General features: G+C 39.4%; 2 protein-coding genes and 2 long non-coding RNA genes across 7 annotated transcripts; 1 reads left to right on the forward strand and 3 right to left on the reverse strand.

Annotated features, from left to right (window-relative positions):
* Positions 1–1,921: 1,921 nt before the first annotated feature.
* Positions 1,922–6,939, reverse strand: LOC145458489 (uncharacterized). The gene is made up of 7 exons (XM_080336866.1): positions 5,991–6,939; positions 5,668–5,907; positions 5,531–5,605; positions 5,226–5,475; positions 4,098–4,269; positions 3,631–3,719; positions 1,922–2,300 (listed from the first exon to the last, which is right to left on the reverse strand). The coding sequence occupies exons 4-7, from the start codon at positions 5,424–5,426 to the stop codon at positions 2,115–2,117; spliced, it is 648 nt and encodes a 215-aa protein (XP_080192992.1). The 5' UTR covers positions 5,427–5,475; positions 5,531–5,605; positions 5,668–5,907; positions 5,991–6,939; the 3' UTR covers positions 1,922–2,114.
* A 6,235-nt stretch (positions 6,940–13,174) lies between these two features.
* Positions 13,175–25,153, reverse strand: LOC145458482 (beta-1,3-galactosyltransferase 5-like). 3 transcript variants are annotated; one of them, XM_080336860.1, is made up of 5 exons: positions 25,013–25,153; positions 24,077–24,110; positions 23,890–24,010; positions 22,871–23,096; positions 13,175–16,084 (listed from the first exon to the last, which is right to left on the reverse strand). In XM_080336860.1, the coding sequence occupies exons 1-5, from the start codon at positions 25,120–25,122 to the stop codon at positions 15,511–15,513; spliced, it is 1,065 nt and encodes a 354-aa protein (XP_080192986.1). In that variant the 5' UTR covers positions 25,123–25,153; the 3' UTR covers positions 13,175–15,510. The 3 variants fall into 3 exon arrangements, 2 of the variants coding, with proteins under 2 accessions (XP_080192986.1, XP_080192985.1); XR_013921148.1 differs by adding an exon at positions 22,523–22,659 and having other exon boundaries at positions 15,946–16,084; positions 23,890–24,110; positions 25,013–25,122; XM_080336859.1 differs by having other exon boundaries at positions 23,890–24,110; positions 25,013–25,122.
* A 16,087-nt stretch (positions 25,154–41,240) lies between these two features.
* LOC145458493 (uncharacterized) lies at positions 41,241–44,119 on the reverse strand. The gene is made up of 2 exons (XR_013921151.1): positions 42,001–44,119; positions 41,241–41,794 (listed from the first exon to the last, which is right to left on the reverse strand). It is a non-coding gene; the product is annotated as an uncharacterized LOC145458493 (long non-coding RNA).
* Positions 44,120–45,927: 1,808 nt separating this feature from the next.
* On the forward strand, positions 45,928–51,954 carry LOC145458492 (uncharacterized). 2 transcript variants are annotated; one of them, XR_013921150.1, is made up of 4 exons: positions 45,928–46,342; positions 46,549–46,690; positions 47,549–48,391; positions 48,499–51,954. It is a non-coding gene; the product is annotated as an uncharacterized LOC145458492 (long non-coding RNA). The 2 variants fall into 2 exon arrangements; XR_013921149.1 differs by lacking the exon at positions 48,499–51,954 and having other exon boundaries at positions 46,022–46,342; positions 47,549–48,469.
* The last annotated feature ends 1,352 nt before the right edge of the window (positions 51,955–53,306 follow it).

Consider the following 53,306-nt stretch of genomic DNA (forward strand, 5'->3'; position numbering starts at 1 on the left):
TTCTATAATACAAGCCTCTGAGCTACATAAATCACAGTTAAATTACTTTACTAGAGAAATGACTCTGGCTAACTGGGCTTACCTGCAGCGACTGTTATTCTCCCTGTCCGATGATGCAAAAGAGGTCATCTCGCCGAACTATAAAAACTAAACCTTGTGTGTGTGCAGAGTGACGAAGTCCTGACGTTAGCCATATTTGGATTTTTGGAATCAGTGCGACTGCAAATAGCTAATGAGGCGACAATAACATTCAATTTATTCCTGTTAATATAAATTCTGAGAAGTTTATGGTGAATTTATGTACCATATCTGTGATGCTTTGGACGTCTGTGATTCAACTTTAATTCCGTCCCAAATTTTTAAACAAATTATATACAAATTGCGCGATTTTTGCTTTAAAAATGATCAGAATTAACATCATTGGAATTGATCATTCGAGAAAAATCGTAGAATAATACCAATAATCATTAAAGGCTTACACAATTTTGGAAACTTATTATCCGAATGACAGGGGAGGCATTGCCGCACTTACCCCCTGGGCCCTAACCAAGTGCGTAGCCATAAAAAACGGGGGGAATTTGATGAGGTAAAAAGACCCCCCCCGTTCAAAGATCAGAAAAAATATAGTAAAATAACGATGGTCTTGGGCCCTTATTTGGGGGATTGACATAACTTCTACGGTTGCCACTACATCCGCGCCAGTCGTGAAAATTTTGGAAGGTAATGGTTTAATATTTTGCCAAGAATATTGTTACTCGCAATTGTCTTGGGCACTCCATAGGACAAGCAACCGAAGTTATGGAGGGCTTCGTCCTTAGACTTCCCATGTCCCGGCTTCTCCAAAGCCCGACTTCATTGATATGTAGGCACAGGGTGTATCTCCTATGATGCGAAGCGCGAATAAATTTCTTAACTCATAATCTTGCCAAACCGAAGTGATCAGATTAACCGGTAGGGCTAAGGAAGGTGGTGTCGACAAACGTTCAGGGCGCGTTAATGATATACAATTTTGAATTAGGGTATGCATCTACGGGGGGGGGGGGGGGGGTCGCTGTTAAGTATACTTATTAATCTGTTGCATATTGTTATTTCGTGACCACCCGGCTTCTATATGGTTAAAATTTATTGCAATCGAAAAAATGTACCAGACTAAACAATAAAGAAAGAACCACTTTCGTAAGACACGCACGATTACAAGTTGACTTTTCATCTCGGGGTCCGGCATTTTTTCAGATTGCCAAGTCAGGACTATTCGGCGCCGACCATTTAGGCACGTATATGAGCAATTGACAATTTGAGTATATATTATATCTACATCAACAGCGCCCAAATGCCAATTTCCATATATTAAACTAAATCTTTTTTTTTTCTGGAAGATGGAGTAGGCCTACTCATATTAAAATCAATAAATCATGTACGTAGAGCGACATTAAATTTCAAGGTTACTTATTCTAACAAAAAATACTCTATGAATTTATGTATATTTACGAAATAATTTTGGGCCCCCATTCGAGCTCGGCCCCTCCCAAATAGGGGTGCTACTGCGGGACTGCAAAGATTTAGAAGGAACGCAATGACATTCAATCGCCAAACACAAAACTTATTAAAGATATTTTTTAAACATCTTCCATGAGTTCAAAAGATGTCCTTCAATGAAGTGCAAAATATATACATTTGTCGACAGAAATGGATATATATAAGATGTCCTGTAGGACATCCTCAAAGCTATCCTGATAGACATCCTCAAAGATATCCTGATAAACATCCTCAAAGATATCCTGATAAACATCCTCAACGATATCCTATAAGATATTTTTTGTACAATTCGACCCTGTGTGACCCTGAACCCTGGTTGGCTAAACCTGCTATATGCTGCACTTCACACATGAACGAATACAAATCCTCAGTTTTACAAATCATGTATGGCTTTTTGTTCTGTATTGTACCAGTTCAAAATACAAAAAAATGCACTTGACTAGACCTCGACGAAAAATTGGAATAAAAATGGATGAAGAATGAAGGTAAAATAATAGTCCCTGACATAACATACGTTAGCAAGAAGTAGGCAGCAAGAGGTAGGCCTTTTTGTTCAGAAGGAAAACTAATTGCCAATTTTAAAAATCAGCATGTATATGGCTTTCTGTTCTGTATGAAATCAGTACAAAACACGAAAAAAAACATGGAGGAAGAAAATACGTTAGCAAGAATTGGGCCTTGATACAGAACTGTGCAATCACTTCAGCCAATACTTCTGCCTCCTCGATAACAGTCTTGCTCCTGTTTTCTCCTTTATCGTCGTCCTATAACATAAATGAATTGATTACTTTGATTGATTAGCAGTAGAGCAAAAGTCCTTATATGTGTTTGTTAGTGAGTAATGTGGGCAGTCATGTCAAGTCACATTCATCCAAGGATTCCGAACCGTCTTTAGGAAGTCACGACGAACTTGGTGGAGTGTGACAGCCAAGTCAAACTTTACCATCTACTTCGACGAAATTGTCGATTTAACTCTGCGCGCCAAATTTGGCTTAATTCCAACATATAGAAGCTAATAAACCAGGGGTTCTCAGCCATCTTTTGGCCGTGGCCCATTTTCGGGTTTGAAAATGTTCTTGAGATCCATCTCTTACCACAGAGTAGAGTCGTAGTCCTTTTCAATGTGTGGTAATCGCCACCACCAATTTGCATATATTTCTCTATTATAAGCACCTTTTTATCTTACTAATCATATTTAAATGTAGACCTACAGGGACAAAAAATCGCGCAAAGCACGACAAAAATCTACTTCAACAAACGACAAACAAAGTAATTTTGGGTTCAGTCGAGCTCCCCTAATTGGGTGTTTGAAGTGTGATGGCCCTGGAAGATCGTATAACTCATCGTTATCGTTCTGGGCCAGCTTCAAACATTTCTTTGGTGAACGGGATACTATAGCTAGCTGTAAAATGTACCTAATATATATACCAGCGAAGTTTCAAATCCCTAATTTTGTATCTCAATGATTTGACATCTACACGTTGGAATTGAGCCATATTTGCCATACATCTTGTTCGCCACCGAAATAGCCGACCCAATGCTCCCTCTAATTTTTGACGAGTCTGCACACACTTACCAACTCACAGTAGTGCATAACGACTAAAAAAAATGACATCACTTCAGATTTTTTCTGTGCGCAGAGACCAACTAAGCACTGTGCAATTGCGCACGTGCGCAGTGCAGCTTAGAGGGAACATGGGTCAGGCAATAGCAATCTGAGCCCCCCACGCGGTACGAATGCGACCAGTTGAGGATGAACTTGCTTCCCGTGTAGAAATGTGAATTGAAAGGAGTTTGAAATGAGTGACGGATTATTGGCAATAAAGTTTTGGAGACATTGGTTCCACCGCTAAATCTGAGCAAGTGTAACGAGATGATCAAAACTTTATGCAAGCAAGACCAATAATTTTGACAAAATTAAATGACTATAATTTATTTTTTAAATTACATCACATCAAAGTTTGGGAACCACTGGTATAGTGTTCTGAAGATGAATGGTAGCGGCCCTGGAGGTAGCAACGATTCACTTACTGTCAAATGATATGATAAAGAACGCAGCTGTCACACAGACGTCAGATTCATAAACAAAATTACCTTGCAAGCTCCAATAACAGTTAGAAATCGTCCCACTTTGGTTGTAATTGTTGTACTCTCGGCCGTAGGATGAGCCACTTTACATGCTCCTTCAAAGATAATATAAGTAGATCAGGGGCTGCATTACAAAACAATGCGGCAAATCGGAATCTCCGCCAGCGGTAACAATCTCTCTCAAATGTGATCACCCCATAGTGTCAAAATTGGTATTTCAAAACATTCCAGACTCAACACCGAGTTGCGCAATCAACGCACTTGTTTGTGATTTTGCCATGTCGGCAATGTCAGTAGAAGATGACTTTAAACGAGGGCTTATAAGGCTGTGTGGTCAGCAACGATTTGCAATTTAGCTGCGATGATCTTTCACAAGAAGGGAAAGCAAAATACTTTAACTCTGTAAAAATGCTCTCGAAGGCATTGTTATCGAGGGTTTTGTAATCTCGATTGTAATATCAGTAACAACTTACGTGTAATAGTCTTGTAAAGATTAAAATTTTGAAAACTTCTTTTTTGTCCATTTTTGCTTCTTTGACCTTTTAGGCTGAACAATTGCCACACATCTTTTACAGCTATGCTTGTCATGATATTTCTGACCGTTGAAGCCAATTGTTCACCGTGAAGTCCTTTCAAAGCAGATACCTGTAGTACAAAATACAAATGGCTCTGCCTTACGATAGTGGTGTGTACCAGAATGAAAAATAACTAGATCAGCCCAAAAAATAAGTAGGGTTTCGAATTCATTAATATAGCATCAATTCATCATGGTAAAGTACATGCATAAATGACGATTATACCCCCAAACCCCCCTCTGGCTACGCGCCTGCATAAACATCAAATAACTTGATGGAACGTTGATCTTGACGAGAGGTTAGATCAGGGTGGGCAACTTCTCCAGTCGGCAGGCCGCATATAGGAAAATTAAGTACTTGGACACCGGATTGCTGAATCGATGCATTTCGTCCATTTATCCACAAGGAATATATCGCATTTAATGAATGTATTTTAACGACAGCAATGTCACTTCAAAGCCATTTCTCGCCGATAATGGCGAATACAATGTGGATTTGAGAATAACATTGTCATGTAGGCAATCTCGATACTGAATTCATGCGGCCTGCGTCCTCTACCGAATTCGAAAAGTGGCCTGCAACCCATTTTGAGTTGGCGCCCCTGGCATAAGCGGTGCCTTACAAAAACCTAGAAGTGTGCCGTGCTACAAGTCGGCGGTTACGGAATCAAAAATAGGAAATATCAGCCTGCTGACCATTGTAGTCGACAAAAATCATGATTACCACAGACCACATTAGGTTTGATTGCATCGTCAATGCCGATAATGCAAGTCTTCTCGCTTCAACGAACTTACGCGTAAGCTCCACTCTCGCAACGCTGCGCATACACATATAATATAATAACATAGTCACTAAAATTTGACGTAGTAAGGAATTAGTGGGGAATCTCGGCAAACTGGGGCGGGGCATTATCATGTAGGACAGAAAACTGTCGGCGGGCCGGACAAAGTCACTTCGCGGGTCGTATGCTGCCTGCCCCTGGGTTAGATACTCCGGCTTAGTTTGCTCTAATCGACAAAATCATACCAGTTCAGATTTCTTGCAATCGCCGTCAGTCAAGTTCTTTTCCAGTTGTTCCAGCTGAGATACGGTTTGACAGGGGTTTTCAATAAGATCTTCAAGCAAGATTGGGGCTGTTGTACTGTGTTTATTTTTTGAGTTGTTGATGATGTGACCTTTAATTAGATCCATCATCTGGTTCATCTGCTTGGAGCTGAGGTCCATCATCTGTGGTCACTGTGTGCAGATGTTGGAGTTGATGAAGAACATGGAGGAGCTAAAAAATTATTTGAATTCAAGAAAACTGGATTGATCATATGCGATAAACTTACCATTACTGTGTGATAGGCCTTGTTGTTGACAGTCAGACTTTTGCAGTTCAACATTGCTTACAAATGAAGGATCGTCTGGAAAATAGAGCGACTCTATTGCTTAAATTCGAGAATGAATCAAAGTGTTAGGAGCTTACTGCATTGGTTGATTCCCTGCAACTGGCCGCTACATTCAATGTTGGGATCATACTGTTCTTGAACACTCTCCTCACTTGATGATGGCAAACTTGCATTTGAAGCATCATTAACAAGAGCACTCTTGCTTGTCACACTTTCATCGCCAGAATCAGGAGGTGACCGCACTCTTGGAGTTGGTATAGGCATGCCTTGTGTCTGAATACTTGGATTACGTTTTTTCTTTGAAGGAACAGCATCATCTACAAAGTATGAAAGTTATACATATGTCACTTCTGGCCTTCTGCGTATAACATATTAGGCAGAATAACAGTGTAGGCTATACCTTGATTATCAGATGACATGGACTTGTCAAAAAATCTTTTGGCCCCTGACGCCTGACGTTTTCGGTTAGGCCGTTGTAGGTCCTTATCTGAAGCGGAGGGCAAGCTACTATTGTCTGCAACTGCCCTCATATCACGAAAGGCCGTGACCCATAAATCTAAAACAGAAGGATAATAGATGGTAAGTTTCCAGATTTATCAAACTACTGGATTTGTAAACAGCGCAACTAGATCTAGAATTACTCAAATTTGAAAACTCGCACAAACTTGAAAAAACGATATTGTTTCGCACACGCAAACATAGAACTGCTAATGAAATACTGTACGCAAGTAACTGTATAAAGCTTAGTGGTTCCCAACCTTTTTCGGTGTCAGGGCCAAATTTAGAATTTAAGAGTATATAGCTGGGTCCGCACGAATTCGTGACTGCTTTAGATCAATAAAAAGTTCACAAAATAGAGTAAAATCGAGGAGAACTGCTGCTGGGTTTTGCCTCAGCGTATTCAACCGTGAGTCACGCGTTGTACATCTATTCGTAGATTAGTTATCAATACCTATATACAGTAGTGACATAACGTTAGCACTCTTCTCAGAACTTTTCTGCAATCCTAATTACCAACTCCAGACTCCAAGCTAAGCAAGAGAATTTTATAAATATAAATTTTATTTTATATCATAAATCGATTTCTTTAAATTTTTGTGGGGGACGCAAGACGGCTAGCTCGAGGCCGCGGTTGGGAATCACTGGTATAGCTACATGCTACAGTCTCATTTTTGTCATGATTCAAGTCATCCCAACACTGGTACCGAGTAACGGCCTATATGGAATCTCTGTCCATTTTTTGAAATAAATCCTGCGTGATGAGAGCTTTTCTATATAGAATAATTAAGGAATTGAACAGAAAATCCTGCGTGATGTTGCCACCAATTCCACTCCGGAGTAACGGTAAACCTTCACAAATTAGGAGTTGACTTACCGGATGAGCATTTGATACGTAGGCTATTTTGTACAGAGTCCAATTGCCCGTGTCATATTTCACTTGATGATGATGAAACGATCCGTCCCGTCAAATCGGCGGTTCTAGCTCGCTTGAACCGTAGCCACTCTTTCTGGTACTGCCTACGTCTCTGCTTCCACGGTCTTATTTTATATCTGGGCATTACCACGTTGTAGCTGAGCTCCCACTACACTATTATAGATAAAAGTACAAGAACATTCGATCACAATGAATGATTTTAGCGACCACCATCTGATGATATTATATAATCCAGCACTGTCACAATAGCTTATATGATATTCGCAAAAGTGCAAACCAAGTTCTATAGTTTGTGACATTATAATACACTATATATACCTATGTTTCGTATCAAGCATAAATAAATTACCAGATCTACAGTTCAGTTTTCAGTAATCCTCTGAAGGAATATGCTTGGTTGAGCCTTAATTTACCACGATTAATTCCAGAACGCAACTAAACCTAACATACGACTGCGTAGCTGTAAGCCTCCATTACGAGAGCGCTTTGTCTGCCAGTATTTCGCGCCGAAACTTATCTGAACTCGCAAGGGAGAAATGGCCTCTCGTTTACACTCCGGATCAGAAGTTTTTTGGACGCAGAACCGGAAATTCTCCAGCCGGATTCTGCGGACTTTCAAATTTCCTTCCAAAATTTGGGAACCGACCAATTCCAATCAAATACAACCCAACCACCGAAAGCAGCGGAGGTGGCGGAGCGCGAGGATGCGGGCTAATATGATATTTAATTTTAGTCTGCAAAATTGCAAGAAAGAGCGTGACACTAGGTGGAACATACGGTAGTGATTAATCGCCCCATGAGAGTAAAAGTTCAATATAATCTACTGTACATTTATAAACACCACTCTACCATAATAGGAAGCAATAATCGAATTTGATATTCCTAACAAATATATTTTCAGCATTCGACAAAATTTGGCCAAGAAAAGTTGTGGTTCAGCACAAGGTATGCACAATTGCACATAGCAATTTACAACGTAGCTACGTTGCAAATTGCTATGGTATGCACAGGATATGATTTGGACTTGACTGGACAAGAACAAGATATATTTAAGTCGTGCTTCAGCACAAGGTATGGACAAGATATGATTTGGACTTGACTGGACAAGAACAAGATATATTGATGTCGTGCTTCAGCACACAAGGTATGGACAAGATATGATCTGGACTTGACTGGACAAGAAAAAGATATAGTTAATTCGTCCTTCAGCACAAGGTATGGACAAGATACGATTTGGACTTGACTGGACAAGAACAAGATATATTTAAGTCGTGCTTCATCACAGGGTTTGCACAAAGATATGATTTGAACATGACTGGAGATGAAAAAGATATATTTAAGTCGTGCTTCAGCACAAAGCATGCACAAGATATGATTTGAACCTGGCTGGACAAGAAAAAGATATCCTGACAGGTTCAAAAGACATCTAGTGTTTGCTGGGTTGAAGCATAACTCGTGATTCAGAATCGAATCATTAAGTACTCGATTTTGCCCAACCCTAGTAATTATAGCCTACTTATTTGGTTGAATCATGTTGTTTTTTGTGACACGAACCACTAATCATTAAAGAGATATTAGGTCTTTGGGGGGATGCTAATTGCTTCTGCTCGTTGCATTTTACCGCGGGACTCAGAATGCAAGGACTGGGCCACCCCCCTGTGCGATCTCCGGCCAAGTTCCTAACAACGCCGGCGATCTTTCTGTAACCGCACTTATTGTTGGCTAAAACATGAATTGGTGTGTCTTTTTGGCGCCGAAAAGCTTATGCCTGATAGTCCAGAAACCGATGTCAGTATATACGAATACAGTTACATTTATTTCTGTACATCATGCGTATTTTATTTAGGCCTATTTTTTATTTTGATTGATCAAGAGGCGGGTATACTCAACTATTAAAAAAACGATAAGCGCGAAGAATAATTTAAAGTTGAATACATATGCTCAAAATACTAAACCTTATATTAATTTACGGAAAAACTCGAAAAATTAGGGGCGGGTGGCGGGATGGCCCCTTTCGCTCCTATTGGCTACGCTTCTGACCCTGAATTATGAGCCCCTTTCGAGATGGCGTGATTTCTGATGTAGGGATATATTCAGAGGTTCCCAACGTGGGCGATATCGCCCCCCAGGGGGCGATTTAGGCGGTCTAGGTGGGCGATGGCGCGTTAAAACGGCTATATTGGAGTTGGGACTGTAACTACCGCACCCCAAACACCGCAATCAGGGGTGGGGGATCGAAATCGAAGGAAGCCCAAAATTATTTCGTGAAATAGCATGAGCGATAGAGTCATTTTTTAGAAATTCATGCGACTTTTTCAAAAAATTTTCGCGCCGTGCGCGATTTAATCTGTTCATGTATCTTGTTGTTGCCGGGTCCCCGTCATCCAACAAAAATACGTATGATTTATGGCAATGGGAGACTTCGTCGTCGGTCATTACTGCGCCACGACGCACCAAGACATATGAAGTTAGAGGCTATGTAACATGCGACTCCGAGAAATGTGCAAGAACGATCAGCAGCGAGAAGAAATTGGCCAAAAAGAAATGCCCTTGCGTTGACCTTAAACTTCGATATATATACATATATGTTTAATTGTCCATAGGCGCCTCACTGGCTGGCGTGGAATGTTCCTGTCTTGGCGACCTTAACCCTACAGGACAAATGCCATCCCGCAAGGAAAAAATTATTTGCCAGTAAAGAAATACCAATATGAAATCATGTGCGTCTTTTAGTTGGGTACGTTTTGACGATTTCCATATCTTCTGACATAGCAGATATAGGAGGTCACGAAATAGCATCATGTAAAGAAGTCAATATAACAACGATTCCGCCCGAAGATGTTTGATTATTAGTTAGGGGTCTTATCTTTTCCAACATACCACATCGACCATATTGACCGATTCAAACATGAATTATATAAATTTGTCGCGCTTCGCGCGTTTAGGCGAAATACGGTGACTCACGAAACAGTACATGAAATAGGGTATAGCTGATATGTACCGACAAAAACCCACTGGTTGAGGGGGACTGGGGTTTGGTTTATCACCCTATGGGGCCAAAAACCTACGTTTTTTCGGGGGGCGTCACGAAGTGCTGTTTTTGGTTCCCAATATTTGGGGGGCGATGATCGGTGTGGAGCTTCAAAAGGGAGCGATGAGTCGAAGAAGGTTGGGAACCACTGGGATAGAAGGTTTGCCTGGATATCTGACGAGATAGCGTAGTGTTAGAGCAGGGGTGGACAATTATTCTCCTGGCGGGCCAAATGTGAAGCAGAAAAGACGTTGGCGGGTCGAGGCAAACGTTGAGACCAGGGCGGTCAACCTGTGGCCCGCGGGCCAAATGTTGCCCGCGAGAAGGTTTTGAATGGCCCGAAAGGTAATTCTCGAAATTAGTTATATCATAAAAAAGATTCCCAGAGTAATTTATGGTGAGCTTGCAAGATTACCGAAAAATTTGATTAGCCTGACCGCAAAATTTGGGATGTTGATAACTAAATTATCAGTTCCGACGCATTATTGTCGTAGCTAGGCGCCAGCCACAATTTTCGCAGATCTTTGTATATGATGATAAAGTAAAATATGTCGTGGCAGATTTATTTATCTTGATATTTTTAGCACCGGGCTTGATTTATAGTCACTCGATTTCTTGCTTTAAGCATTGGTAGTCCTACCCCTTCCTGAAAATTAAAAATATAGAACTGAGTCTGACTATATTCGCAATTATTGAGAACGTGTCGTCCAACATCCGAATTTGCACGTGCGCTCGCAGAAAGATCGCCGGATTTGCCGAAATCTTTGATGTTTATGGATCCAAAAGCCCAGCAATCCTGTCCTTGCACAATAAGTCGAGCGTTATACAGAGGTGACCCGCAATATATGCAAGTGACATTATTATTGACTGAATTCGTTCATCAACTTTGAAAAATTTTCGCGCTATGCGAGGTTGTGTCGTAACTACACACTAGCTTTTCATGGCATAATTGTTATCGATTCTAATACGTTTTGTTTTCACCGTTACCTAATCCGGTTTGCTCCTATCGGACGACTAAACAAATGTCATCAACATTCAAGTGGTCCGCGCAACGGTTCGTAAATCTCATGCGGCCCTTTGGTCAAAAAGGTTGGCCGCCCCCGGTTCAGACCATATTCTGCGGCATGCAAGTTTTATTTCTGAATTGAAAGCAGTGATACATAGTGATATGTTAATATTAGATTGCATCCCTAGCTTTGTGTGGATTGGTAAAATTAGGGTTGGTTATCAGGGTAAAAATTTGGCATCCGCAAACGAGGACACTTTGCCCAGCCTGCAAAAGTTTCTCTAGCCGACGAGAAAACGCGGGTAATCTTCAAATTTATACAGCTAATATCATTGAGTGAACTACAAAAAGTCATTTCTCCAACTCCAACAAATGCAAGCAATTTCTACTGAATCAATACTAGTCAGCCCTCAAGATTATCGGACCACAATCTGACATATCGACCTCGCCCACCGACACATACAAAATTCAATTAGCTTCTTTTTAAGTCTTTTTTAAATCCAGCGTGCATGTCTCTAATTTACATGCTAGGCCAATGTTGGTGTCCGATTAAACGACTATAATCCAAGTAGTTTCGGCTCCCTCCTATCTTTTCATGATATCACGATCTTGGGGTGTATTGATTTGACAAAATTTCTATTCGACGACCATGATGATGATGACAATGCATGATGACATTTCATTGTCGGGCAGGATACAGAGTTTCAGAGTGGTATACCGGGGATGGGCAGACCAGCTGCTTCATGCGCGAGCCGCATCTCTAAAATCTTATTATTCAAAGAGCCACAAATTTATTCCCCATTATGAAATTTAGGCTATCCAGAGAAGTTCAGATTCTCCCGTAAATTATTACCCCGCTATCAGTCGATCAATGAGATAGGTATAGGCCTAATCGAATTTTTGCAACAACAACTTTAACAGACACGGGATTCCTGATGACTTGTAGATTATCCCATGCGGCATACAGATATTTGCATTTGATACACACATGGCCTGTGAGTTGTGACGCAGCTCGCCTTTCATGTCTTTTTTTTATCTCGTTCTTACTTTCTTTTAAAAAAAATAAATTATTCTGCGTTTTCCAAGCCAGATCGCCTTCTTACAAATTGTATCCTTGACCACGGAATTCGACCTTACAACGTCTACATAAGCTATTATTCTATACAGTTGAATATTGCAATTATGAATTTTGTACTCGTTACCACTGTTCAATTCATTTGCCGATACATTTGATTCGCTGCTTTTTGAGTGGGAAGGTGCAGAGCCCTGGCTCTCTCTCTCTCCTATCCGTTAGGAATATTACCATTATCCCCTGACTTATATTCGCCCAAACTAACATATCGTATATTGTTTTGGCATCTGGCTCCTGAAATGCCAAAAATAACACGGCCTGCCTATACGCCAAAAGTCCCCACCGATTACATTGTAATCCCACCATCATGACCTGCTCACCCATCTGACATTCTCAACATCTGCCTGCTTTAACAGTCAATTTACCAGAAATCACTGGTAATTATGAGTTGGTATACTGGTTTACCAGTTAAAGATATGTAAAAGTTACCAATTTATCTAACAGTATACCAGAAATCTCTGGTAATTATCGTTACTAATGAGTTGGTATACTTATATACCAGTTGAATAAATGTAAAATTTACCAATTTTTCTAGCAGTATATAATGAGACCATGTGTAATACAAACCTAGTGTTTGATTTACCCGTGCAATACATCTGGAAAAGGCAATCATCGTATATTGAACTGCTAGTCAAGAACTCATTCGTCAGGACGTTCGTATCAGCTATACCGCCAGTTAGGTGTATTTGTAAGTCGCTATCCGTAGACAACGGACTCGCTGTATACCCTCACAAGCTATTAAACAAGGCAAACGGTCTATAGCCTACCATCCAAGCACTAGTAGACGTTCTTGTACAAAACCCAACAACTTGTTTAGCCGAGAAGGATTTTAGTGCACTAAAGTTGAAATCAAAACGAGGGAAAAGAGTTGTCTTTTTAATGAGTCACTACATGGCAAAAGGTATAGTAGCCAGTTTACGGCACATCTGAACAAAATAGTGTTGAGTATCTTCACCTTCTTTTTGTCCAACAATTTACGGTTGGTTTGTGCGAATGAAATTTATTTTGCAAAAAAGTGCTAATGGAGTTCAAAAAGGTTGAAAAGCACTTACCTATATCATAAAGCAAACTCAGTACTTGCATATCATTACACAAATAAAGAACATAGCGATTTCATTTGAAAACAATTTGGTGCAAAAGCATGCCAAATTAAGGACCGGAAAGAATATCAAAGAGCGACCGTGTAGACCAGTGGTTCCCAACGTGGGCGATTTGGCGGTCTAGGGGGGCGAAAATAACGAAGGGGGCGATAGGGGGGCGAAAACGGACGAAGGGGGCGATAGGGGGGCGATGGCGCGTTAAAACGGCTTTATTGGAGTCGGGACCGTAACTACCGCACCCCAAACCCCCCAATTGGGGGTGGGGGGCCCGAAACCGAAGGAAGCCCAAAATTATGTCGTGAATTAATATAAATGATAGAGTAATTTTTTAGAAATTCATGCGACTTTTTCAAAAAGTTTTCGCGCTGGGCGCCATTTAACATTTTCATGTATCTTGATGTTGGGAGCCCCGTCACCCAACAAAATACGCATGATTTATGGAAATGGGAGACTTCGGCGTCGGCCATTACTGCGCCACGACGCACCAAGACATATTAAGTTAGAGGCCATGTAACATGCGACTCCGAGAAGTGTGCCAGAACGATCAGCAGCGAGAAGACCTTGGCCGACAAGGAATGCCATTGTGCTTACCGAAAACTTCGATATATATACATATATGTTTAATTGTCTATAGGCGCCTCAATGGCTGGCGTCGAATATTCCTGTCCTGGCGACCTTAACCCTACAGGAAAAATGCCATACCGCAAGGAAAAAATTATTTGCCCGTAAAGAAATACCAATATGAAATCATTTGCGTCTTTTAGTTTGGTACGTTTTGACGATTTTCATATCTTCTGGAATAGCAGATATAGGAGGTCACGAAATAGCATCATGTAAAGAAGTCAATATAACAACGATTCCGCCCGAAGATGTTTAATTATTATTTACGGGTCCTGCCTTTTCCAACATACCACATTGACCATATTGACCGATTCAAACATGAATTATATAAATTTGTCGCGCTTCGCGCGTTTAGTCGAAATACGGTGACTCACCAAACAGTACATGAAATCGGGTATAGCTAATATATAGCGACAAAAAGCCCACTGTCTGAGGGGGTTCTGGGGTTTGGTTTATCACCCTATGGGGCCAAAGACCAACGTTTTTTTTCGGGGGGGCTGACGAAGTGCTGTTTTTCGGTTCCCAATATTTGGGGGGCGATGATCGGTGTGGAGCTTCAAAGGGGGGCGATGAGTCGAAAAAGGTTGGGAACCACTGGTGTAGACTGTAGAGAAAGGTGTAAAATAAGAAGGCTCGTATCAACGTGAAGTTATATAATAATAATTTTAACAATGGTAAAAACTCGCTCAAAACTCAAACCTGTGGCCCCACCTAGGCAATTGTAAACACCATGACTACGATCCGATTACTGTTTCGCGAATAGTGTAGCAGTGTAGCGAATGCACGGGTAGCAAGCCAGGTTTTGAATTTTGACGTCTTAAAGTCGCGATGGGGTGTGGCATTATTACGATTTGTTTGTCCGGTATTTAGAATTAGAAAAGTGATGTATGCACCGTTACGGGTTCGCGTTGATCTTCTCAATCAATTACAAAAGTTCTAATAGGTAATTACTCGTGCCATCCGTTTACCGTCCATCTGGACTGGGAACGTTAAAACACTGTGAACACTCGTACAGCAATCATTACCACTAAGCGAATGAATTGCTATTGTGAAGTTGTCTGGGAAACGTCGATCATGTCATGACTTAACGGGTACCATACGTCCTCTTTTAAGAGGATTTGTCCTCTTTTTTGACTTCGGAAGACGCCCAATAAATGTCCTCTTTTTTAAATTTTTTCCCCTTTTTTGAAACTTTTGGTTAAATATAGGAAATCTGAGACTGAGTTATAGGAAATCAGCACCCAAGCAACTTTCCGTACTATTTTTTCCGGCTTTTACTCCAGTATTGTAAGTTTGAAAATTTCGAAAAAGTAAAAAGTGTCCGCTTTTCAGATGTCCAAAATATGGTAACCCATGATTTGGTTCAAGCTTGCAAGTCGAGGGTGTCAGTTTCATGATAGATCTCGATACTTTTGCTTTGTGGAGTGAGCATTGAATACGAAGTTGTGGGTTGGACTAGCATCACGAGAAAACAAGAGTATGGCTGCACTTCGGGCGTTTTCTATGCGCCTGTATACGTTGTGCGTTTTATAGTGGCTGCATGTGCGTCCCCAGTTGCACGTTTTGCGAATGAGCATTCACCAACAGATACAAATTTACTTCGGGATTGATTTGATTATATCTTTACTATATTGACGGATTGAATTTTCTTGATGTTTCCAAAGGTTTACATATAGTCTGGTGTGTTTGAAATCCGAGTTCAATTTTGTGGAAATGGCACAGTTTTTGTCAGTTTTGTTAAAAGTATAACTGTTGGAAGCGAAGGTGTCGCAAAACTTGAGTCTCATAAATCCGGTTATGAACACATCGTCCATTCTATAATAAGGAAAATGCCTAGAAATCTCGTAAATTTCGGAGGCGAGTCGGACTGACATACCGTAAAATCCTCCGAGACAAAAAGGAGGGTACAAGTCATGCGGATATATGTCACGGCTTATAGTCCATTTCGTGTCTCCTCTTTCGGGTATATTGCATGATTCGTAACTATACGCGCATATGATAGGAAACCCTGCAATCTTCCCATCTGCGTCGTCCATTAGTCGCCTGATATCATGCAGCAGTACCATGATATTGGGATATATATCGTCATCCGCGGAGAAATACAACCATTCGTCAGGAGCGTTTTGTCCAACCCATTGCATTGCTGCCAAAGCCTTCAGTCCGATGGAGCTGGAAAAGTTGATTAGATTTTATAATTGATGTTTCTTTTATCAATACTCGGATCCAAGTCGAATTTGTACTTTTTGATACGGCCACAGTCGTATCGTCCGGCGGTGTAACGCTGTTGAGGAGCACGACTGATTATAATTAGTAAAAAGCTAGTAACCGCTGACCACCAAGCCAGCGCGAATATAAACGAATCATAAAAACGAGCCCTTGCCTACTGTTTTTGCAGTTTACTGGGTAGGTATCAGGGGTATCTAGATAGGTATAGTATAGGATTACCATATTTTGGAATCGGGGAAGCAAGACACTTTTACCAAATGAGAAAAGTTAAGTGAAAACAGCCGATTTAGCTTTAGTAAAAAAGGTCGTCACTTTCGATCGAACCACGAATCTCCCGCTCGAACGTCTGTGCTATCAAGTATGCCGGACCCCAATTGTGGAACAGTATCTCGTCGGCTATACGACAGTCGTGGAGCATGTCCGCATTCAAGTCGAAATACAAGCAATTTCTTCTAAATGAATACTAGCCAGTCTATACAGGATTACCAGACCACCACCTAACTTCGACCTTGCCCTCCGCCACAGGCCACCTCATTTTGTGGCTTGCGTATTATATTCTCTACATTACTTTTCGTTCAGTGTGCATGCCTCTTATTTACTTCGCCTAGGCCCTAGGGCAGAGGTCTCAAACACGCGGCCCGCGAGACCATTTTGTGCGGCCCGCGACGGCATTTTGGATTTCGAAGTATTCGACAATATTTTACTACCAATTTTTGAGAACTTAAAATTCGCTCTAAAGCTACTCCAGAAGCCTGAAACTACTCATCAAACCTCACTAATACATCAGTTTCCACTCAGTTACCACTCAGTGGAAGATCAACAATTACGTGACATTACTTGTTTAATATGGTAAAACATGACCCATTGATAATTCGTGACTGAAAATTGTGATTTGGACTTGAGCGCGACCCTCTGTAGAATTACTCGTACTCGTACTCGTCACGTCAACGTTACAATACCAAACTCACTTACAATGCAACATTTGAGGCTTATTTTGGCGAGTTCTAGGGCCACGAACAGAGTAAATTTATATTTTCGCAATCAGTACCGTGGTAGCATTTCATTGATACCCGGTTTATCAAATTTAGGCGAACGCAGGACAAGGCAGTCAAAAATTACCGTCAAATTGCCTTTGACCAAATGGAATGTGTGACAATAAAGACCAATTTCACTGAGCGTGGTGGCCCTACGAACGGGGGGGTCTGGGCGAGACTTACCGGGGGCCCCCTATGAGCATCTAACCGTAACTTCTGGGGGTCTCCGCCACCCAGACCCCCCTTTCGCATCTCTTATTCTTATCTATCTTTCACCACGGTAAGGTTCGGTCAGGTGCTGTATTCCGCCATGTCTATTATTGCATGTGTGCATGTGCAAGGATAGACTACATCAAAACTAAGTAATTCTACCACATGCAGAGACGTGATGATTATCGGGATACGGGACTTTTCGAACAAATGCAGAGATTTGATGACGATTGACACATCTGTACGGAATCATATTCTTGCTTGGTACACGGATTTCCATGTTTATTCGTTATTATCCTTGAAAAAAGCCCATCATCCAAATAGGGGGGCTTCGACCAGGGGGGCCCGGGCGACCGCCCACCTCGCCCACCCCAAAAGCCACCACTGGGCCCGTGAGATTTGCTTGTGTCCACACCATATAGGACACTATAAGCAAACTATCAAACTGGTAGGAGAAATAGTAAAATATCAAAAGCAGAATTGGACAACTAGAAAATATTCAGCTTTTCCAAATTAGATTAGAATTAGATTACTGTCATTTCGCTCTAATTTAGTGAAATTAGACAACTAGAATTATCTAGTTATCCAACCATCTACTTGGACAACTAGACAATTTTCAGGTTTTCCGAATTAGATTAGAATTAGAATACTGGCATTTTGCTCTAATTTAGTGAAATTAGACAACTAGAATTATATAGTTGTCCATGTCCAAGTCTGATCAAAAGGCCGTAGCTTGCGTTACGTAGCATATTTAGATATCTAAGCATATAGGTATGGCAACCGACATTGGCATTATGTTGCCCCTTTGATATAGTTGGTTACATCCCGTGTCATCTTGGGTATCTTTATATATGTTATTGTCGCCAATTTAATGTGGCGAGTATTAACTATAGTCGTAGCCTACGCTTCACAGCTGTAACGAACGGATTCTTCGGCGATTGCACATTTCTATTGTTATTGCACAGATCCATTATGTTCAAGTTGTTATGGATCTGTTCCAACATTCGAAGGTAAAATGAAACGCTGATTCTATTGAACTTCCGTATTGACATGTCAATATAGCGTAGTTATCAGGAGTAGACCTATGCTCGAAACCCGGAAATAAGGCCTACTTTGAAATACATTGAATTCCCCTATTATTGGTGGTGCGGCCCTCGGCGCCATCAAAAATAGGAAATTGGCCCGCGAGCACATTCGAGTTTGAGACCTCTGCCCTAGGGCTAGGCTATAAAGTGGGTGTCTGATCTTAAAGGCTACTCCAAGTTTTTTCGACACTTTCCTATCTTTTCATTGTATCGCAATAAGTCTTGTGATGTTTTGAAACGATGAAAATATTATTAAACCTGATTGATTGTGCTATTTAGCGTCATTTATGTCCATTTTAACTCGAATCTGTCCATTATCTTAGCTGAAAAATTGAGGACGAATTGTTAAAAAGGAGGACATTTAGGCGTCCTCGGAAGATATTTTCAAAAACCTGAAAAAGGAATAAAAATACTCGTAAAGGAGGACGTATGGTAACTCTAGGTATGGTAAATGATTAGTATCGGAGTTGCTCAGTTCAGCAATCCGGCCTTGGTGTCGAACTGGATTCGTATGCTATTTTGACGAAAGATGATTGGAGTCGGACTTAGGGAATTTGTTGTTCCGCTACGCATCACTAGGAATCCGCTTTCTACTAAAAAAAACATGGTTTATAATTCGATATTAGTGCTTTCGTTACCAGTCGGCACCGTGGCGATCAAGCTGATCATTATTATTATTATCACAAATATGAGTGGTGCTTTTCGCCATTTATGGCCTTGTGCGCCACGGTCGTCAGGAAATTCAAATCAAGCAGTAACTAAATGAACTTATTACAACTAATCACGAACTCAGCGACGGCGGCGGACAATTGCGATGACGAGAGTAGGTTGCGTATGCTGAACGGTACATGTAACTGATTGCAATAGGTTATTAAAAATGATCGATGAAAGTCGTATTTAATGCACGATATCAAAAAGTGTGGCGATCAAGCTGTTGTTACATCAATATTTGGCAATTATATGCCGTATTTACGTAATCCAATGTGCCGTGTGAGTAACGAGTTAACTATATTCTGACAAGTGACATTGTGTGACAATTCGGGAATATGTGTCAAGCTGATAGTAAGGAACACGCAACAGATGATTGAAAGTACTATTCCACAAAGCAGACATCTAATAAGTAGGGCGATTTTCGTTGACATGTCAAAAAAAAAGTCAAAATTAGGTCAAAATTGTAGCGTTAGGTCGAAAAAAGTCAAAATTGTTTACAAAGTCAAAAGATTTTCACAACCTGCATTTCGTTTGTATCGTAGATTTTGCTCTGTCGGTGAACTTATTATTTGACATTTTACAGCTTGTAGCCCACTTTATAGGCCTACCGTTGTAGACGGCCCATTGTCTGCTCATTGTGAATCATAAACGTTCAAACGGCACAAATAGGTTGACATGATGTTATGCTCAACGTACCGCAATATCCTTACTGAAGCAAGAGTGTGGTGGGCATTGCATGGTTCTTATATCATGAAGCGCATAATGAAAAATTGTGATGTAGACACCTTTGTCAGAATGAAGCAACACGGCGTGTCACCAACACTTTACGCACGCACAACTTCAGTGTTGTCAGCCAACAACTGCTTCTGTGAAACGTTCTTTCTCCATGCTTGGCAAGCTACTTAGTTAGGACAGACACTTTCTACCCGAGAATGTACGAAAGTATCTTTCGTTGTAGTTTTTTTTTCGGATTAAACTACTTCGTAGTTCGAACCAGAATTGAAGATAAGTAGTACAATTCTAACATTATGTGGGAAAACACCTAATTTGCATACGTTAGGTCAAAATTTGGTCAAAATCATGTTTTCTAAGGTGAAAAATGTCAAAATCATGTTTTTTAGGTCAAAATATTCCGTTTTTTAGGTCAAAATATCGCCCTACTAATCAGTAATACAATATTAGATCCTGGATCACACATCACGACGATTGTTTGCTGATTATAACTATAGGGTTGCATTCAAAACAAAAATCAATGTAAAACAAACATGTTTAAAACAAGTCTCTTGTTTAAAACATGTTTTTTATTGTTGCTGTTTTTTAAGCCATGGCGTCACGAATATTCAATTCATAGTACAGAGGCGGGCAACCTTTGTGCTGGTCACGGCGGCATTTCAATTACGTAGGCAGCCTACGGCCGCATTCCAATGCATAAGCCGGAATGAACTAACTTGGCGCCAAATACCCATATTAGACTGCCATGTCCATTTCCGGTGAACTCCGTACTAATCTACTTTCTCATATCGGCTTACTATACGCACCGCAATAGCGAGTGGCCATGTTATGAATAATGACTGGTCTACGTAATGGTCGCGCGAAGCGCGAACATTCTTTCAGATTCACAAATGAATTTTGTCAGTTTTATTGGTAGATTCACATATTACAATCAAATATTTATCGTTTATCAGCCCATGTGATCGGATTCACTGGTGGAATTGATGGAGGTGTCTTCGGAGATTTAGGGCAAGTTATAAATGGTGATGCATCTTCGGATGGAGCAATTGTTATTACTGACGTTACTGCATGCTCCTGTTTCTTGACCACCCATAAGGATTATCGGTAGGCTAGCGGAAATATATTGGAATCGCCTAAACGTACCAGAAACAAATCTATTTCGTGAGAAGCACACCAATTCCAAATTGGTATTTCAATTTGCCTGTCTGCACACATTTCCATCTTCGGCCGCTTGTTTCCCACCCCTGTCATAGTGCAATGCCATTGACAATTGAAAATATAGGGTAAATATAGCTCCTTTGACGAAATATCTACGTACTATTGCTGTTGAACCGACTATTTCGAGGGTTCCAACCATCCCATCCCATCGACGGTCTTTGTCTCGTAATCGCGTTTATAGTTAGACAAAATCTCATACATTAGGCGTTCTTTCATTGTCACAAAGGGGTAACAATATTAAAAGCAAGAAATCGAGTGACAACGTGTTGCGCGAAGTGTGCAGAAAATTTTTACTTTTGATAAATCTATCGCAAATTATTCTGCTTCATTGTAGTGTACGAAAATGTACCAGAATGTTGACTGACTCATGGATCTGCCAATGCGTCGGAACTGAAATTTTAGTCATCACATCTCAAGTGTTGCGGCCAGACTAAACAAATTTTTGGTTGGCCTTGCAAGTTCACAATCTGTACAATCCCTTTTTGATAATATTAATAATTTCGTAAATTACCTCGCGGGCCACGGGCTGGCCGGCCCTGCTTTATGTATTGCAATTTTTCATTTCATTATAGCGTCTCCGTTTGAAATTATTTGCATTTCAACTTCGGACCACTCTCCGCACGGCGCCGGCACTATGAAAAGAAATCCAGCACTAAACGAGCATGCGCCTTCCCAATTTCAAAAATTATTTGCTCGAAAGTTTGCTCTGAATATTCAGCTTTCCGTTTGTGAATCTCTAGTGACTCTCTGCTGTGGGCTTTGCCCGCAATCACACAACAGCAAGAACAAAACACGCGACATGTAGGAAGTCAGCTTTGTCGTCCAATCAATTATTTGCATCAACGAAATTGATAGGAAGAATGCATCGATGTCTAATATAAAAAAAATTATCAGGCGTACAGGATCTATCTTGATTTGATATCCTTATTGTATCATAAAACCAAATCCACCCGATTGGGGTGTTGGGCTACTGTCTACCTTGTTTTTGAGATAATATCTAGTAGGCTACAAGTAGAGAAACCGGTGTTTAACCCAGATTTGCGGTCTAGCCTAGTCCTCGTCGAAATTGTTGGCAAAGCGACGAAGGATATTGATTTTGTGGATTTATTATAGCATTTGATTGTCCCTGCTCGTACATTATAATGACGGTGACGTTCAAAAAGTCAGCATGTACTTCAGTGTTGTGACATAATACAGCCTGAGTCGTCGCTAGTTATCATGTACATTAATATATTACTTTACGAAAATTTTGTGATACGATTGTTGATATACAATGTTCTTTCCAATTCTCTACTAGTTGCTGACGATTACCCCTGACGAGTGTCAGACGAAAATATTCGGGTTCATTTCAATATGAATATACTATTTAATTGTATATTGAAGTTCTGTACCTCCAAGAAGCTCTTTACGGAAATTGTTGGAGTTGGAATTAGCAATATGACGTCACGCGACGTCATAGGTTCCCGTTCGCTTTTCAAAAAGGTTCGAGTTCACACAAACCAGAACCTTTCGGAGGTTGACACCATCCCTATTAAATACATAGCGACCAGGTTGCAGGTATACCACATATACACCAATAAATCATCACTGGGTATGTTAGTCGCGTATAGTCGGTATACCACCACTTGCAATAATCGTGGAGCCTATTTGATCGTATATAGTCAATAAAGTGAATAAGACTGACATCGTTACTCATTTAAGGAGCATATGAATCAAATCGAACGAAAATGGTTATTTACTGGTATGTTTCGAGTTGGTCGACTTGTAGAATATCACCACAGCGGATATTTTCGTTCAAAAGTTGTAGTTGTTCCGATCGATCTTCGCTCCGGCCAATGACAAATATAACTTCTAAGCGCACACCATCAACATAGAGAAGTGATCCCCACGAATTCCGTATGTCGTCGCGTTGCTTAACCCGCTTAAAGTCGGACTTGATCACCACCAGCATCGAACACTGTACATCTGAAACACGTAAGACAGGGGTGTCAAACTCAAATTGCGTAGCGGGCCGGATTCAAACCTTCAAATCGCTCGCGGTCACCAGTCAACTGATTCCCAAATCATGCCCTATCTTTTCACTTGAATACTTCATTATCAAGTATATACAAATAATAGTATATTGAATTGCACCACAGATCATAGGGCTTTATATTCTAGCAAGTGGCAACTCTTTTAATCGCGAACAATGGCGATTCGGGTTTGTCTGAAGGTCGGGCACCTTTCGAGTAAGAATTAAGTGACACGGCAGTGCAACCACTGATATTTGCATTGTATTTTTCTATAACCACTATATTCTACATATAACGGTTTCGCATTGGCGTTTTCGGCTCTGTGAATAACTACGTTTTTCTCGAAATTGGGTGATAAAGTCACCGACTAGAAAGAAACCACAACATAACAATCGAGTGGTGTTAATATGGCCGGCCTATGGACACTGGACATGCTCTACATTTGCTGTCTTGAGGCAATATTTATTGGAAGAAATTCCTACAAAAATCTCAACATATTTTACAAATGTGAGGGATAATATATCAGTCAACTTAGAATTGGTCCGCAAGCCAGATGAATGGATTGGTGAGCCGGATACGGCCCGCAGGCCGCATGTTAGGCACGCCTGACGTAAAATTCCCTAATGATCAAAATAGAATCGCATTGAATGAGCATCAAATTGACTCCGCTTCCTAGGGGGATGTATCAAGTATCAATGCCACGATGATGTACAACTATACCACATCTATTTCATAACTTCACCTACCTATGCCCTTCCACGAAACGGGGGCTTTCCAAGTCAGCGCGGTGGGCGTTTGCAAAAATTTAAAGTTGTCCCGGGCACTTTCCAATTCTTGAAGCATGCTCAGGTTATTTAACTTGAAGACCTCAAATAAAGATGGATTTGACAGTGCTGTAGTCGAAGTCCACCCGTTTACTTGCGAGCCAGTTACCTCGACATGATTGTGGTATGTTGTACGGTAGAATCTAACACAAAACAGATGACCAGCTCAGAGGGTACCCGAATTATACTGTCGGTTCTAAAAGCAATAATTACAATCGTCCTAAGTATCTTCCTGAATTCATATGATGGGCGTTTTATCGAACCATCCAATGCTCATATATAAATACTTGATCTCTCACGAATCTGTCAGCTATCGAAAGGACATAGCGACGGCTCGACGACTGCATGGTGACATCACCTCACCCAGGTTGCTGGCAGTGGCGGTGCTGTTGTCATAAATGTTCCATTTCTATACTATATTACGTATATTGATACGTAGGTCACAATTTATCAGTGATAGAATCCCCACGGCGGTTTAGAATTTATGGTTTCCCCCCTGTTAACAACTTTTCGGACTTGGTTACATGTTTCATCAAGACGTGAAACTTCAAGTGCATGTTTCTTACATGTGTCGATGTCGCAGACTTGTTTGTTATTGATGGTGATCAGAGTGAAAACACAACATTGCCGACGGAAAGTTGTAATGTGAGTTGTGTGAAATATGGCGACACGGAGGATATGTTCGGCATTTGCTGTCATGAAGGATTATTTGAGTGCAGGTGTTTCTTGATGAAAATTTCAGCTTTTGGTAGAAATATGCTGTATAACAAGGGTCTGATAGCAAATACTCATCAAACGTCCTGTAAAACACTATTTTTTTTACAATACTATATACTTCGATCGATATTACCTCTTAAAATATTTCATATGGTGTATTTATATTAAATAGTATATAGCTTGTACGATATGTTTCTTGTCTAACGTTAACTGGATCCAAACATAGTGCTGCAACTATGCGGTTTTCAATATGTCCAAGTGCAAGTATTTCGAAATGCCAACGAACTCATTTCTAATATATTAGATTGCAGTCTATAAATTAACTTACCTGTGCCGCAAATTTTGTAGCCGAGTATATCCGTACAAATAAATATATACCAGAGAGCAGAAGGTCAAGACACAAGGGACGATATATTGGCAGGAAAGCGCGCGTTTCATTGATGGATTTTACAATCGCAAAATATCCTGGAAACTATGATAGAAAAGACTATGCAAGCCGAATACTTAAATCTGAAATACACAGGGTTACGTTGGTTCATTACTAAGGTAAGTGCAACATGTGCGTGTTGGCTGTTGATTCCAGAATTACGAACGAACGAATTACCAAACAACCCAGACAATGTTATTTAGGCTATGTACTGTACACTGTACACGACTGTACAATGTACATAGGAAGGAAGTGAGTTAGCACATCAACCCTCATACATCACTTTCGTTGGCATGTTATGCTCGAGTGATCATGTAAATCCAATTGATATTTCTACACTCAATCGTAGTATACAGAGGTCACCAGCCTTTTTTTAAACCAATAGTTACTTTTTGGGTAGTCCTACTGATATAAGGGCTGCCTGTTACTCCCGCCTGTTTTCCCGTGGTTGTTGAATTTCTGAAATTTGACACTCAGAGCACTGGGCAGGGCGCAACGTACCAAGAAAAAATAAATCTTCCTGAGACTCACATCAGCGTCGCGGAGTTCAGCTGGGTTGCCACACTGGCCGCCGAAGCGTCAATATACGCGTCGAGGCTCGTCACCATTAATAGAAAACGTGACTTTTCATTTACGAGAATTCAGTGTATCTCTGTTGTCTAGTCGCGCTAAAGCGAAATCAATTTCAAATGTATGGCTAAAATTTGTCATAATTGCTCATGTTACTGTTGATATTTGAACCTCTCTCAGCCCACGTGATTACTGAACTTAAATAATCCTTGACTCATATCATATTAGTTTTAAAATAACGTTACAGGCTTAGGTTCGCGTTACCCGCGAACGTTATATAAAATTCAGAATCCAAAGCAACTATACTTGTTGATGACAAATCTATTTCACTGATCACTGGTCGACAAAATTTCACTTATGTTTTAAACGAGAACGTGAGTACGTGATTTTGGATGAAGGCCCAGGTTTCGTTTTTTGATTTGAATGGTCACTACATATTCCCAGAGCACGTTGTTTACTTCTAACTTGATAAAAACTGTTCTCAATTTTCTTAGGAAAGAGACAAATCTGTTATTGCTCGTTGACTGGTTGCTGAGGAAACAGCATTGCCTCAGAACTTTCTTCTAGTTTGTATCATGACTCGCCTGAATCAGTGCTGTATCTTGAACTCTCTTCACCACAACTGTATTTAACATCGCTGTAAACAGATACAAAGCCATCATGAGACGGATGAGGAGCATGCATTAAAGAAGCGATTCTCAACCGCCGATCCGCGACAGATATTGGAATTTTATATCTCAATTCCAAAATGCGGGAAGATGGACGATTGTCCTTTATTGAGGGATATAAAACATCGCATTATAAATTTATTGAGAATATTATAGAGATTTCATGGTCTACTTTGAGCGTGTCGCAATTGTGCCACTGTCGTACGAAACTGTTTAGTTATGGACAAGTTATATGTGGTTTCAAGACTCTGACACAAACGTTGTTACATTCCAACAGTGCAAATAAGCGATATTATATAGCAGTAGCCTATACTGAGCCGGGATTGTGTGAACCTCTGAAAGGTTCAGGTTCGTGTGAACGCGAACCATTTTGAAAGGTACTGTGTGAACGCAAATGTGACCCTCATGACGTCACATGCCGTCATATTACTAATTCCAACCCTACATTTCAGTGCGGGTTTCTATATACTTGCTACCGATATTACTCCATTAACATGTTATACGACAGTAGCCAGCACCTCAATCGAACGGAATTGGTTTTTATGATACAATAAACATAAGATTGACCCCGTGCGCCTGCTAGGTATTTTACATCAGACAACGATACCAATTCCATTGATTGGTTGAATAAGCATCATTCACTGACTAGCTCACATGTAGTGTATTTCGTTCTTGGTGTTGTGTGATTGCGGGTCAAGCTCACAGCGGACAGTCACAAACGGAAAGCTGGATATTTCGAGCAAACTTTTGTAAGAAAGCAAGTAAAAATCTTGAGATTGGCAAGGTGCATGCGCGTTTCGTGTTGATTTTTTAATGTTGCCAGCGCCATGCATAGAGCTGTGCGAAATAGAAATGCAAAGAGTTTCAACCAAGCATGTTATAATGACGTGAAAAATAGTGTAATATATGTAAAAGGTTCACAGTGCAGAACCTACCAAGGTTCGTTTGTGAACGTGAACCTCTAAATCTCTGAGGTTCACACACGGAACGCAAACGTGAAACCCACGTTCACACCATCCCCATAATAAAGCATGAAAAAGAGCAGCTAATATTTCAAAGGATACCGAACAATCACGATCATGTTAGTGGTGTTAAACCGGACCTCGCCTTGCGTAAACTTCAACAGAATCACTCATAGATATCTACTACCAATAAGACAGCATTAAATGAAGTTTACTATATTACATTAGAGTTGCATACAATTTTCGTGATTAAATATAGAGTAGATTTTGATTTTTGACGGTTTACCCGGCCGCGACAGTTGTTTTGAAGTTTTACCGGTCCGCGAGGTCAAAAAGGCTGAGAACCTCTGCATTAAAGCATCGTTTTAATAATTGTTTAAGGATATACGATTTTTCGTAGAAGAAAGAAAGAAAAGTAGAAGAAAATCCTTATACATTGATATGGCATACGTAGAGTCATGAATATGGTCAATGGGTCCTCGCCATATCGTAGGAACAACAAAAGATATTTACTACGTTCGTTTGTGTAGCCAATTGTGTAAACCAGCAGTTGAACAAGGTGTATAATATACGATGTGAACAGTGGTATCTACTTTTTGTCTTGATCCCGTAATGCAGTGGTTCTCAAACCGGGGGCGTGGAAGCATCTGAAGGCGCACGAAGCCGCAGTTAACAGAGCCTTTTTCGCGCTCCACGCGATTTACCTCCTGCTCATGGTGTTTACTCTGTATATTGTCCGAATTTCATATTCGAGAATACTCTCAACATTAGCCATAACCTTTTTTGTTATCAAACTATACGTTGGGATTGCTAGAATTCTGATTTATCTCTTCAATATTTTGTGATATCACGATAAGGGGGGCGCAAAATTTTTCACTATCAAAAAGGGGAGCGTAATGGAATGCCAAATTACAACTTGTTTATACAATTTTTTCTATATTCCATACCCGAAATTTCGCCACATACCATACCATATACAAGGGCGGGCAGCATACAGCCCACGACGGCGTTTTAAGCGGCCGGCAGATACTTTCCGGTCATACTTGATAATGTGGCCCGCAGGTCTACATTATACATCTGAGAGCAAACATCTACTATCATGGACATTACCTAGACAAAGCTGCGTTCCAATGTAATATGATGTTCACGTGCAGTCTTTACTAAGGGTTTCTATGTCCGACATGAAGCCAGAGCTCGATGAACTTGTTGACAACTTTTATCGACCACAGATGTCTCATTGACTTCAGCAGCTATTGAAGTAAACTAAATTACGGTAATAAATTCATTGAATACTGTTTTGGTCTCAATCCTTCAAACTTAAAGTTGACATTAAATACGATATATTCCTTGTATATGTGGATAAATTCGCGATTATTCTACCGATTCAGGAATCCGGTTCGCCAAGTACTTAATTTTCCCATATCCGGCCCGCCGACTGGAGAAGTTGACCGTCCCTGCCATATGCCATACCATGCTCTGATCACAAATGATATCAGCAGACACTAATTGCTATGCCAAAATGACCTGTCAACCAACCGACCATTCAATCAAACAATCAAACAATCAATCAATTAATCAATCAATTGATTAATCAACAGTTATGTAAACGATTGAGGTTCATTGAGACCACGCATTCAAAAACCTCTACAACGAGAATGATCTAGTTTTAAGCTCCTACTGCACCGCCAGGAAGTACGAAGTAGCGTTGGGACCCCGGGAAATCCCGATCCCGGGATTACTCCCAATGAAATCCCGGGATTTGTAAAGAGCATTTTCCAAGGCCTACGTAGCGCCATATCTCTTATTTTGGTAATAAAGCAATGTCACAAACTCTGCTGATAGTCTAAAACAATTCACCATTATTTGATATTAAAGCCAGCTATGTCCTAACAATGTACTACACAATCACTTCCGTCGTAGTCTACGAATCGTAGCAGTGTAACTCAGTATCGGAAAGTCACAAGGAACTGCTGTGGAGGTGAAATACAGGTCGAATAATGGCTAATTTCGGATATGTCAATGCAAAGAGAAAATCACATGCTTAGCGAAACTGTTTGTTTTATAAATCTACATTAAAAGCCAAATGCAACTTGTGTCAAGACGTTTTGAAAGGTTCAGTGTCCAGCACAAAGGGACTATAATAACGCATTTAAGGTCCGTACAAATGATAGTAATTAAATCATGCATGATTCAATCGGACACGTCAAAGAAAGATCAGCTAAAAATAAAGATGAGGAAGATCGATTCCCATAAAATAGATCGCATAAACCTCGCCTCGATGAACTTCTTAACCAGGTAACTGCTGTGGACGGGTTAACATTTATTCAATTACCCAAAGTGAGTGAATTCGTCGGGCCTTCAAGGCTTATGGCTATGACTTGTCAAGATGTCGCAAACGGGTTCGTGACTTGGTGATCGAGCACAGCAAATAAATCCGTAAGTGTGTGGAAGAAGAGCTTATGGCAATGAAACGCAGCATTCGACGTTTTTCGATCACGTTTGACGAATCATTTTCTACACGAAACAGGCGGTACATGAATTTAAACGCTCATTATCTGGGTGGCCTTCGGTGGTTGGGTTTCATTCGTATTCACGGGAACATGTTTTTTCGTCAATACTACAAGGAATGAATGTTGTGTGTGTAGCTTGTATGTGTATTTTACTACTTTGCTAATCCCGGGAAATCCCGGGATTGAGAAGCGCAAATCCCGGGAAATCCCGATCCCGGGATTTCAAATTTGATCCCGAAGTCCCAACCCTAGTACGAAGCCTTTCCAAGGGAGGGGCATTGCACAATGCAAGTTCTGTTCGCTGATTGCACTGTTTTGTGCCCAACGCCCATAAATGTCAATCCGTGAGAATCAAATTGAAATCGGTACTGCCTGAGTTCAATCCTGTTGTATCAGCTTTCGATAGCTTTATCCTGACGCATAACAGTTGTTCTGTGGTGTTCATGCGGTGTTTGTCAACTACTATGGTGATTTACACCAGACCAATTTTCTTCATTCATATTCCATGGCTTCCGACTTGTAGCAAGGTCCAGTTCTACGCTTTTATATGACATCGCCTACAGCGATGATATGGCGAGGAGGATCCTAGATAAACCTTCAACACTTAGGTAGGAATTCTGGAATCGACCTCGGTCGAACTCGAACCCGCAACCCATTGGTGTTGCAGCTGTGGATTATACCACTATGCTAACACACAGCATAACAGAAACATCTTTAAGATGTTCCCAAAGATATAGTGGTTAGATTCCGCATGTATTCAAATTAGAAGTACTTAACTAGATAATCAAAATATAAAGACGTATCCACAATGCGCGAGCTCTTATGACAACCTGATCTCATAGTAAAGCGATGCTAATTTCAAACCGTAATTCCGCTGCCTCGTCATAATCTCCTTGGGAATAGAACCAATTAACAGACATTACGGAACGTATAAAGAGTAAATACTGTATCAATATTTTGTATCGTCACCTTAAAATTGGCAGAGACATGAAAGCGTTCTAATAAGAGACAATAAATTCAAACTTGAATCCGGCCGCATGAGGGCTAAGGAAATGAGACCAGCGTCAACCATCATATAAGATTCAAGAAGTGATGCGGGGGAAATTCCATTGGGATTTCTTGCGTCAACGGTAGACAATCGGTGCGGTGTGTCAAGCAATAACGCCTAGGTACCAACGGAAGCAAGCTATGTCTAGTTTTTACTTTTGAGAAAATTTGTCTGGGCTCCTCATCGCCAACATCATATACGATGTACAAAAGCGCCAATGTAGCATGTGTGCAATAAACAAAACAAAAAATGCCGAGGGGTAACGAGAAGGGTTGGGTACCTGGTTCGCTGACTTGGGGCGCGTTGTGATCTAAATAAAGATAAATATAGAAATAAGTATTGCTCGAAACTAACTTTGCAGTAGCAGAAATCTTTCAGGGGTTTTCACCATTCCTATCAAATGGTATTCCTGATCGAAATAATTTCGACGTACGGTCAGGAATTCATAATGGAGATCAAAATTAGTTTCACCTGTTCGCAAAGTGGACAGAACTTGCAGAATTACACAGTACTAACATATCCACACGCCACGAGTCATTGAATCATTCCAAAACTCAATTGCTCCCTGATTGGGTGATATTATTCATATAGTGTTAGTGGCAGCAGTATACTGTAATAAAGACGATGCATGAGGTGCGATGCAGTGGTATCGGACACAGCTGCACTATAATGATGCTCATCCGATTCATTCACTATCTTTTCAAGTGACCGCAACGAACGGTCATGAAACTATGTTGGTTAGCACAAAAATAGGATAATAGTTCGCGCCAAGTGTGAGGTCAATTCGAGCTGAGGTAAAATTATTGATTACAATTATCTTTGTCGATTTACAATAGACATGATCCAATGAAGGATTGCACATGTGAAACTGGGTGCAATAGTCATCAAAACATATTTTCCCTCTACGGAGCAAAGTAGGAATTAATTCATTAGATCTTTCTTAGCACTTTGGAAATGAGGTCATTGCCATTTATCAGAAATCACCCAAGAAAATCTTAGCCAGATCGCGGGCATGAAGTAGAAAGACCTCGAAACCGCATTTTAAACTAGCTCAAACGGACGAATTAGTCATCAGAATTATAACTTAACGCTGTACATATCAGTCAGATTTACAAACATATAAGCCCGAATTGGGAGCTGATTCAGTTAGCGACTAATTTCCTGTCACTTTATCACTCTTCACACACAGACTACGTAAGAGGCTATTGTACATATTAACAATTGAATGTAGGTATCGATGGAATAACAGCTTCATCTGCGGGGGAATTTATTTGCCCTGTACTGCAAGCTGGCCGACGCAACTGCACGATTCCTGCTACTACACCAGCGGTTCTCAACCGGTGTGCCGCGGCATACTAATGTGCCATTCAAGTCTCGCAACGGTGCCGCGAGACATTTCTTCGAAATTTTGCAATTATGCGCTCAATAATTCTAGTCTAGCAAACGAATAATGACGTATATCGGGCTCGATGTGAAGTTCGTACATCTGACAAATCGAAATTCTTGTCATGCCCGCAATCAACATCACCCGCGAATTCCCTTTACTCGGCATATCGCGTGCCTTGAATGCTGAATTCAGTTTTGCACAATACGTTGATTGATCGCAGAGAAGGGCAGACGTGGCGGCGCCTGTGTGACAACGCAGTCCTCAAATCCTCGTTGAACTCTTCTGGGAGTGATGTTCAGTTGTTCACATTTACTAATTAGAATTACAAACATAGCCATCCACGTTGCGTTTGTTAGGTAGCGAGCTGGCACTGCCTTTAAAATGTAGGTTCTGAGCGCAACGTCTGTTACAGGCTATGGTTTGGGGATTGATAAGTAACGTTGATCAAATTATATCAGTTTAAAAATTTACCCTCCGATGTGATTTTTATCCCGGTTTGTTGGAATTATAATTTAATTGCGGGCGGTTGCCAGTAGAACTATTGAGGTATTAATTGTTATCCTCACACATGCTACACGATCAGCCTGGAAATGCCTTTGGCATCCATGTATTGTATAGGCTACGACTCAACGCCTCTGCATTCGTTAGCAGCGATCTTGCTTGGCCTTTTCGATGCAGTGGTGATATAATTACATCTACATTGCTATAGTGAGCAGAGTTAATTGTAAAACAAATCTCATGAAATGGTATCTAAACGCAGCCCAAAGTTTCAACGAGATCGCAGCAGGCCAATTATGTGGTAGCAGAGGTAATGGCAAAAATTTCAAAACCTCTCACGGAACTGAGTAAGTTATTCTTCCGGCTTGCACTAGAATTGTAAAATATGTTTGGAGCCAAAGCTGCTGAAGAATTAAAAACTATGTATTGTTTGTTTTTGGGGTATTCATGGTGTTTGTCGACTACTATGGCCATTTACACCAGGCCGATATTCTTCTTATTTTCCGCAACTGCCGACTTATAGCACGGCCCACCTCTAGGCTTTTTGTAAGACACCGCTGACGCGGATGAGGTGGCGAGGAGGAAAAAACTACGTATATTCTCATGTCAAATGATACCATCCATAGACAGACGTATTTGTGACATGTCCGCAGATATATAAGATACCGTAATTTCTTCTTCGATGCAGAGCAAAACCTACTTGAGTGCCCGAAAAGGTAGAAGTACCTCGTCAGAAACTACCTCTATGTACGACTGCTAAGCAGTGTTGGGATCAAGTCACTACCTTCGAGTCACGAGTCATCTCGAGTCATTGCACATTTTGACTCGAGTCAAGTCAAGTCAATTGATTTTCGAAGGTGACTCGAGTCAAGTCAAGTCACTCGTTTTTTGGAGGTGACTCGAGTCAAGTCGAGTCAAGTCAAGTCAAGTCACGAGTCAAGTCACAATTCAAGTCATATTGAATTTTCTAAGTACGAGTGATGATTCAAAGTCATTACATTTTGCTAGCTGTGTGAATGACGATTGGTTGGTGATATCTCTTGAATCAAATAACGAGTATGAAGTTAAATATACGTGCAAAAAGGCGTTGTATCACTCACGAACTCTTAGAGCTGCTAATAAAATACGTGAGCCAAGATGGAGGATCGAATACGAAGCGCCGAGAAGTTGAAACAAATTGATATGGTACAATACACTACCTATCAACACATCCGTGAGATTATAAACGCATAAACTATATTCGTTGGATTCAAATCATACTAGATGGTTGGTTGGCTAAGCTGGGCACTTCGCGATATGTGAGCACTGAGCCGTCTGACAAACAGAGATACGTAGTTATTAGATTATTCTATAGCTAGTACATAAACGTAAACTGTGATCATTTCGTTTTCGGTCAATTTATTTGTGATGTAACAATGGAGGATCAGTGAAAGTACAATCTGTGAATGACTGGTGGCTCTCACAAGTCCCACCGACGTATCGCGAACAATCCGAACATCAAAGAGATGCATCGATTTAATTGACACCGTTTACTAGATGACTTGAAATTGACTCGTAAATTTTGCTCCGAGTCACGAGTCAATCCACATTTCTGAAGCGCCGAGTCAAGTCAAGTCAAGTCATTTTTGCAAAGTGACTCGAGTCAAGCATTGACTCGAGTCATCCCAACACTGCTGCTAAGTATTCTGGTAGTTTACAGTTGCAGTATGCCAAAAATAGTTGAGAACCACTATGCTAGTGTGCCGCGAACTATTTTTTTTTTATTTTCAAAGGGCGCATCGTACTCTTTCGACGCCGTGTATCCCCATATTCCCCATATGTTCGCTGCCGATTGACTTCAAAACGCCGCGAATCCCTATATGTTTGCTAAATCGAGCGAGCGTATTTTTGTCTCGAAAATAAGACATGCCATTTTGCGTTCTTTAATTGTTATTATTAGGGCGATTTTTTTTACCTAAAAAACGGAAGATTTTGACCTAAAAAATTTAAATTTTGACTTTTTTGACCTAAAAAAACTGAAATTTGACCAAATTTTGACCTCACGTATGCAAATTAGGTGTTTTCGCACATAATGTTAAAATTGTACTATATATTTTCATTTCTGGTTAGAGCTGTCTGTCCCTACCAAGTAGATTGGCCTGAAAAAACGTTTTTGGCTCAAAAACTGACAAATTTTTACATAAAAAACTAGTATTTTAACGAAATCTGGCCCTATGAAGAATTCCAGTAGTAGTACATTACGTAGTATGGTGGAAATAATTCAAATTTGTTGTAGTACAACGAAAGATACTTTCCTACATTCTCGGGTAGAAAGTGTCTGTCCTTACTAAGTAGCTGGTCAAGAATGGAGAAAGAACGTTCAACAGCAGCAGTTGTTTGCTGACAATACTGAAGTTGTGTGCACACTGCTGGTGACAAACCGTGTTGCTTCATTCTGACAATGTTGTCTATGTCACAATTTTTCAGCTTGCGCTTCTTGATATAAGGACATCAATGTCCAAGCAGTCTTGCTTCAGTTAGGATATTGCGGTACGTTGACCATCAAACCATGTCACTATTTGTTTCATTTGACCGTTTATAATTCACAATGAGCAGACGATGGGCCGTTTACAACGGTAGGCCTATAAAGTAGGATACAAGCTATGAAATTCATCGACAGCGCAAAATCTACGATACATACGAAATGCAGAGGTCAAAAAATGTTTGACTTTGTAAACAATTTTGACAAATTTTGACCTAACGCTACAATTTTGACCTAATTTTGACTTTTTTTGACATGTCAAAAAAAAATCGCCCTAGTTATTATTTAATTTAGGCCATTTATAGGTAAATGATTTGTGACTTGTAATACGAAATTTTTGCCGGGCGCACTAGACCGATAAGGTGATAAGCGCCACAATGTCTCATTTTCACAAATATTGATAATAATGTTACATATTTCCACGACGATGATGACTTTCAACAGAGTAAGATGGATGCCAATAACGATTTGAGGATAATATATTTTAAATATATAATGTAAGAAGAATAACCCGTGAAATTTACAACGTCGCAGCTAATCTATAAGTACTACAGAAACAGAAACAAAATCGATACCTTGGCAGCAGTGCGCCTGGAATCGGCAAAACGTCAATTCGTACCGAAGCCAGTGTGGGCAATACGGCAGCATCAATCAAGGCATGTTACGCATCATTGTGTAGATCTCGTTTACGGCTACAGTACGGACGCTAGATACATCTCGGTAGCCAAGGCAAAGACGAAGTACCGATCTGTCGAAATTAGGGCTATTTGCTGAAAAGCGCGGCGTTTTGCAGACAATCGTCGATAAGCTCGGCGTCGAAAGAGTCGTCAGATTGTTAACCAACCATCAGATGCAGATTCATCTGTGCATCGCGGTCAATGTTCAATGTTTCTCTGTGCTGTCGTTCCACGTAACAAAGCCAAATTTCCCATTTCTTGGTAATTGAGGGTTTCCGGTGCTATGGCATTATTAATATTTAGATTTTCAGTGCGATAATAACGTTCGATTATTACCAATTATTCAAAGTTCGAAGCTGTGTGTGATGAATTGCGCTGTCACACGTGAAGCTTGACATGTACGTGCCTTACCTATGCCTCACCTCTCTTGCGCTGTATTTTTGAACAATAATTATTCAAACTCCGTTATTTTGGTGTACAATGTTCCAATTTTTGTCATATATGATAATCGATAGAAAATACCAGTAATATTGATAATATATTCATCGTAGGCCTCCCTCACTGACCTCGGTGACTGATATCCCATAAATATTCTTCTTCACTTAAGAAGTAAATGCAGTTATGTTATGGTTATAGTGTTCATCTACAACAGTGGTTCCCAACGTGGGCGATTTGGCGGCCTAGGGGGGCGAAAATGACGAAGGGGGCGATAGGGGGGCGAAAATAGCGAAGGGGGCGATAGGGGGGCGATGACGCGTTAAAACGGCTTTATTGGAGTCAAGTCGGAGAAATGACCTTTTTTTATTTTTTTTTAGTCAACCCACGAAAATTTCGTTGCAAAAGTGTAAAATTCGACAATGAGCTGAAAAGTTGACCTTTTTTTTTTTTTTTTAGTCAACCCGCCGATGATTACAGTTTGTATAAGTAGTATGATGGTCTGGGTTATACGCAGACCAATCCCAGAACGCCACGTCATCCTAATTGCCACGCCTATATGACGCCCATTGTCACGCCTACAGGATGCCCATTGCCACGTCACCTGCCACTGCCACATCGTGTGTATTTATGAGCAAATTTCATTGTTTTGTGAATTTCAATACCGGTTTTCCATGTATATTTAGCAATATGTATTGAATAACTTGAAATGTATCATCACTAATTAATTAATATAAAATGCGATTTTAAGCGCTGCGACTTGAAAATATTAATATAATAACTTACTTTTTTGGATATAAATAACATTCAGATTACACATAAATTTCGAAAACTATGACGTCAATAGAATACTATATTTGCCAGATATTCACAGATAACACTCATCAACGTTGAACTAGGCGCGGGGTTCTATGATGATATATCAAAATTCTACACATCATCACTAATTAATTAATTCATATAAAATGCGATTTTGAGCGCAGACAGATCGCGGTTTCGATTGCCGAGGTCTCCGCATTTCATGACCTAATATGAGCGCACACTACAACTGAATTCATTCCAATACCTGCAAATTTACTTTGCATGTCGAGTATAAGGATAATTTAATCAGCGCTAAACGCCAACGGACTAGCCGTAGGCGCACAATTCTCGGCGTTACAATTAAACAAACTTTTCGCGGCAGGTACGCGATTCCCGACGTTATAATGATAGTGACAAATTAGCCGCATGAAAGCGAGTCTAATGAATATAACGACAGACAACAAGTTAGTTGAAAAGTAAAACTAATCGTGACCGATGCAAGACGACGTAAAACAGCGCTTTCGCTCGATTCTTGTAGTGACCACATTTCATACGATTCAGTCCTTTTCATGTCACTAGAATAAGGGTGATTAAACCAACAGTGAAACGCCGCCGACGTCTTATAACGTAATAATGTAAGCTGCGTCGGGTGCTGCTATAATGTTAGGAGCGAATATAGTAGAAAGTCCACGTCTGGACACCTGTAAGCAAGTGCGCATACTACCGTAGTAAACGCATAACAGAATTCATGCAAAAGTCTATATTGCTTTGTGATGATTTTGATGTTGTTCCATACCGATTGGGAAGATAGGACTCCTAATTTCCTTATCCCGGAACGTAGCAAGAAAAATCGTATAAATTTTGTAAAGTAGATAGAAAACTACACTATTCCGATGCAGTAAAGACTCTTACACGCTGGATTTTGTGCAGTATATACTAATTTTACATTGCGGAGTATTCCATAAACGTTAATCCAGTGATCCTCCTTCTATTTTCAATCACGATCCGCTTATTATTCTAGGCTTCGAACCCCACACCCAGTACGTTTTATGGGGATTAATATTTTTAGATTAAATATAGCGTATCGAGACTTCGTGAAACTTACTCGGAAATAGTTATTTCTACCCTAATTTAATAGATTTCTCAGATATCGTAGCAACGGAACTGGCTTCAGCGAGCGGTTAAGGCGTTGGACTTAAGTTTCAATGAACAAGTGTTCACATAGGTTCGAATCCCACACCCACTACGTTTACGAGAATTAATATTTTTAGATTCAAATTTAGCGTATTGAGTACTTTTTCTGCCTTTTTCAGCGCATTAGAGACGTCTACACTATTGATTTCATGAGCTTTACTTAAGTTTTATAAATTAACGTAAAAGTAGTCATTTCCGAGTAAGTAAAACGTTCGTATTGTAGGTTCATTTCTGCTTAATACTATAATTATCATGGAGTTGAAGCAGTCCAATATCAAAAACACCCGAAAGTATTTGTTGCATATAGCTAAAAACCTAATTGAGTACTCTGAAGAAGTACAAGTAGCACAGTTTGTGGTATTTCTATGACATCGAAATTTAGCTAACCAGAACTTATACTTGAGTACTCCGAAATGTACAAGTACTTTACCTTTACACGACGTTTCTGTAAAATGAATACTGATTTTATTAAAAAATAAAAAAGCACGAAAAATTACATTTTATCCCAAACCATCAGAATACTAAAGTAGCTTATCGCGTATATGGAGCTAATACTAAAGTGTTTATGATTTCAGTTCGCTTCAACTTCATGACATTTTCAGTATTAAACAGAAGTATAGGCCTAGAATGCTAACTTTCTTCGTAAATTGCTACTTCTGCCTTAATTTAACGGATTTATCTGAGATCATTGCTTTACTTAATCTCTCCAAAATGTGCATTATACTAGTACGTCACCATCGAATCCCTCTGGCTATAACTACCCGATAGTATAATTGAGCCAAATACTCGAGTACTAATTTTAAAGTAGCTTAGATATCTAAATGAACCGACGGTCAGTAAACCATTTCGAAGTGCAAGTACAGGAATATCATACTTCTTGAACCGTGCTCAATGCTCAATAGACCAAACTTGATATTCTATTATGTGTATTTAGGGCTAATGCGTCATCACTATGTTGGCGACAGGCCTGATTTGAACACACTAATTTTGCGAATTAAACTTATCGCCCAACACGGACACTCAATGAAGAGACCCACATAAATGCTCCACAATTCTTGACATATAATATACTGAGCATATAATAAGCTGACAAAACCTATAGTTGAGTACTCCGAAATGTACAAGTACTTTACCTTTGCATGACGTTTTTGTAAAATGAATACTAATTTTATCGAAAAATAAAAATTATGTACTCAAGTAGGTTTTTGTCTACACACACCAACTACTCAAGTGTTTATGACACAGGAATGATTCATTAAGTACAGCGAGAGCAGGCCAAACGTATACTTGAGTACTCCAAAATGTACAAGTACTTCGCTATGTACTCCCTCCACGTACAAATTGAGTAGGTTTTGGACTACTTTATCGATTTTCGATGTTGCGCAAATACCACAAACTTTGCTTGCTTTCGGGGCTGGCAACTAAATGCAAGTCAGACTTTACGCAAAAGTCTCTATTCTGAAAATTTTATCAAGGTAATAGTTTAAAAACTTATACTTGAGCACTACAAAATGTGCAAGTACTTTACCTTTACACGACGTTTTTTGTAAAATGAATACTAATTTTATTGACTAGTTGCATCGAGTTATCGAATGATTTTTTTCCTTACATCAAAACAACTAGAATGTGTAACTATACATTAAAATCGTTCCTAACCCTTTACACACCAGCGATAACTCGTACAAGCAACAAGTTTCGAGTATCGAGTTTTAAATAACGTGAAAGTATCACACCACAAACTGCGCTAACCTTCAAAGTTGATAAGTAAACAAGTACTTGCACTCCATCAGAATACCAAAGTAGCAGAAGTATAGACCTAGAATGCTAACTTTCTTCGTAAATACCTACTTCTAGCTTAATTTAATGGATTTATCTAACATCATTGCTTTACTTAATCTCTCCAAAATGTGCATTATACAAGTACGTCACCATCGAATCCCTCTGGCTGTATCTATATGGCAGTATAATTGCGGCAAATACTCGAGCACTAATTTTAAAGTAGCTTAGGTATCTAAATGAGCTCCAGGACATTGTGATTATGCAGCATACCAAATTTCATCACACATTTCATGATGGAACAACTTTAAAACTAACGCAGTTCTTTAGCAACTTTTGCAAGTTTTAGAAAATATTATACCGACATCGCGACATCTTTCAAAAACAAAACCATGATCAAAGCTTGAGAGATCATTTTTGCTATTTTTCATTGACATAAGTCATTCTGGAGCGCGAAAACGCATTGTACGATATAGATGAAACTTGAGCAAATCCTAGGATCCTCATTTTCAAAGTAGCTCAGATCTCAAAATAAGCCGGGATTTACAAATTATCTTTAGCATGAGATATATAGTGTATCTACTCTCTAGAGTCCATATCACCTCTCGATGATAAAATTCAGCTTTACCATCTAATTCGCTTCCCAATTTATATTCTACGACACGATAACTTTCCTCCGTATGATCATTAAGGCTTCTATCTTTATTGCAGAACGGCTTTGTAGAATTCTTTGATAATACCGCTTTATACTACAATAAAGTATGGAAGGGTCTCATGTTTTTCGGAATCGGACTGACATCTATTGTAATAGCATTATCAAGATAATGGATGTTCGCATGTTTTGTCTCATGTAATATTTTAAGAATATAATTCTTCATCGTTTAATCGCGTCCATTTTTCTGTAGGATGTATACAGTTTTTCTGAGAATACTCGAAAGATTGCCCCATAAGAAAACCTTCTTTGTACTTTTAATTTGTCAAATTTCTACAGCTACGTAAGGGAATTTTTAGGGTTACCCAGAATGACGATTTTTTCAATATATTTGAGAAATGACATAACGCACCTTTAGGGCTGTGCAATCTGTTCCATCATTATACGCTTGTAAGTCGCCCCGAGCATTCGTGTGTCAACGAGTATGCAGTAATCATTTTCTTCGCTACCTGAAATGGAACGATTTAGCTTCAAACTCAACGCATTAGCATAGCGAATTTAAGTATAGACGATAAATAATATACAGTATAGCTCTACCTAATTAATTCATAATATTGTAACCACAGCGAGATTCGAGTAATAAGCGGGGCTAGATAGTCTACCCTTAACAGAGAACTTGCATATACATTCGAATTTATGCGACTTCGGCTATATTGCCGGTTAACATTATAGCCGCGCACAGGACTGATTATTACGTTATAGCTATTTAAATGGTACGATATAGGAGAAATCTCGGTACGCTGGCGATTTTTTCATAATAGTTGAGAAATGATATAACGCACCTTTAGGGCTGTGCAATTTGCTCCATCATCATACGCTTGTAACTCGTCCCGGGCTTGAATGTGTCCGCGAATATATGCCGTGATCATTTTCTTCGCTACATGAAATGAGACGATGTAGCTTCAAACTCAACGCATTAGCATGCTAAATTTAAAAAAATAGGTCGTAAATAATATAGCGAAGCTCTACTTAATTAAATCTTAATATTGTAATAGCACAAATTATGACGTAGCGTGATCTAGGTATTACTATAGATGTAATATATGATTATTCAGCATTCGAAATGATAAAGCTTCAGCCATGAAACTCTGGTGATTTTTTCAATATAATTGAGAAATGATATAACGCACCCTTAGGACTGTGCCATCTGCTCCATCATTATACGTTTGTAAGTCGTCCTGGGATTGCGTGTGTCAACAAGTATGCAGTAATCATTTTCTTCGCTACCTGAAATGGAGCGATTTAGCTTCAAACTCAACGCATTAGCATACCGAATTTAAATATAGACGATAAGTAATATACAGTATAGCTCCACTCAATTAATTCACAATATTGTAACCACCGCGAGATTCGAGTAATAAGCGAGGCTAGAGAGTCTACCCTTAACGGAGAACTTGCATATACATTCGAATTTATGCGACTTCGGCTATATTGCCGGTTAATATTATATCTGCGCACAGAACTAATTATTACGTTATTAGCTATTGGAGAAATCTCAACGTAATTCAATCTGCGTGCACAATCCACGTAAGCTAATACCGCATCGAGAAATTATAGCTAAATTTAGTTTAAATCGATACAAAAAAAAAATACGTGGATCCTACCTTACCTGTGATGCCTGCCTCGTTCGCTGTGCACATGACAATACTTGGAACAGAAATGAGAAGTTTTCAGAATGCGAATTACTTTACGTCGGAAGTAAACATTCTAATTCGTATCGCCAACGCAACTTTATTTATAATGTTCTAATTCGCATTGTCGATGTGGCCCGACTTCTTGGAATCGTAATCAACTATATTCGTGGCACATTTACACGCGTCAATTTCTTGGAATAGTATTCGGCAACATGCGCGTCCCCAGCAATAATCGCGCAGACCTTAATGTTTTTGAGCTGCATAGCAATGAAATCTTTTGACTGCAAGCGCGAGTTCACAACTGACAAATATGTTAGATCACACGAAATAATAGTCCCGAGTTGCGTAAAGTTAATGTTCTCCGCGTAGCTGAGATCGAGGTTTTTCAAGATTTCATCATCACACATCTAATGATGGAACACCTTTGAAACTATCGCAGTCGAATACCGACTTTTACGCATATCTGCTTTTCGTAAACACAGCATATACCCATACATAGTCAATTTTAATAACAGAATTAGTATGCTAAACATCAAATTCTCACCTTGAACGTTGGTACGCAGTTGTAGGACATAATAAGAATGAGCCATACCAAATTTCGTCACACATTTCATGATGTAACACCTTTAAAACCAACGCAGTTCTATACAGACTTTTGGCTAAGTCTGTTTTTCCGTAGCGTAGCACGTACCTATGCATAGTCAACTTTAATAACGGAATTACCATGTTAATAATCGACTCCCAACCTTGAAACTCGCTACACCGTTGTAAGACATTATGACAATGCACCATGTCAAATTTTGTTACGCATTTCATGATTGAACAACTTTAAAACTAATCCAGTTCCATGCCGACTTTTGCAGGGGGCGTAGCACGTACCTATGCATACTCAACTTTAATAACGGAATTACCGAGCTTAACATTGAATGCGCAACTTGAAGATCGGTTCACAGGTGTAGGACATTATGACAATGGAACATACCACTGCGCTAACTTTCAGAATTGTTAAGTATAGTACTCGCACTTTGTGAGAATACCCAAGTAGGTTTTTTGCCTACATGCACCAAATACTCTCAAGTCCTTATGATATTGGAGTACATCAACTTCATGATAGCTAGAGTATTGAACAGAAATGGACCTAGAGTACTAACGTTTTACTTACTCGGAAATGACTACTTCTACCTTATTTTAAAGGATACCTCGTTCGAAGCGAAATTTATGTGGTTTTGGATAATATCCAAGATGTAGGCTCACTTTGAAGGGTACTTCCTAAAACTCAAATATTGCGCAAAAGTACAATTAGGGATCTAAAAGTAACTAATATAGATGGTTATTTCCGTAGATAACTTACCCTCTACTCAAGAGGTTTTTCAGGTGGAACTACCTACTTTTAGGACTGTGTATGTCAAAGTAGTTTGAGCTTACGTTTATATCACCTTGACAAGTGACATTATCAGACATGAAAATGATATTATCACGTAATACCAGAAGTTAACACACGTCAATGTGTTTCGGAATTCACGAGAAATTGGTACTAAGAGAAGTATATTCTTGTGTACACAATAGCGGAGAGAATATTTAAAATGTAGTAAGCAGGCCGATGGCTATTCATTGAGTTGTATAAGCATAAAAAACATTCCCGCGCGCTCCTAAACCCTGCCTAACCCTACCACCTAATCCTAAGACGCGCGCGCGGGAATGTTTTTATGCTTATACAACTCAATGAATACCCATCGGCCTGCTTACTACATTTTAAATATTCTCTCCGCTATTGTGTACACAAGAATATACTTCTCTTAGTACCAATTTCTCGTGAATTCCGAAACACATTGACGTGTGTTAACTTCTGGTATTACGTGATAATATCATTTTCATGTCTGATAATGTCACTTGTCAAGGTGATATAAACGTAAGCTCAAACTACTTTGACATACACAGTCCTAAAAGTAGGTAGTTCCACCTGAAAAACCTCTTGAGTAGAGGGTAAGTTATCTACGGAAATAACCATCTATATTAGTTACTTTTAGATCCCTAATTGTACTTTTGCGCAATATTTGAGTTTTAGGAAGTACCCTTCAAAGTGAGCCTACATCTTGGATATTATCCAAAACCACATAAATTTCGCTTCGAACGAGGTATCCTTTAAAATAAGGTAGAAGTAGTCATTTCCGAGTAAGTAAAACGTTAGTACTCTAGGTCCATTTCTGTTCAATACTCTAGCTATCATGAAGTTGATGTACTCCAATATCATAAGGACTTGAGAGTATTTGGTGCATGTAGGCAAAAAACCTACTTGGGTATTCTCACAAAGTGCGAGTACTATACTTAACAATTCTGAAAGTTAGCGCAGTGGTATGTTCCATTGTCATAATGTCCTACACCTGTGAACCGATCTTCAAGTTGCGCATTCAATGTTAAGCTCGGTAATTCCGTTATTAAAGTTGAGTATGCATAGGTACGTGCTACGCCCCCTGCAAAAGTCGGCATGGAACTGGATTAGTTTTAAAGTTGTTCAATCATGAAATGCGTAACAAAATTTGACATGGTGCATTGTCATAATGTCTTACAACGGTGTAGCGAGTTTCAAGGTTGGGAGTCGATTATTAACATGGTAATTCCGTTATTAAAGTTGACTATGCATAGGTACGTGCTACGCTACGGAAAAACAGACTTAGCCAAAAGTCTGTATAGAACTGCGTTGGTTTTAAAGGTGTTACATCATGAAATGTGTGACGAAATTTGGTATGGCTCATTCTTATTATGTCCTACAACTGCGTACCAACGTTCAAGGTGAGAATTTGATGTTTAGCATACTAATTCTGTTATTAAAATTGACTATGTATGGGTATATGCTGTGTTTACGAAAAGCAGATATGCGTAAAAGTCGGTATTCGACTGCGATAGTTTCAAAGGTGTTCCATCATTAGATGTGTGATGATGAAATCTTGAAAAACCTCGATCTCAGCTACGCGGAGAACATTAACTTTACGCAACTCGGGACTATTATTTCGTGTGATCTAACATATTTGTCAGTTGTGAACTCGCGCTTGCAGTCAAAAGATTTCATTGCTATGCAGCTCAAAAACATTAAGGTCTGCGCGATTATTGCTGGGGACGCGCATGTTGCCGAATACTATTCCAAGAAATTGACGCGTGTAAATGTGCCACGAATATAGTTGATTACGATTCCAAGAAGTCGGGCCACATCGACAATGCGAATTAGAACATTATAAATAAAGTTGCGTTGGCGATACGAATTAGAATGTTTACTTCCGACGTAAAGTAATTCGCATTCTGAAAACTTCTCATTTCTGTTCCAAGTATTGTCATGTGCACAGCGAACGAGGCAGGCATCACAGGTAAGGTAGGATCCACGTATTTTTTTTTTGTATCGATTTAAACTAAATTTAGCTATAATTTCTCGATGCGGTATTAGCTTACGTGGATTGTGCACGCAGATTGAATTACGTTGAGATTTCTCCAATAGCTAATAACGTAATAATTAGTTCTGTGCGCAGATATAATATTAACCGGCAATATAGCCGAAGTCGCATAAATTCGAATGTATATGCAAGTTCTCCGTTAAGGGTAGACTCTCTAGCCTCGCTTATTACTCGAATCTCGCGGTGGTTACAATATTGTGAATTAATTGAGTGGAGCTATACTGTATATTACTTATCGTCTATATTTAAATTCGGTATGCTAATGCGTTGAGTTTGAAGCTAAATCGCTCCATTTCAGGTAGCGAAGAAAATGATTACTGCATACTTGTTGACACACGCAATCCCAGGACGACTTACAAACGTATAATGATGGAGCAGATGGCACAGTCCTAAGGGTGCGTTATATCATTTCTCAATTATATTGAAAAAATCACCAGAGTTTCATGGCTGAAGCTTTATCATTTCGAATGCTGAATAATCATATATTACATCTATAGTAATACCTAGATCACGCTACGTCATAATTTGTGCTATTACAATATTAAGATTTAATTAAGTAGAGCTTCGCTATATTATTTACGACCTATTTTTTTAAATTTAGCATGCTAATGCGTTGAGTTTGAAGCTACATCGTCTCATTTCATGTAGCGAAGAAAATGATCACGGCATATATTCGCGGACACATTCAAGCCCGGGACGAGTTACAAGCGTATGATGATGGAGCAAATTGCACAGCCCTAAAGGTGCGTTATATCATTTCTCAACTATTATGAAAAAATCGCCAGCGTACCGAGATTTCTCCTATATCGTACCATTTAAATAGCTATAACGTAATAATTAGGGCTGGGCACAATGATTCGAGTACTCGAATCTGAATCGAGTATTAATTTTAATGATTCGAGTCGAGTACTAAAACACGATTTTTTCGAGTACTGAAATTATACGCTCCTCGCCACTTAAAGTTAATTTATCAACGAGAATTGTATTTTCGATAATAATTTTCGCTATTGATGCCTTGAAAGCTTGATTGGCCGCATTGTAGCATACGAAACATATAGTACAAAGCTACGAACGCTACTGGAAATAGCACATTTCCGAAGTCATGATCTTCCCACAGCATTGTCACCAATTGCAATGAAATCGTTGTCGTTGAAAAAATACAAAGGTATGTTTAATGTAATGGATAACAGGCATTATATTCTTTGTGGTCGCATAAAAGATATGTATTTGAACTTTGACAGATTACATTCTATTATGACGTCATAATGAGTGATACTCGATTACTCGACTCGACTCGAAGCATTTTACGTGATTCAGAATCGAATCACTCAGGTACTCGATTTTGCCCAGCCCTAGTAATAATCAGTCCTGTGCGCGGCTATAATGTTAACCGGCAATATAGCCGAAGTCGCATAAATTCGAATGTATATGCAAGTTCTCTGTTAAGGGTAGACTATCTAGCCCCGCTTATTACTCGAATCTCGCTGCGGTTACAATATTATGAATTAATTAGGTAGAGCTATACTGTATATTATTTATCGTCTATACTTAAATTCGCTATGCTAATGCGTTGAGTTTGAAGCTAAATCGTTCCATTTCAGGTAGCGAAGAAAATGATTACTGCATACTCGTTGACACACGAATGCTCGGGGCGACTTACAAGCGTATAATGATGGAACAGATTGCACAGCCCTAAAGGTGCGTTATGTCATTTCTCAAATATATTGAAAAAATCGTCATTCTGGGTAACCCTAAAAATTCCCTTACGTAGCTGTAGAAATTTGACAAATTAAAAGTACAAAGAAGGTTTTCTTATGGGGCAATCTTTCGAGTATTCTCAGAAAAACTGTATACATCCTACAGAAAAATGGACGCGATTAAACGATGAAGAATTATATTCTTAAAATATTACATGAGACAAAACATGCGAACATCCATTATCTTGATAATGCTATTACAATAGATGTCAGTCCGATTCCGAAAAACATGAGACCCTTCCATACTTTATTGTAGTATAAAGCGGTATTATCAAAGAATTCTACAAAGCCGTTCTGCAATAAAGATAGAAGCCTTAATGATCATACGGAGGAAAGTTATCGTGTCGTAGAATATAAATTGGGAAGCGAATTAGATGGTAAAGCTGAATTTTATCATCGAGAGGTGATATGGACTCTAGAGAGTAGATACACTATATATCTCATGCTAAAGATAATTTGTAAATCCCGGCTTATTTTGAGATCTGAGCTACTTTGAAAATGAGGATCCTAGGATTTGCTCAAGTTTCATCTATATCGTACAATGCGTTTTCGCGCTCCAGAATGACTTATGTCAATGAAAAATAGCAAAAATGATCTCTCAAGCTTTGATCATGGTTTTGTTTTTGAAAGATGTCGCGATGTCGGTATAATATTTTCTAAAACTTGCAAAAGTTGCTAAAGAACTGCGTTAGTTTTAAAGTTGTTCCATCATGAAATGTGTGATGAAATTTGGTATGCTGCATAATCACAATGTCCTGGAGCTCATTTAGATACCTAAGCTACTTTAAAATTAGTGCTCGAGTATTTGCCGCAATTATACTGCCATATAGATACAGCCAGAGGGATTCGATGGTGACGTACTTGTATAATGCACATTTTGGAGAGATTAAGTAAAGCAATGATGTTAGATAAATCCATTAAATTAAGCTAGAAGTAGGTATTTACGAAGAAAGTTAGCATTCTAGGTCTATACTTCTGCTACTTTGGTATTCTGATGGAGTGCAAGTACTTGTTTACTTATCAACTTTGAAGGTTAGCGCAGTTTGTGGTGTGATACTTTCACGTTATTTAAAACTCGATACTCGAAACTTGTTGCTTGTACGAGTTATCGCTGGTGTGTAAAGGGTTAGGAACGATTTTAATGTATAGTTACACATTCTAGTTGTTTTGATGTAAGGAAAAAAATCATTCGATAACTCGATGCAACTAGTCAATAAAATTAGTATTCATTTTACAAAAAACGTCGTGTAAAGGTAAAGTACTTGCACATTTTGTAGTGCTCAAGTATAAGTTTTTAAACTATTACCTTGATAAAATTTTCAGAATAGAGACTTTTGCGTAAAGTCTGACTTGCATTTAGTTGCCAGCCCCGAAAGCAAGCAAAGTTTGTGGTATTTGCGCAACATCGAAAATCGATAAAGTAGTCCAAAACCTACTCAATTTGTACGTGGAGGGAGTACATAGCGAAGTACTTGTACATTTTGGAGTACTCAAGTATACGTTTGGCCTGCTCTCGCTGTACTTAATGAATCATTCCTGTGTCATAAACACTTGAGTAGTTGGTGTGTGTAGACAAAAACCTACTTGAGTACATAATTTTTATTTTTCGATAAAATTAGTATTCATTTTACAAAAACGTCATGCAAAGGTAAAGTACTTGTACATTTCGGAGTACTCAACTATAGGTTTTGTCAGCTTATTATATGCTCAGTATATTATATGTCAAGAATTGTGGAGCATTTATGTGGGTCTCTTCATTGAGTGTCCGTGTTGGGCGATAAGTTTAATTCGCAAAATTAGTGTGTTCAAATCAGGCCTGTCGCCAACATAGTGATGACGCATTAGCCCTAAATACACATAATAGAATATCAAGTTTGGTCTATTGAGCATTGAGCACGGTTCAAGAAGTATGATATTCCTGTACTTGCACTTCGAAATGGTTTACTGACCGTCGGTTCATTTAGATATCTAAGCTACTTTAAAATTAGTACTCGAGTATTTGGCTCAATTATACTATCGGGTAGTTATAGCCAGAGGGATTCGATGGTGACGTACTAGTATAATGCACATTTTGGAGAGATTAAGTAAAGCAATGATCTCAGATAAATCCGTTAAATTAAGGCAGAAGTAGCAATTTACGAAGAAAGTTAGCATTCTAGGCCTATACTTCTGTTTAATACTGAAAATGTCATGAAGTTGAAGCGAACTGAAATCATAAACACTTTAGTATTAGCTCCATATACGCGATAAGCTACTTTAGTATTCTGATGGTTTGGGATAAAATGTAATTTTTCGTGCTTTTTTATTTTTTAATAAAATCAGTATTCATTTTACAGAAACGTCGTGTAAAGGTAAAGTACTTGTACATTTCGGAGTACTCAAGTATAAGTTCTGGTTAGCTAAATTTCGATGTCATAGAAATACCACAAACTGTGCTACTTGTACTTCTTCAGAGTACTCAATTAGGTTTTTAGCTATATGCAACAAATACTTTCGGGTGTTTTTGATATTGGACTGCTTCAACTCCATGATAATTATAGTATTAAGCAGAAATGAACCTACAATACGAACGTTTTACTTACTCGGAAATGACTACTTTTACGTTAATTTATAAAACTTAAGTAAAGCTCATGAAATCAATAGTGTAGACGTCTCTAATGCGCTGAAAAAGGCAGAAAAAGTACTCAATACGCTAAATTTGAATCTAAAAATATTAATTCTCGTAAACGTAGTGGGTGTGGGATTCGAACCTATGTGAACACTTGTTCATTGAAACTTAAGTCCAACGCCTTAACCGCTCGCTGAAGCCAGTTCCGTTGCTACGATATCTGAGAAATCTATTAAATTAGGGTAGAAATAACTATTTCCGAGTAAGTTTCACGAAGTCTCGATACGCTATATTTAATCTAAAAATATTAATCCCCATAAAACGTACTGGGTGTGGGGTTCGAAGCCTAGAATAATAAGCGGATCGTGATTGAAAATAGAAGGAGGATCACTGGATTAACGTTTATGGAATACTCCGCAATGTAAAATTAGTATATACTGCACAAAATCCAGCGTGTAAGAGTCTTTACTGCATCGGAATAGTGTAGTTTTCTATCTACTTTACAAAATTTATACGATTTTTCTTGCTACGTTCCGGGATAAGGAAATTAGGAGTCCTATCTTCCCAATCGGTATGGAACAACATCAAAATCATCACAAAGCAATATAGACTTTTGCATGAATTCTGTTATGCGTTTACTACGGTAGTATGCGCACTTGCTTACAGGTGTCCAGACGTGGACTTTCTACTATATTCGCTCCTAACATTATAGCAGCACCCGACGCAGCTTACATTATTACGTTATAAGACGTCGGCGGCGTTTCACTGTTGGTTTAATCACCCTTATTCTAGTGACATGAAAAGGACTGAATCGTATGAAATGTGGTCACTACAAGAATCGAGCGAAAGCGCTGTTTTACGTCGTCTTGCATCGGTCACGATTAGTTTTACTTTTCAACTAACTTGTTGTCTGTCGTTATATTCATTAGACTCGCTTTCATGCGGCTAATTTGTCACTATCATTATAACGTCGGGAATCGCGTACCTGCCGCGAAAAGTTTGTTTAATTGTAACGCCGAGAATTGTGCGCCTACGGCTAGTCCGTTGGCGTTTAGCGCTGATTAAATTATCCTTATACTCGACATGCAAAGTAAATTTGCAGGTATTGGAATGAATTCAGTTGTAGTGTGCGCTCATATTAGGTCATGAAATGCGGAGACCTCGGCAATCGAAACCGCGATCTGTCTGCGCTCAAAATCGCATTTTATATGAATTAATTAATTAGTGATGATGTGTAGAATTTTGATATATCATCATAGAACCCCGCGCCTAGTTCAACGTTGATGAGTGTTATCTGTGAATATCTGGCAAATATAGTATTCTATTGACGTCATAGTTTTCGAAATTTATGTGTAATCTGAATGTTATTTATATCCAAAAAAGTAAGTTATTATATTAATATTTTCAAGTCGCAGCGCTTAAAATCGCATTTTATATTAATTAATTAGTGATGATACATTTCAAGTTATTCAATACATATTGCTAAATATACATGGAAAACCGGTATTGAAATTCACAAAACAATGAAATTTGCTCATAAATACACACGATGTGGCAGTGGCAGGTGACGTGGCAATGGGCATCCTGTAGGCGTGACAATGGGCGTCATATAGGCGTGGCAATTAGGATGACGTGGCGTTCTGGGATTGGTCTGCGTATAACCCAGACCATCATAATACTTGTATACCGGTTTACAAAATCTGGGGAGGCGATGATCGGCGTCGAGCTTGAAAAGGGGGCGATGAGTCGAAAAAGGTTGGGAACCACTGATCTATAATAATCACTGTAGTAAAGCTAGTAGAGAAATATTGTTACACCTTTTTCTGCAGATCCCTTATAGTGTCTTCTGAGTATTTCCTGCCTGTGTCAATTAATTTAGAACCAATCCTTTACACCTGAGAACGGGCATAAATACAGCACGACAACTGAACGTTGATAGTTGGGAGAAAAGTTTAGTCTTTATTCCCTGGCACATAAACTGAAAAGTATACGGAACGGTATGATGGAAGTGTAGAAAATCCCGTACCGTACCATAGGCCCCGCCCGTACTTAGCTTAGTCTGAGATTTTCTGCACTGCTGCGCAAGCTCACCTTTCCGCATTTCATATCGAATTATTTGAAACATCGGTCGAAACCCTGCTCTCTTTTCTAATTAGCACAGACACGATTTTGGCCGTGATCGTACATCCGCTATATGACAATAGCCACGATACGACTGATTATATTACCTTGCCTAAGGAAGCGATTTAACATAGGCTATATATACCCTCGTTCGCAAATCAATTCTCAATTTTCGCCGGAGGGGACAAATTAAAAAATGCGATCGGCCGAAGGTTGCAATAATTGCTCATTCAAAGGTTGACAAAAGTGCGGATGGAGCTTACAGGTAGGCACGAAGATGATCATGCACCGATATGCAAAGCGACAGGGATCCATGACTATAAAATACGAAAATCTGCAGTATTATGGCTATCGTTACCTCGATAGTAATTTCGAATATGTAGTCAGCGTGACACACAAATGTATAGTAATTATTTATGTCGTCTGTCCTAAGGTTGTGGTATTATTTGGTCACAGTATTGAATGACCGCATTTCAATCACGTGATTACCATTCAAAATATATTAATTTTTCAAATCTGCATTTGAATCCCTTTAACCGTTGAATCATGTCAATTTCGCGCTTTGCATTGTAACCAATATGAACAGTACCAACACAGTACTGTCTAGAGTAGTCTAGACATAAATTTAAGAACAGTATACTCCTGTCAGCGATTTAGATCGCAATGCAGTTCTAGCAGGTAATTGACACATCTATAGCCTTTCCAAATCAGAATTTGATGTAGAAGACAATTGATATTATTACCGAACCACCAGAAAGTCAATTTTCAAAAACCTCCGTCCCCACTAGTGAAAAAGGTTGCAAGCACCGCAGCCCCAAATCAAAAATGTACGAAGTTTCCGATCAATACTATAAAGCGGCCTTTTTTGCTCGG

This window comes from Botryllus schlosseri, chromosome 16 (assembly GCF_051294905.1).
Source record: "Botryllus schlosseri isolate E-star chromosome 16, Bs_hap1, whole genome shotgun sequence".
Taxonomy (NCBI): Eukaryota; Metazoa; Chordata; class Ascidiacea; order Stolidobranchia; family Styelidae; genus Botryllus; species Botryllus schlosseri.

Bases quoted from the DNA above. Each gene is read 5' to 3' on its own strand.
- LOC145458489 (XM_080336866.1), bottom strand. From the start codon at position 5,426: ATGATGGACCTCAGCTCCAAGCAGATGAACCAGATGATGGATCTAATT. The intron at 4,270-5,225 runs GTATGATTTTGT...TTTGTACTACAG, and splicing joins ATTGCAAGAAATCTGAACTG to GTATCTGCTTTGAAAGGACT. The intron at 3,720-4,097 runs GTAAGTTGTTAC...TTATCTTTGAAG, and splicing joins TCTTTACAAGACTATTACAC to GAGCATGTAAAGTGGCTCAT.
- LOC145458482 (XM_080336859.1), bottom strand. From the start codon at position 25,122: ATGAAACGCGCGCTTTCCTGCCAATATATCGTCCCTTGTGTCTTGACC. The intron at 23,097-23,889 runs GTAGGTGAAGTT...TACGTGTTTCAG, and splicing joins CGTTTCGTGGAAGGGCATAG to ATGTACAGTGTTCGATGCTG. The intron at 16,085-22,870 runs GTAAATAACCAT...CAACTTTTCCAG, and splicing joins GACCAACTCGAAACATACCA to CTCCATCGGACTGAAGGCTT.